At 39.0% G+C, this 72089-nt stretch overlaps 3 protein-coding genes across 4 annotated transcripts; 1 reads left to right on the top strand and 2 right to left on the bottom strand.

Annotated features, from left to right (window-relative positions):
* Window positions 1-38239: 38239 nt before the first annotated feature.
* Window positions 38240-40456, top strand: LOC149843220 (uncharacterized). Its single transcript, XM_090000858.1, has 5 exons — window positions 38240-38357; window positions 38693-38797; window positions 38881-38956; window positions 39069-39222; window positions 40298-40456. Exons 1-5 carry the CDS (start codon window positions 38240-38242, stop codon window positions 40454-40456), a joined length of 612 nt encoding a protein of 203 aa, XP_089856984.1.
* Window positions 40457-48074: 7618 nt separating this feature from the next.
* Window positions 48075-49606, bottom strand: LOC149843219 (uncharacterized). The gene is made up of 2 exons (XM_090001740.1): window positions 48862-49606; window positions 48075-48755 (listed from the first exon to the last, which is right to left on the bottom strand). Exons 1-2 carry the CDS (start codon window positions 49505-49507, stop codon window positions 48280-48282), a joined length of 1122 nt encoding a protein of 373 aa, XP_089857866.1. The 5' UTR covers window positions 49508-49606; the 3' UTR covers window positions 48075-48279.
* Window positions 49607-64072: 14466 nt separating this feature from the next.
* On the bottom strand, window positions 64073-69045 carry LOC149843218 (uncharacterized). Of its 2 annotated transcripts, XM_089999654.1 has the most exons (6): window positions 68705-69045; window positions 66612-66811; window positions 65914-66054; window positions 65468-65548; window positions 64354-64481; window positions 64073-64245 (listed from the first exon to the last, which is right to left on the bottom strand). In XM_089999654.1, the coding sequence occupies exons 1-6, from the start codon at window positions 68934-68936 to the stop codon at window positions 64200-64202; spliced, it is 828 nt and encodes a 275-aa protein (XP_089855780.1). In that variant the 5' UTR covers window positions 68937-69045; the 3' UTR covers window positions 64073-64199. The 2 variants fall into 2 exon arrangements, with proteins under 2 accessions (XP_089855780.1, XP_089855781.1); XM_089999655.1 differs by lacking the exon at window positions 64073-64245 and having other exon boundaries at window positions 64350-64481; window positions 68705-69038.
* Window positions 69046-72089: the final 3044 nt, after the last annotated feature.

Below are 72089 nucleotides of genomic sequence, written 5' to 3'. Positions count from 1 at the left end.
AGACATCTCGGACATAACATTCACATTTTACAGTTTTGGATTTGGAGCAATACTCAAAGAGAACTCATCGACCTAAGTCGATCCAAAGTCTCAGAGGCCCAAATCAGGCTCTGACACGTGTCCCGAACTCTCGGATTTTGTCAGATATTAAAAAAAATTAGAAAACATTTGATAAAATCAGGTTAAAAACTATACATCCTCGCAAGTTCAGAACATGTTTTGGATCAAAAATCGTATCTTTCATGAGGGAGATCTTGATTTTACAAGTCGGAAAAGATATTTTGAAATGCATCCCGAGTAGTAAAACCCGCCTTACCTTTTTAAACGTTTACCACAGTAAACGAATTCCAATGCTTCCGAATTTTTTGCACATTTTTAGGGACACCTAAGGGCGAAATCCATGATTTTTTTGGATTTTTTAACAAAAATTACATGCATTAAATGACGTGTGGACTGACTGACAAAAACAGTGAACTACTGAAAATGAGCAAAATTGAAATAAATGCTAAATTAATCCTAATTAATTCATGAAACATGTTAAATTGATGAAATAAAATGCAAATTAAATCTAGCTAAATGCATGAATGCTAAAATCATCAAGGAATCATAATCTTGTATTTTTATATATGTCGTTTTATGAGAATAGCTTAATCCATCTCTCGGATGAGCTCTTTCTTCAAACGACTCCCGAATCGAATTATGAAATCAGATCAAGAGGAAAAGAGGTGCACCTTGCTTCGTTAGGTAGCGTTGAAGCTCTTGAAAGGGACGGCTATCACGAGCTTCGTTCGTCCTCCAATCCGGGCTTCGGATGATTCACCAAGATCGACCCACTGAGCCAAAGGGGGCGTGAATTCCAAAGTTCAAAATCGGGTTCTCCAGAAGGCTAGGTCGAATTTCAAAGTCCAAGAAAAAGAAGCTCTCAAAAGATGGTCTCTGGGCTGGGCGTGAGCCCATGTTTTTATAGAATTTCTCTAAAAAATTTGAATTTCAAACAGGCTCAATCTGAGCCCTCCATGTGGCGCCATCTCAGGGGTGCTATTTTGATTTTTTTGAGAAAATAAAATAAGAAATTTGTGGGTGAGACACCTCAGCAGAATTTGAAATTTTTCAAAATTTGGTTTGCTTGATTTTCTCTGCAGAAAGCTCCCAGATTGCACCACCTCAGAGGGTGCTCTCTTGGAGTTTGAAATTCAAAATTTGGCTTTTGTAGGGAGCCCTCAGGTGGCGCCACCTCATGGTGGGCTACTTTTATTAAAATAAAATAAATAAAAGAGAGGAAGCCAAGTGGGGTTCTGGATTGGCGCCACCTCAAAAGGTGTTCTGAGGTGTAAAGCTGGAAACAATAGGAGCATGCCATGTGGCGCCATATCTGGAGGCTCTTGCCATGTGTCAGAAGGACAGGAGTGGAAGAAGCAAATTGTGCCACCTCAGAGGAATTCAAATTCTACTTTTTCTGCAGGAAAGGAGAGGCTGACATGTGGCGCCACCTTAGTAGGAGATTTGAATTTCAAATGGGGGTTGGCTCTGGAGGAATGGAGGATGGACATGTGGCAGTTCCTCAGAGTGGCTCCTACAATGCCATGTGGCAGGAGGGAAAAGCAAGGGACATGTGGCGCCCTCATAGACAAAGTAGAAAAGGTAGAACTTCAGGATTTTCGCCACCTAGCTCTTGTCTAAAAATTTTTGAATAGTTGCTTTTTCTAAAGAAAGCGAAGAGTGACATGTGTCCTCTACTTTTTCTGAAGGAGGCTGGAGATGACATGTGTCCTCTACTTTTTCTGAAAGAAGTAGAGAATGACACGTGGCGGAGGGAAGAGAAGGAGGTCCAAGCCATGTGGCGCCATCTCAGACAAAATAAAAAAGGTGAAGTTCAGGTTTTGCGCCACCTCTGGAGAGATTTGAATATTTGAATTCCAGTTTTTCTGAAGAGAGCAGGAAATGACACATGGCATCTACTTTTTCTGAGAAGAGCAGAGAATGACACATGGCACCTGCTTTTTCTGAAAAGAGTAGAGGATGACACATGGCATTTACTTTTTCTGAGAAAATGAGAGATTGACATGTGTCCTCTGCAGGAGACATGCTTTAAATGGTGCCACCTCAGAGGAGACAAGCCTTACTTTTCTGGCCAGAACAACACATGACACTTGGCATTTCAGGGTGATCTTTGGAATGACACATGGCACAGGATGGATATGTTGGATACTGACACATGGCATGGAATGAAGAGGGGGTCTAATGACATGTGGCGGCTTCTTAAGGTAGCCCCCACACTGACACTTGGCAGATAAATAGGAGGAGAGAGAAAAGACAAGTGGCGCCAATCCAGGGGACAAGGCTCCTATATTTTTGGGTTTTTCAAAATTCAAATTTTTCAAAAGAAAAGCCTATGTGACACCACCTCAATGTGGGTCTCACATTGCTTCTTTATTGACATAAGGACAAGACAGTAAAACCTCTTTTTGGAATTTTTATAAAATCTGGACTAATTGGTAAAACAGAAATTTTGAAAAGGGTTAGCGCCCCTATAGGACGATTTTGTAAAATGAAGATATTTGAAATTGTTGACAAAAAGGCAAAATCTGAGTTGAAGTGGCTGAAATCCATATTGAAAACTATGCAGATCATTTTCCTGAAGAAATATTTTGAAATTCAGAGTCCTGGGGGTAAAATGGGAAGAATTGATAATTTTAAAGACTCAGGGTTTTGAAATCAATTTTAAAAGTAGTTGAAATTCGAATCTGGATTGAAAATTTTGAAATCAAGAGTTCTGGACCTCGAAATGACATGTTGTGCAGTGCAGTGATATGAAATGCTCATGCAATGATATGCAATGCCATGTCTTATGCAATAGAATCTTGAACCAAGACTTGGAGATGCCTGTCTCCTGTCAGGAATAAAATTTTGAACATCTGAGCTAAAATAGAAATTTTGAGAGTTGCAGATGAAATTTAGACTTTTGCAAGGTTCGGACTCAGAAAATGACCATTTTGCCCTCCGGCGATTTCAGAGGCTGGATGATGGTGTTTGGTGGAAATGTTGGAGAGGTGAATAAAAATTTGGGGTGTTTACAGTACGTCACAAACTCCTTCATCTTGGAGATGCTCCGATCCTTCTTTTCCTCAGGAATTATATTGATGATATTGTTTCTTGGGTTGAAATCTTTAGATGATAGCAGAAATCAAATATGTTTTGGGGTTTGTCAGGAGGTTTGTCACAGTCGCCTTCATCTTGATGGTGATCTGAACGTTCCCTGAAATGATCCATCACAAACTCCTTCATCTCGGAGATGATCCAAATCTTCTTTGGCTCTGGGGTTGTAGCTCGCGTATTCGTCTTCTTCTTGATGACAATTGAGAGATCCCTTTTGCAGATATTTGATTGCAACTTAAATGACTGAGGATAAATGGATTGGGTAGGCTCTTTTATTGCACAGGATATTTCCACTGTCTTACTGCCAAAGAATGATCTTAAAAAATGTGCCATAGCTATGATCAATATTGATTCACTTACGGCTTTTCAACATCATTGAATTTTCCCTTGGCCGGTCATATCGAAGATTTTTTCTTCATCCTCTTGGTAGGTCAACAGAAAAAGCTTGAATTTTGTTCTTTTTCCGCAAAAGTCTTGTCCTTTTGAAAATAATATTGAAGGTAGTTGGAGGAAACTTTTTATGCGATGAAATCTTTGAGATCAACAATGACTTTTGATAGCAAATTGGCAAAATATTCTGGAAATCTTTGATAAAAGTAATGGCTTGACATTAGATTGACACGTCCGTGACAAAATTCTCCTCTCTTTTTCCCCAAAAGAGAGACTCAGGCTTAGCCCTTACCTGAATGGGAAGTTGGAAATACTCCTATCTTCCCTGAAGAGGAGGTGTTTGCAAAGCGGAACTTTTGAAGAGAAATTAAGTTTTCGTCAAAACTCCCTATTTCTAGGTTTCTCTTATGAAAAGGCGGCCAAAAAACAAAGTTGAGAAAGTATCACAGAGGAACGAGTCCATCACACTCTCCCTAGAAGAGGGTCCTATGTAAAGGGGTTGGCCAAAGATGAGAAAAAATGGGGGCCACAAAAGAAACGAGCTTCCGTTGAAGCTCTCCCTGGAAAAAGGGTTCTTTTGTGTAAAGTTGGTTGTTGTTTTGCAAACTGTTCGCGAAGAAAATGAGTCCCTTCAAACTCTCCCTAGAAAAGGGTTCTTGCGAACGAAAGATGGTTGCATGCGAAAGGAACAAGCTCCCTCGAACTCTCCCTAGAAGAGGGTGCTTTGCAAGAGAACAAGGTTGAATTTTGATAGGATGGTAACCGAAGGTTGAAAATGAGAATTGGGCTTGAATTGTTGATAATTGGTTAGTACAAAGACCGAATTTAGGGGGCTAACTGATCAGTCAGCCAAACACTAGCACGAGCACTAGATGTACCAGCCCGAGCGCTGGATTTGAAGATATACCAGTACAAGCACTGGGTTTTTAAAAAAACACACCAATACGAGCACTGGATTTCAGAATTGCACACAGTACGAGCACTGGGTTTTCGAAAGTGCACACCCGTACGAGTACTGGGTTTCGAAATTGCACATCAATATGAGCACTGAGTTTTCGAAAGTGCACACCAGCATGAGCACTGGGTTTTTGAAAATGCACACCAGCACGAGCACTGGGTTTTCGAAAATGCACCAGTACGAGCACTGGTTTCTCAATGGAGAGTTTGAGGAAGATACCGACATTCGAAGATACTTGAGAATTAGATGAGAATGATTGACGGTGTTTCAGGATTATCCCTTATCCGAAAGGGGAAGTTCAGGTTTGTCCCTTAACCTGAAAGAGAAAGGCAAGGAGAACTTTGGTCCAATACGAGCATTGGATCAATAAGGGGAAAATTTGAGTCGGAACTCGAAAATCGCTAAAATGGAAGATAAAAGGGGAAAACCCGAGTCGGAACCCGGTTTTTCGAAATAAAAGAAGGAATGAGAAAAATCAAGTTTTGAGAACTTGAATTTTCACAGGAACGATTGGTTCCAACATGAGCATTGAATCTGATAGGAAGTCCGAGTCGAAACTCGAAATTACGAAAAATAAGAAATATATAAAAAAGGGAAAACCCGAGTCAGAACCCGTTTTTTCAAAATAAAGATAAAAGAGAAAATCGAATTTTTGAAAACTCGAATTTTCAAAAGAATGATCGGCTCCAACACGAGCGTTGAATCTAATAGGAAGTCTGAGTCGGAACTCGTAACTCCGAAAATATATATATATATATATATATATATATATATATATATATATATATATATATATATATATATATATATATATATATATATATATAGAAAAGAAGAAAACCTGAGTCAGAACCCAGTTTTTCAAAATAAAAGAATGAATGAGAATCGAGTTTGAGAACTCAAATTCTCGACGTAAAAAATGGTCCAATGCGAACATCAGATCCAAAAGGAAGCCTGAGTCAGAACTCGAAACTCCAGAAATAAAAATATATATAAAAAGAGAAAACCCGAGTCGGAACCCGATTTTTCAAAATAAAAGAATGAATGAGAAAATCGAGTTTGAGAACTCAAATTCTCGACATAACAATTGGTCCAATGCGAACATCGAAACCAAAAGGAAGCCTGAGTCGGAACTCGCAACTCCAGAAACAAGAATATATATAGAAAAGGAGAAAACCCGAGTCAGAACCCGGTTTTTCAAAATAAAAGTATAAATGAGAAAATCGAGTTTGAGAACTCAAATTCTTGATGTAACAATTGGCCAAATGCGAACACCAGAACCAAAAGGAAGCCAGAGTCGGAACTTGAAATTTCGGAAATAAAAATATATATAAAAGAGAAAACCCGAGTCGAAACCCGGAAAAATAATAAAAATGGAATGAAAACAAAAACCTGAGTCATAACTCAGATGAGAAAATAATTCCTACCCGAGAGTCGGATTCTTGAAGGATTGACAAAAAAGCATGAATAGATTCCAACGACGGAGATGAGAAATTTATTCAAGATCCTCGGCCCAAGGTGGCCTAAGATTTGAATTTTATTTATGATGGTTTCCAGGATTATCCCTTATCCTAAAGAGAATTTGACAAAATCAAAAAAGATTGATAGAGATTGTTTTGAGAAAAGAGAAGAATCAATGAATTTGATAATATGAATTTAAAAAGGATTGATAGAAATAGGCATAATTTTAAGAAAAATTGATGACAAAAGATTTCAGGACTATCCCTTATCCTGAAAGAGGAAGGACCTCGCGGGACGAGGTTTAGATTTATCCCTTAACCTGAAAGGGAAAGAGAATAAAGGAATACCTCATTGAAAAGAGGCATCAGGTTTGTCCCTTAACCTGAAAGGGTTTGTAAAGATTGATAAAATCTTAGTAAAATTGATAAAAATTTGATAAGATTTGACAAAAAATTGTAAAATTGATAATAAACTGATGAAAATTAAAATGAATGTAATTAATAAGAAAATTAAGATTAACTAAAGGATTAATAAGGTTTTTAGAAAAAGTTTGTCTGATTATGCCTGCATATGATGAAGGAAAACAAGTATAGATAAAAAATAGAATGCCCCAATATCAGGGAGAAGAATGTGAGAATTTAATAGAAGATTATTGCTTTATTAAAAAAGACTTTTGAAGAGTATAAAAGGCTAGGATAAACAATTCAAGTGTAAAATCTCTTCAAATGCAGAGCATTGATAGGATCTGGCAGTTCCACCCCATTTGCGTTGATCAGACGATAGGAATTGCGGGGCAACGCTTCCTTAACCACATAAGGGCCTTCCCAATTGGGCGACCACTTGCCCCGTGGCCGATGCTTGAGATGAGCTATCGATCTGAGCACAAGATCATTAACTCGGGATCTTCTCTCTATAACTGACTTGGCATAATGCCTAGCTACCCTCTGACGATAAGCTTGGGCATGCTCTGCAGCCTTGAGTCTTTTCTCGTCCAACAAATCAAGTTGTACCAACCTCTGCTGTTGATACTGATCAAGCGGAAGTTTGATGAGCGACACAAACTTGAGTGCAGGCTTCTGAACGTGGAGAGGTAATACTACCTCGATCCTGTAGACGAGCTCTGAGGGAGTAGCGTTAGTTAGGGTCCGAATGGTGGTTCGGTACGCCCAGAGTGCATCGTGTATCTTCTTGTGCCAATCACGGCCTGTTTGCACAGTTCTTTCCAGAATGCGGATCAAAATCTTGTTAGTGGCCTCTGCCTGGACATTCCCTTGAGGATAATAAGAAGCTGAGAAGTGGTGATGAATCCTGAGCTTCGAGCAGGAAGGTCTTCATCCTCTCATTCTTGAAGTGGATGCCGTTATCTGAAACAATATCATGTGGGACACCAAAGCGACAAAGAAGGTTCTTATGAATAAAAGAAACCACATGTCGGCCTTCCACCGTTCTCAAAGTCATGACTTCGACCCATTTGGTGAAGTATTCTGTAGCTGCGAGGAAATATCGGTGGCCATTGAAAGCTGAAGAAGTGATTGGATCCACCACGTCGAAGGCCCACATCGAAAAAGGTCAGGGAGAAACCACAGACTGCAAGTATGTGGCTGGCGCATAAATGGAAGGTGCGTGCATTTGGCATTTTACGCACTTCCTCACAAAATGATGGCAATCCTGCTGGATGGTTTTCCAATAATACCTTGCCCGAATAATCTGCTTGACGAGTGTTTGGTAGCCGATGTGGCCACCACAAATTCCCTCGTGCGCCTCTCGGACAACTTCCATGGATTCATCCTTATCCAACCATCCGGCGTACTCAGAACTGAACCCACGATGGTAAAGAGTATTGGCGAGGATGAAATAACGGTCCGACATGCGTTGGATCGCACGTTGCTCCTTTCTTGGCATTTCCGATAAAAATTCACCAGTTTCGATAAAGTCTTTGATGTCTTGGTACCAAGGCTTCTCTTTCTGAGTGACATGGTTCACTTGCTCAACTGGAATGGAGGCAGGTTGATCAAGTCTGCCGATCTCGAAGAAACGACATGATTCACTATCTTTGAATGACAAAATGGAACCCAGACATGCTAGGCCATCAACTATATGATTGTATTCCCTTTTGACATGACTGAGCTGAAATTCTTCAAAGTTGCCTATGAAAGCTAAAGCAATCTTCTGATAAGGGATCAATTTTGGATCCTTGACTTGCCATTTGGCATTAACTTGGCTAACAATAAGCAAGGAATCGCCAAAGGCACGTACTCTCTTGACATTGAAGTCTTGCAAAGTTTTGAGGCCTTGTATTAGAGCTTCATACTCGGCCATATTGTGAGTACACTGAAAGCTGAGCTTGAGGGAATAAGGGATCATCTCCTTTTCGGGAGTGATCAGCAAGATCCCAATCCCTATACCAGACATATTTCTGGCACCATAAAAGAAAAGGGTCCAAACTGGGGATTCCTGAATACTGCAGATGCGATCGTCGAGAAAATCATCTTTCGCCTTAATCTCTTCTGTCAATGGGAAATCTGCCAACTGATCTGCGATAGATTGACCCTTTACTGACTTCTGAGAAACATACTCTAAGTCATATTGAATCAGGAGGACTTGTCATTTTGCAATCCGTCTAGTAAGGAAAGGTTGCTCATGGATGTACTTGAGGGGATTAAGCCTTGACAAAATTTTGATTTCTGACGCCAAGAGATAATGTCTCAGCTTCTGACACATCCATACTAAGGCTAGACATGTTTTTTCCATTTGAGAGTATCTTTTCTTATAGTCCATGAAAGTCTTGCTTATGTAGTAGATGACATGCTCTATCCGGCTGCCTTCCTCATATTGTGCAAGAAATCCGCCACAAGCATTCTGGTTGACAAAAATGTACAAGAGAAGTGACTTTCCCAGTTCTGGTAGCTTCAAAACAGGTGGATTGAGGAGATACTGCTTGATGCGCTCAAATGAGAGCTGACATTCTGGCCCCTACTCAAATTTTACTTCTTTTCTCAATAAGTGATTGAAGGGTTCACATCTCATGACCAAATTTGAGATGAAGCGCCGAATCGACTGAATGCGCCCTTGGATGCTTTGCAGTTCTTTTAGATTGGTGGGAGGCGGCATATCAATGATTGCCTTTGCCTTTGCAGGATCCACCTCTATGCCTTTCTTGCTGATCATATAGCCTAACAGTTTGCCTGACTCTACTCCGAAGACACATTTCTGCAGATTGAGTCTCAACTTGTAGAGAATAAGTCTTTCAAAGACTTGGCCAAGAGCATCAAGATGATCCTCTCCTTCTTTGGATTTGACCAGGATGTCATCCACATAGGCATCCATGTTCTTGTGCATCTGGTCATGAAAAATAACCGCCATTGCTCTCTGATAGGTCGCCCCAGCATTTTTGAGCCCAAACGACATGACTGTGTAGCAAAATGTCCCCCAAGGCGTGATAAAAGAGGTTTTGGATTGGTCACGAGTAATCAATTTGATCTGATTGTAGCCTGAGTATCCATCCATAAAGGAAAACAAGGCATGGCCTGCCATGCTATCGATCAAAAGATCGATGTTGGGAAGTGGATAATCATCCTTCGGGGTGGCCTTGTTCAGATCCCTGAAATTGATGCAAATTCGGACTTTGCCATTCTTTTTGGGAACTGCTACGATGTTCGCCAACCAGTCTGGGTAGTCAATAGTCCGGATGAATCCTGCTTTTAGCAACTCCTCAAGTCCTTCTTTAACTTGTGGTGCTACTCGAGGATCCATTTTCCTTAATTTCTGTTTGATTGGCTTGCAATCTGGTTTCAGCACAAGACGATGCTCGACCAGCTTGAGGTCTAAGCCTGGCATATCCTCATAAGTCCAAGCAAAGACTTCTTGGTGCTGCTTGAGAAAATAGATGAGCCTTTCCTTCTCATCTGAACTTAAGCTAGAACCAATTTTGAGGATCTTCGGATCATTTTCTGAACCAATATTAATATCCTCTGTCGGATCCTGAACCAACGGCAATGGTTCGTCCTGCTTCTGAATACTGGCAAATTCTGGCAATTCTTGAATCGCTGAATCGAACTCTGCTAATTCTTCGATCTGCCATGTCACTTTACTGACTTCTGCCTCTGCCTTTGCCTTGGAGATTCTGGCCGGTTTGGAATTACTTTGAGAAATGTTGGTATTGATAACGAGCCTTTTGAGCAATTTAGGAGCCATGATCCTGGCAGTCCTGGAAAGCGCAAAGAAGGTTTTTAAGAAAAAGGTAAGATGTTCGGAAATAGCCTTTTATACAAAAATAGAGAATGACGACATAGACAAAGATATAAGCAAAAAATCGTGTACGCCAAAATGAGAAGAGGAAACAAAATTTTCATTGATTGAATAACTTTGATATTTACAGATGAAGAAAGGAAAAACTGGGGCAGATTTTGCCCCTACAAGATGACATAAAGAAAGAAAGCAGAAAAACACTGGCATTGTCTTCATTCTACTCCTTTGATGAAAGTGGTCCTTTTGCCGGATGATTTACCAATAAAACCCAAGCCTGTACCCTCAACATGCCGAGCGGAGACGATTGGTTCTATCATATCGTCCTCATTTTTACCCAGGCCTCTGAAGGGCTGATAGTCGTGCTTCATCAGTAAATCAAATCCCTTCTTGGTTTTCGAGAATTGAGGAAAAAGAGAATGATCCTTGAAAGAAGCGCAATTGAGACGTCCTCCAATCTTGTAAAAATGAGGTCCCTGCCACTGGACTACCGCCGTGACATTCTTGGTTGGCTGGACTTCCTTCAGTTTTAGCATGTCCAAACTTTCACTAAGATTAATCTCATCGACCTCCCGAATGCTTGGGATGTCAGCAATGAAAGTAGGACAAGGAATCATCGGCTGCGGGAGTCTTTCCTCTGGATCTTCTCCTAAGACTGTGGTAATCATGCCTCCCTTTGACCACTTGATGCACTGATGCAAGGTTGAAGGAACGACATTGGCATTGTGAATCCAGGTGCGTCCCAGCAGAAGGTTGTACGTGGGTGGCACATTCACCACGTGAAACAGGACTGTATGCACCGAATAGTTGATGAAAATTTCAAGAAAGATTTTCCCCTTGGCGGTCTGCCCGTGGTTGTCAAAACCATAGATCGTGATCGGATCCGGGGTATACTCTTCTTCTTTGAGGCCCAAGGCCCTGGCTGTCATCTTGGGACAGATGTTGAGGCTGCTGCCTCCATCAACAAGCACACGAGGGACTGTCATGCCCCTGGTCCACACCACTATGTATAAGGCATTGTTGTGAAATAAATGAGGCTTTGGCAAATCTTCATCCGAAAATGTGATTGGTGGATTCATCATTGCTTGGTTGACGATCTGAGGCATGTCTTGCGGAGTTGTGCTTGGTTTGACTTTGATTTTTCTCAATAGATCCTCTAGAACCTGCTGATGTTCTGGGGAAGCATGGGTTAAGTCCAAAATGGAGATGTTTGATAATGCCGTAATTGGTTTCTGAACTGATCCCGAAGTCTCACCTTTCCTTGAAGTTGTTTTGATGAAGTGCTTCAGAATCCTGGGGATTGGTTTGACAATTTCTGCCATCACCTTAGCTGGCTCTTTAGTTGGTTTCTTGCTGCTAGAAAATGAAGTAATATCCACCCTCTTGGCGGAAGACTGTGCTTGACGTAGGACTAGGACCTGATGTTGATCTTGAATGTCCTGGCTGGAACACGGCTGAATATTGTTCTTGAGAAAGACTGCCTTCTCTGAAATAACTGATGCAGAATGTTTTGGGAAAGGCTTGGACAAAATCTCAGGTTGTTGTTTATCCTCATCATCGATTAACAAATTCTTGTCGATGCAGTCTTGGATGATGTTTTTGAGGACAAAACAATGTTTCATGTCATGTCCGACAGTCCGATGAAACTTGCAGAATTTATCGATCCATTTACCCATAGCAACTGGCGGATCTGCCACCTTAGGGAGTTTGATCATCCCTTTTGACATCATATATTCCAGGATGTCTTCACGAGATTGTTCTAGAGCTGTGAATTCCCGATCATAACTCCATCCCTCATGCTTCGGCTTTTCTTGTTGCCTTGCTTTAGGCTGTGGCACTGACTGGACGGGATGTGGCTTAACAAACTTTCCCTTCTGGGCTGCAGATTTCGTTCTTTTGGCCCTAGAGTGTTCGACATTCTTGTTGCGATTTTTCTTGCTCTTTTTGCTGCCAGAACTGCTGCTGTTGCCGAAAAATCCGTGGAGTAAGCAACATGTGCTTTTTTCTTCTGCTCAGAATTCCCTCGGACGAAAGGGTAACCCTCATATAAGCCATTGTCCAGTCCTGTTTCGATCCACTCGGCTCGCTCAATCAGCTTAATAAACGACTTGGCAGGAGATGTGGAAATGAGATTCCTCAGAGGCTATGCAAAGTTGTTCAGAATAATTTGCAGGGTGTGCTCCTCTGGGATGGGAACCTTCATTTTGTTACAGGTGTTCCTCCACCTGTGGATGAATTCGCCAGCTCTCTCATTTTCATTCTGCTTAAGATTGTACAAATGATTGAGAGTTGGTGACGCCTCAATGTTGAACATGAAGCGCTCAATGAAAAGATTCACAACTTTATCTAACTCTCGTAGTTCGATAGGGTTGATGTGATCTGCATACCACCCGGCCGCTATTCCCTCTAGGCTGCGAGGAAAGCAAATGCATAATGCCCTATTGTCTTTCCTGAAACGGCCACACTCAGCATAGAACGTGGCCAAATGAGCCTTGGGATTGCCCGTTCCATCAAACTTGAGAAACTTGCGAGGGAGATTCTCCAGATTGTCATCCCCGTCTAGGCCGTTGTAGAAATCTTCGCCAGAATAGGTCTGCTTGCCCTTGCTTTTGACTTGGATGTCCTTAATTGCCTGAGTCATTTCTCTCATTTGCTCGTGCATCGGATCCTCAACTGGAATGGTTTGTTTACAGATTCAGGCTCTGTGGTGATCTTCACAAACTGCCACGGAGGATTCTGATTATAGACAAACTGCTCTTCCTCTTTTGATTCTTCCTCGACTGATTCTGATTCCTCAGAAGTGGTGTCAGGCTAGACCTTCTTTCTGACAATCCTGACTAGCTTTTTCACAGCTTTCTTCTTTGGTTTGCTCTTTGGAATGACCTTCTTCAGACTGACCTCAATTTGCTCTGACATCATTCTGGCCATCATCTTCTGAAACAGACTGTACATAGCGGGATCAATGTCATCGCCTTTGCCCTGACCCTGCCCTCTGACTGACTTGGGGGAGTCCATTGCTTCAATCTCGTTGTCGCTGTGTTGAGGTGTCGTTTCTTTCCCAGCTCTTGTCTGAACCATTCTGACAATGCCAATGATTTCTACAGAATAAGGGAATGGTTAGAGTGCGGAAGAACTTTTGAGAACATGACCTTTTGAAAAGATGAGAACGAAGGAATTGATAGACAATTTAGCAAGTTATCCCATCACCAGGGATCGGGTCACCACAAAAATTTGTGATAATTGCGTTACCATTTTTGTGATAACAGAAAATGTGCCTTGTTACCGAGGCGAGGTCGTCCATCATGATAAGAGATATTCGAAGAAGAATAAGGGGAATGTCCCATCACTAGGGATGAGGTCATCACGAGGATCGTGACTATCCATGCTATAAAACAAAAATAAAATTTGGCTCGAAAAAAAACTTTTTAACAGAACAAAAGTTGCATTTTATTGATGATAAATTCAAATACAAAGAAAAGGTGGGCAGACAGTTTGACAGATTCTAGTCTCCTAAGGTTTGCATGAAAAAATGAAGCTGACATTTATAGAATAAAGACTTAGATAATATAAAAGCAAAGCAAAAGGCACAAATTTGACCGGACGGAGACGTGTCCCATCACGGTCGCCAAATTTGTGATCATGCAAAAAATTTTCCTCTCGTTCCTCTTTTTCCTTCTCTTCGCCTTTCTAACCTCTATTCCCTTTTTGAAGGGAAATAAAAAGATAGAAAAGAAGAGAGAATGAGAAAAAGAGAGAAGAGAGAGGAACTCTTTCGCAAGGTCTCATCTGACCAAAAATTTTGAAAAATGTTTTAAAATCACTCACCTCCGTTGTGAAAATCTGCGGGAAAAAATGGAGAGACGGGATTCACTCGTCGGTACGAGGTTCGACCGTTCCTGGCGCCTTTACCAGGGGTAATCGAACCAAGGATCGAATTTATGCCTTCTGCTTTGCCTTAATATTGTCTAAGAATTTATTCTAAGTCTAAATGCACAAAGAATCATGCTTGTGCAATGCAAGGATGTATGCTCTTTTCGAAAAAAATGATTTGGAAATCTCCAAGTATTTCTGAGATGAAATTGATAATAGAGTGAAGAAATGATTTCTAACTTAGAACTTGAGATTTAAAGTTCCAAGTCTTTGAAATAATCAGAGTTTTGGGAAGATAAATCTGGATTTTGAAAAGAATGATTTTAAAGCTGAGATAAAAAAGGAAGTTTCAAAGTCAGAAATGGATTTTGAATTGTGAATTTTGAACTTGGATTTAGGAGAGAAAATAGAATTGGATTTAAAATCTGGAAATTAAGATAGATTTGGATTTGAAATCTGGAATTTGGAAAAATTGGATTTTGAGTCTCGGATCCAAGATGGGATTTGAATACAAAGTCTGAATCCTAAAGGGAACTGAATCAAAAGTCTGGGATCCAAGAGGAGATTGGATTATGGAATCCTAAATGGAATTGGATCTGAAGTCTAAGATCCAAGATGGAGTTGGATCCGAAACCTGGAATCCTAAATGGATTTTGGATCTGAAGTCTGAGATCCAAGATGAAGTTGAATTCTGGATCCTAAATGGAGTTGGATCCAAGATCTGGAATCCAAGATGGAATTTTGGATCTGAAGTTTGAGATCCAAGACGGAATTGGATCTGAAATCTGGAATGGAATTTGGATCTGAAGTCTGAGATCCAAGATGGAATTGGATCCAAAATCCGGAATGGAATTTGGATCTGAAGTCTGAGACCCAAAAGTGGAGATTGCACTTGGAAATCTGGATCCAAGTTGGGATTGGGTTCTAACTTTGGATTTGAAAGTCCAAACGGGACTTTTGAAGATGGATGTGGGTTTTGAAAAAAACCAAGATTGAATTTAAGACTTGACAAAAATTGAATCTTTGAGATTCAGAATCAATCTCAAAACTTTGATTTTTGATACTTTGAGAATCAAGACTTTGAAAACTTGATTTTAAAGTTTGAATTTGAAATCAGAAGATGAATAAGAAATTTCAAAGTTAAATTGAACTTTGAAATTGATTTTAAGATATCAATTTGAATTTGATATTGGATCTTGAAAATGAATTTTGGAATTTCAAAGTTTGATTTGAATTTTGAATTTTGAAATTTTATTTAAATTGGAAATTGAAGTTTGAATACAAAATGAATTTGAAGATTTCAAAGTCAAATTGGACTTTGAAATCAAATTTTGAATCTTGAAAATGAGATAGAATTGAATTTGAATCTATAAATAAGAATTGATTTTGAGAAATGAAGAAGGTATTTGAAGAATTACCTCAAAAATCATTTAGATTTTGAAATAAAATTAAAAGATTTTTGAAAATATGATGTAATTCTATCCTTAATGATGAATGGAAAAGGAATTTAAAATTGAATTTTGAAAATCTTATTTTATTCTTTCAATGAATTAAAATAAGATTGAAAATATAATACATCCCTGACTATGGTCATTGAATGTATTATATAATAGTCGTATTTAAATTCAAATGGAGAATAAAATACAGTTTGGTGCTTTTATAGAGTTTAAAAATGAAATTAACTCTCAATATATCCTGACTATGGCCATTGATATATATTTTGAGTTAATTTTAAGTTAAACTCTGATAAAAGAAGAAAATATTTTGAAAAATATGATGATTTTTAAAAAGGATCCGGTGTGGATCCAGTGTTATTCCATAAAAGATGAAAATCCTAAGTTTTGTTCACATTCTGACTATGGCCATCGATGCAAATCATCAACTTAGGATTAATCACCTCCTATTAGAATAGTGCACGTGCCATTCGTGTTCCCATTCGTAAAATTTTGAAATAAAGGAGAAAATATCATGAAACAAACAATTCTAGAAGATATGTATGCTCATACATTCTATTCTAGAGCGGGAAAATAAAGTTTCGCATTGATATCTAGCAATTACAATATTGACATTGAATTGAAATTACAATTTCTAAGCTAAGAAAGAAAATAACATTTTCTACCTATTTCCTGCAAAACAATGTTAGTATAAGGTGAATGAAAGATATTATACCAAATAGAAATGTACATGTCTATGCTTAATCTACTTGGAGAATGCACCTACAAATCTTTACTTTTATGGCAAATGAGAAATATACATGAAGTGTCTGACTGCCAATCAAAAAGGCCTACATGAGAATGCATGAGCTTTTAGCTAAGAGGGTGATAGCTAAGCTAGATGAAGGATGTGTGTGTAGAACCTAAATACTCCATCTAAGCTAAATGAGAAATTTCAAGTGATGTGTATGATTAAGAATGCATGCTTGGGAGAAAAGTATATGTAATGGAAAGGTGTATTTGAAGAGATGATTCATTGATTCAAACTTCAACAGATAAGAAAATATGACCAAACTTCAGCCAAGCAACTATTCACGAATCTAACCCACCCAGCTTATGCCAATCTTACTCGACACACTACTAATATTACTTTTATTCACTTATTCTGCAAACATGCTAACATTCATGACCTTTATTACAAACATGTAAGGCTAACAGGGACTGCTAACACATTAATACAAACTGTTTAATATAGGTTGACACTTACTGATTTTAGGTTAACTACCAACCCCTATTAATATGATGGACTACCCACTATTAACACCTTTTGTAATTCAGGTTCACTGCTAACCTGCTAATACCTACGATACTAACTCACCAGCTATCTAAACAAGCAATGTAAACTATTTAATTTAATACCTAACAAATCTATTGACTGTAATTATTTGGGTATTAAAGGATAGCATCTGTTCCAAACTTAGTATCCTACCATTCAAACTGAATTCAATGATTAAGCGTCAAACTGATCTGATAACATAACTATCAGTAAGAACGACATTAGCCAAAATGATGACAATCAACTAGAACCTGAGTGACACTCGGACACTTTAACATTTGTATTCAGATATTCAAATATTCATTTATTTAGAAAGATCAACAATATTCCGACAGGTCAAAATCATCCCAAATTTCAGCAGATAACACCTTGATTAGCATAAAAACTCAATAGATTATTTCAAATCTCAATGGACAATACTTCAATCAGTATACTGCTAATTGGAATTCCAGACAGCAGCCACTGAAACAGACCAGTTCAACAACGGTCAGTGAACTATTGAGTAAGAACGCTATCAGAGTTGTGTGTATGACATTTATAACAGGAAATAGATAGGTACGAAATGGGAAGTGTAATGATCCATGAGCCACTGTGCAAGACGACAGCTGGTAAGGTGATGCGAGAAGGTGAAATCATAGGAAGACAAGAAATCTACTTAAAGTGCATGAGATAAACAGGAAAATGTACTAGCTACTGTGTCTATCAGTACGAGACCTCAAACATTTGATATTTCTAATACAGTACCTCACTTGTAAATCGTTAATATGTGAAAATATCATGCAAGGGAAAAGGCACACATGATTAAACAAAAAATGGGGCATGAACATGTGAAGCTAACTAGCATATGAGTGCAGCCATAGAATATCCAACTGATAAAAAAAAATACTTGGAACCTCCAGGGGCTGAATGCTAGGAACTGTTAACTCCTCCTGGTAAATATAATAAGATTTAGCATTTTCAGGAATGAAGTAAAAAAAAATCATTAATAAGCCAGTAGATAACTTCATTTAGGGGAAGTATTCTTTTCCCCTTTAAGCCTTTGAGAGATCGAGTAAGAGGTAGCTCATAATCAACACAGATGAAAGCCCGCAGTTAGGACAACAAACGAGGGTTATCCCAGATGAATATCATCGGAACACATCCGGTGGTTCCATTAAGGCAATCTGTAGGGCTACTGTTTCAGATTCCAAGCTTGGATAGTATCATCTGATCGCTATCCATAAAAAAATGCTTGAAAACTTTTACTAAAGCCATGATTTTCCCTCTTGAAACTGAACCCTGCATCAGGACTTAGAGGAGGGACCAATCCATTTGCTTCCATCGTCGATAGTATGTCAGATTATAGGCTTAGACATGCGACTCAGAGCTTCTTCTATCCAAGGGATTCATCAGTATTCGATGCTCCTTAAGAACACCTAAAAAAAAGAAAAGGATAAGTTGTTCTTTCCTTGAGGGAGTTCCTTTGGTAAAACAACCTGGGCAGATTGGCAATGTTCTGTTAAAGGCCTCTTCCTTTTGGATTATCAAATATCTACACAAAATGTTGTTCTAACGTCCATAATTTTCCTACAAAATATGGCATCTCTGATAATGTTTCAAAGGTCAGCATTGTGGCACTATTGTGAGAAGCGTGGTAGTGCTGGCCATGAATTAATTCCTGCAAGCTTTCTCCGAACAACGATAAACATCCTGCACATTTGCTTGATTTACAGTAGTCATTGATCAGAGCTCCATAAACCACCCTAGGCACAAACCGCCTCACCATTATTTCTTCTAGTAATTACCCAACCCCTTGTAGTTCCTTGAACTTATAGTAACCATTTATCAATAGATTGAAGCAAATGTTACCAGAGATATAACTATACAGAATCAACTTTTCATAGTAATTTACAAGGCATTTGTAGCATTACAACTATAGCACAGGCTGCAATACCACAAGATGCTAAGACCACCGTGGGACTTTTTTGTCTCTCAAATTTTTTATGGGGCTTTATAGGTAACAAACTGAAAGACCTAGAAATTTGATTGTTGCACCTTGGGTATTTGCCAAGTCACATGGATGTTACATGATGGATGCGTACTACAGAAAATGGGTTGGACGCTGATGCAATACGTGCAAATGCAATTGCTAAGGACACAGGGCATGTAAAATGCATGAGGTTGCAGTAAGATATAAGGAAGTGAAGCATAATGTGGAAGATGTCTTATGAGATAGATGCTCAGAACAACCGTGTGTGATAAAGCATACAAGCAAAATATCACGAAAAAAGGGGATTGAAATACCATTGCTTGCTGTCAAAGCAAGGCATCAAATATCAATGAAGATTTAAAGTAAAACAGAAAGTCTAAACGGAAAATCAAAGAGGGAAACAAGATCTAATTTGAGAAAAAGGAAGTTTATGGCTATCCAGATCAACCGCTGATCCAGATAAAAATAGAAATTCAAAATCTCAGCAGATGACCAAACGAACATGGATTCGAACACCGATGGGTGATCACTACAGGGATTAGTTATCAAAATGGAACTGAGAATCATAGAGATTTGCAATAGAAAAAGGGAATCAACACAAACGCAGGATATAACATGGAATCGTAATATGCAAAACCATCAAAATCTAATACTGAAGGAAGGGAAAATAGAAAAAGAAAAAAAAATGACAAAGAGAAATGTCAGAACCAACATATTCCGTTGCTGTTGCACAAAGATGGATCGAGATTGCACAAGCAACTCGATACCAACAATGGCGGCCCAAAAAAAAAAAACAAAGAGGAAAAATCGGGAAAAGGAGAAGAGTATTTACCTTAGCGGCCACTGATGGTTCGATCCCCTTTGTCTCAGATGGAAGGGCAGATGATCCCAAACTTCGATCCTCAAGATTGATGTGCTTAGTTGCAGGATATAAAGAGCGGATGTCTTTGTAATGGAATGATGGATGGTGATGGATGGAGAATGGGTGGAAAACCGATCAATGGTGAAGGGATGGGAAATGATTTAGCAGAAACGCTTATCTGTCGGAATCCTTCTTCAGCTTCCGCTACTGTGGCTGGAATTAAAACTTCTTCGATCGATCAGAAGGAGAAGAAAAAAATTAGATGTTAAATGGCCATGGGATTGATCGATGATCCTTGCTTCCCCCCCTTGCGCCCCTTTTATAGAGAGGGGAGGAAGGGTTTGGAAGCGGCTTCCGTTGCAGATGAATGGGAGAGGACGCGGCGAAGGAAGATGAAGACGGTTGGGGATCAAGGGTGGAGGCCTGCCTCGAGAGAAATGGAGAGAGAGGGTTCTGGAAGGGCCTGTGAGAGTGCGATGGGGAGAGAGGAGCGAGAGTCCGAAAAAGCCCTAAAGGGAATTTGTTAAAACCCTTTTCAAAAGGGCGGTCCTTTTCAAAACTATTTTCAAAAAAATGGTTTTAGTGTAAAAGATGTTTTAAAAAAGTAGGTCTTCAGAACTATTTTTTTCTTTTCTTTGTATTTTCCATTTTTTTGGGTATTTTTGAATAAAATTCTAAAGATCTAAGCAAAAACAAAAGTATTTTGGTATTTTTGGGAAATATTTACAAGGAGAGAGGCTTTCTAAAAATTTTGGGTTTGATTTCTTCAGAAAATGAGTTTGGATTCAAAATTTGAGAAAATTTTTGAGTTTTTAACCTCGAATTGAGGAATATTGAGCAATGAATCCAAACGGATGCCGGATGGACTGTCCGAGCCATTCAAAAGCTATTTTTGGTATTTTTGTAATTTCAATTTGAATATTGGACAACAAGGTTCAGATTCAGATCTTTTACCCGGGTCTGGATCCGAAACTGAGTCAGATGTATAAAAATAAACTTAATTTCGATAAAATCTGAGAAATAACTGGGATTTAGATTTAAAACTGACTTGATTGCTCAGAAAATGGGGTGAGGGGCAAAAAGGGAATATTTACAACATTTTGAAAATTTGGGGTGTTCATATCTGCCCAGTGGTCGAACCGACCAGCTGAGCCTAGTCGGATAACCCACACAAATGCAGTGGCTTGGCAGGGTGCGTTGCACCTGTGCTTGGCACCACTATTGTCTGCAATATAAAAAAATTAGTGGTAGACCAGCTAGGGCTGCCGATGCCCAACCGACTACCCCTGTTAGGGTGGTTTTGTGCCTGTCATACCCTGCTAGACAGAGCATACTAAGTCTGCAATGTTCAAAAGGGTGGCAACTGCTGCTGCTCCCTTCAGGTGGATCATGTTATGCCAGCCTTTCCCCGCCTTGTGTTGAAGACCGACAGAGTGCACATCCCTGTCAGCATGCCTATGGGCGGCAGCAACAACCTGTCATCATTAGCTAATCATCGCAACCTTACTGCAGTTCTAGTGGAATATATATATATATATATATATATATATATATATATATATATATATATATATATATATATATATATATATATATATATTAGATGCTTGATTAACTATGTGTTGAACACAAAAGAGTGATACATTCTTTTACATGATGATTATTTGAATTTCTCAAAACCTTAATTGAATACATGTTCAAAGTACTTGTTTTATTTGGCATTCCTAAGAGAAATAGAAATTGGATAGTTTTGGTTGTCATTTCATGTGAAATAGTGTTCACAGGCATATTGTCGCGAAATATATATGATTTTTATGAATTGCACTACAATAATCTTTACAGGGTCATGTTAATGCAAAGGCTAAAAAATGATCATAAGGTTCTACAAAACCTTTTATGGTGCCACACGAGCACTTATGATATTTTAGGTGTGCATTGCAAACTTTGTATTGTGGTTCAGTGGTGTACTTCATACATTAGTGTGTTTTCCCAGGACTGGGTATTTGGTTGAAAAAGAACAATGGGCTACATGTATATGCCCAAATTACTAAATTTAATAATTGCAAGCACACAAACCTAAATAAATGTCCGACTAATTTAAAGATACTTGGGCTTATTTTTGAGACACTCGTTGGTCTAAATACACCATGAGTTCACTGGTGGGGTGATCCGAACATACCAAATAAATACTACCCCTTTCTTGTAGTCTTGCCTTACATGTTGGTATACTGTGTACCCTTGGCTGATCTCATCTCTCTCAATGTATTCAAACTGCATGTACTCGTAGGGGGTTAAACAAGTGAAACATAATTTTGCTTGTACAACTTTACTTTATGCACTTAGATGTATCTAGCTGCTTGAATATGGCTTTTGTTATGCCTGTTGTTTGGAATTAAATATGTTACTTTGATTGCTAAAATTCCAACATGCACTTGTATGCTGGCACTTTACTTTTGTGCCTTAGGAAAAGATTCCCCATTGAGACTTGTGAAGTCTGACCCCCGATATTAACATTTTACAGGTCAGGATGATTGAGGGAGAGTTGTTACAATATGCTTCGGTTGGAGTTATGAAGATCATGTTTTCCTTACCGATCTGGGAGTTTCTTTTATTTAGTTAAACATTCTCATAAAATTTTAGATTTATTTAATGTAATAATTCTTTAAACTCGGATGGTTGATATTCATTTTTGATAAATTTATCAAAGGTGAAATCATCTGTAATTGCCCAAGATTTTTCAACTTCACTTTGTTTATTTCTGTTGTGCATTGATTTAAAAAAAATTGCTTGAAAAGTTAGATAAAGTTTGGGGCAATACAACTTTGGTATCAAAGTGTAGATCTAGGAAATTGTGAATCATGACCCATTCAAGCAACTCAGCAACACTCTCTAAATAGAAAGTTAAATTGGTTTTAATTTTTTTCTTAAATGTAGCAATTGTTTTGTGATTGTTAGATGACATTAGAAACCAAGATGAATGAGCTGGTTAAGGCCTTACACGATCTCACAGAGGCAGTTCAAAAGCAAGCTACTATCATACAAGATCTGTAGATGCTAGTCTGAGGAAGTGTCAACCACAGAGCTGTGACTGAGTCTTGGACCCAACTAGAACTTGGTTGTTGGTGGTGCCATCACCGCCTCGAGGGACAAACTTACCTTCATAACGTGAAGGGTTGTCTCCATTGTGGTGAGGCAGACCGCACTATTCAAGACTACCAATTAAGGAAGGCTACAAATAGGAAGCACATTGTTGCGACAACTCTCGTCAATGACGTCTCGAGTCACTCGATGGGATGTTTCCTTTTTGACACTTTGACAAAGGAGGCATACGAGAACCTACCAAAGCAAATGTGCATGAGTAACGCAAGAGAGCATTTGAGAATGTACTCACGACGCCCATAAAAGATAAAGAATTCTCAGTCATTGATACGAGTCGATGAATGAACTCCTAATAAATAAGTTCTTTTATAATAATATTTTTTATAAGACAATTATGGTTGGATGTCAAAAAATTTCATAGAACATTATCATTATAATTAATAAAGCTTCAAAATTTCCTAACGATTATAAAGAGATATGAATTTACACTTATATAAAATCTTGATTAATACGAGTGATGAGTCACCACACAAACACCAACATGAATGAGAAGGCAAGTACGAACCCTGCTAATGACTAGCAGAAATAGAGATACTTTATCATGGAGGCTCTTAACAATTTGGAGTAGACAATGAACACACATCCAAAATCTGGGTGGACAGGCCGTACCGACCCATGAAACCCCAATCACGCTCAAGTAACTTATGAGAAATTTTTGAAGTTGGACCTGCCTACTTACTCGAAAAAAGTGAATCTGAAAGTTGGCTCGAGGAAACTGAGTGAGCATTCTAGGTCCTTATCTTAGGACCGCCAGACAAACTTCGACACCTATCAATTGAACGGAGATGCATGGAAATGGTGGGATACAGTTCGTGCAGTCCACTTCGCAGAAGCATGACTGATTCCTTAGGTTGAGTTCAAGGAAGTCTTTTTAGAGACGTATTTTCCTCTGCATACTTAGGAGCATAAACAAAAAGATATTCTAAAACTCACCTGGGGCAATATGAGTCTGGTAGACTACACTACCAAGTTTAGAAGTATGGAGAGTTACTGTCCGACCATATTCACTAACGATAAGGTTAGGGCAACTAAGTTCATGAGAGGGCTCAAGGATGGCATGAGATACCAGGTAATGACCAACAGACTTTTCACATTCAGCGATGCCATAGAGGTGGCCACCACTCTAAGTAAAGAGTGGGAGAAATCTAAGAAGGACAACAACAAGTCTAGTGGTAAGGGTGGAGTTTGTAGGCCACCATTCACCAAAGGAAAGGGGAAACCTCCCTTCATGAAGTAGAAACGACAAAAAAAGAATTGCCCACCACCGAAGCAAAACTAGTCATTTTCGAAGTGTAATCATTTTCATCCAGGACAACCATGTCCCCGAAACATGGGCACTTGCTACTATTGTGGGAAGGTTGGTCATTACACCCATGATTGTCGGATGAAGATAGCCAACACACAGAAATAAACCACTAGAGGAAAGCAACAACAATTACAGCAACACCAATAACAACTGTAGCAATAGACTGCACAGATGATGGTTCAGGGGAGAGTTTATGCCACTACCGCTAAACAATTGAAGAAAGGTGACTTGTTGCAAGGTATAATTTCTATTGTTGGACAATCGACACTTGCTTTATTTGATTATAGTGCAGCATATTCTTTTGTCTCGTTTGACTTTGCAAAACAACTTTGGGTACACATAGAACCATTGAATCATGCTCTGGATGTATATAACCCTATAGGTTTTAATTTGATGTGTGTAACATATGTACCTGATATAAATATTGAGTTAGATGAGCATAGTCTACCTGCTGATCTTATATGCTCGACGTGATTGAGTATGATGTGATCTTGGGTATGGATTGGTTGTACGAATACTAGATGTGTTATATGTCATGAGAAAAAGGTCGTGTTGTCCCAACCTGGATGCCCAAGGGTAGAATTCAGACTCTCGAGGCCTATTATAAAGAGTCAGGTCATCTTCACATTAAATGCCAAAAAATATATAAGAAAATGATGTATTGCTTTCCTAGTCAGCATAACAATAGTGGATCTGAAACCACTACCGATTGAAGGGTTGGAGATTGTTTAAGATTTTTCAGATGTGTTTCCAGAAGAACTGAACTTCTTCCATCTCATGAGGTAGATTTTGGGATCAAATTGGTAATATAAACAATACCTATCTCCAAAACACCCTATCATATGGTGCCAGTGGAACTCAAGGAGTTGAAGAAACAATTACAAGAGTTAATGGATAAGGGTTTTGTACGATCCAGTGTATGACATTAGGGTGCACTTATATTATTCATGAAGAAGGATGGGTCGATAAGACTATACATCAACTACAGGATATTGAATCAGGCCACCATCAAGAACAAGTACCCATTGCTCTATACTGAAGACTTGTTTGATCACTTACGAAAGGCAAAATTGTTTTCAAAGATCAACCTTAGGTCGAGTTATCATTAACTCCAAGTTAGAGATGAAGATGTCCAAAAGACTGCTTTCAGAATAAGATATGAACATTTTAAGTTCATGGTAATGTTGTTTGAACTCACGAATGCTCGAGCAACATTCATGGATTTGATAAATTTGGTGTTTTGCCCCCTACCTAGATTCATTTGTAATAGCGTTTATCGATGGCATCTTGATATACTCTGAAGGCAAGGAACAATATCAAGATTATCTGCAGATCATTTAGAAACATTTCAAGAATATTAACTATATACTAAGTTCTCCAAGTGTAGATTTTGGCTCGAACAAGTGATATTCTTGGGTCACATGATCTCAAAGGATGGTGTGACGGCAAAGACTGCTAAGGTAAATACTCGATAAAGAACTTTTAAAAGCTTAAAGTTATGAAACAAATTAAAATTTGAAAACCCTAATAAAATATCTTAAATGATACAATAGGTAGAGGCAGTATTAAACTGGAAGCAACCTAAAAATATTAGTGGTATAAGGAGCTTTCTGGGATTGACAGGCTACTACTGACATTTCATCCAGGACTTTATAGAAATAACCTTGCCCATGACTAAGTTACTACGAAAGGGCACCAAGTTCGAGTAAAACAACAAGTATGAGGAGAGCTTTCAGGCTCTAAAGCAGAAGCTCACTTCAACTCCAGTACTAACTTTACCATCAGGACATGAAGGCTTTATGGTTTATACAAATCAAGGTTGTTAAATGCAATTAGGCGAAGCGAGGCGTTGAGCCTGTTATGAAGCGAGGCGTAAGCCTCGAGGTGTTGAAGCGTAAGCTTCATGATCAAAATAATAAAATATATAATATTAATAAAATATATAATATTAATAAAATAATGAAAATTTTAAATAAAAACTACTAATAAACGACAATATAAAATAAATTGTGTCCTCACAAGATCAATTAGGGTATGTTTGATGGCTTGTCTAGGGTTGAACGAAATGAACAAAAAGAACAAAACAGAGCATTGGTTCTGTTCGTTCTGTAACAATTGTTTTAAGTCTCTCCAACCAGATGAGGGAAGCCCTTGTGGGCACCTCAAAGTTGTGCTCGCTTGTGGGTATAACTTGAAGAAAGCCAAAAATATGATCTTTTTATTCTGTAAAACATTTTGTACCTAGCTAAAGATTAGGAAAGAGACTCGATGCTGGAGCACAACTCGATCAATTATCAACACAGTTAGGAGCTCAGCTCGGTCCATACACATCCCAGACCATCCCATTTCTTGTTGAGCCAAAGTTGGTGGAGCAATGCCATGGTCCAACCAATGCTTGTGAACGGGTCGCGCACCAACCTCTCTCTCTCATGCTTGTCATATGCTGAACGGGTCTGGTTCCCGCAGACCTTTCACCACCACCTCTTCTTCTGGTCAGGCCTCGCTGCCATCGCCCTCTGGACCGCAGATCAGGTCACATGAGCGTTTTTGCTCATGCCAACATCGTGGCGTTTAAAAAAGCTCCAAAGTCAACAAAACCACGTGGCATTCATCCAAAATGCAAACAGACGGCCACGATATCGGCATGAGAAAAAACCCTCATGTTCAACATGACCTGATCTGCTTCCCACGCTATGCCGTGCGCTGCCACATGACCACAACCGTCCATCGGGACTCCTTCAACGGCCACAATCAGCAGGCTCCGCCCACGCCAGTGGCTGTGCTCCGAGTCTGGTACGGGAACCAGCAAGAGAGAACCGAGATGCAGGAGCAACAAGAGGAAGCACAGGAAAGTAGAAACTGATTCGCCTGCAAGAACCGACGAACCTTCCTCCTCGCAACCACGCCGACAAGAAGAAAGTTCTGGTGCAGAAGCAACTCGAATTGGCTGTGGAATGATGATCCGATCCGGCCGAGAGGCTGGAGGGTCCCCTTGGCCTCTATCGGGGGTGGTCCCCCGCCGTTGTCCGCCACCTCCTCTACACCCCCATCCGGATCGTCACCTATGAGCGCCTCTGGGATTCCCCTCTCCACAAAGCCCTCGTCGGAGGCATCTCCGGCGTCGTAGGCGAGGTTTTTTATTCCCTCCTCCTCTTTTTCATTCTTGCTTTCCCTTTGAGGAGGATGCCACCATCATACGAGCCCACGCCCGCTACGGCAATAAGTGGACCACCATCGCCCGCATCCTCTCCGGCCGCACAGACAACACCATCAAGAACCACTGGAACTCCACCCTCAAACGCGAGTGCTCCACTGTCGGCAAACCTCCGGCCAAGCAATTCAACAGCTCCGGCGGTGCCAGCCCCTCTTCCGCCTCCGCCGACGTCCTCTGTCTCAGTCCGAGCAGCCCATCAAGCTCCGATTTGAGTGACTCCAAACATGATGCGTACGCCTTAGAAGCCAAGAGCGTTTCAACTTGAGGCGTGCGCGCGTTTCATACGCCTCTCACAACACTGATACAAATGCTTCTGGGACCGGTTTGAGATGCCTCCTGATGCAACACGAAATCATGAGAGTAACTACCCCACCCATGATTTAGAATTGGTTGCCATTGTATTCACGCTAAAAAATATGACAACATTTTTTATATGGAGAGCAATTTTATTCACAAACCACAAAAGTCTGAAGTACCTATTCTCTCAAAAGGAGTTAAACATGAAACAACAACATTGGTTGGAGTTCATAAAGGATTACGAGTTTACCATCTCATATCATACTAGGAACGCCAATGGCGTAGCTGTTGCACTTAGCCAAAAAGTGCGTGGTACCTTGTCTAGTCTCGTGAAATAAGTATAGAGAATGTTGGAAGAGTTCATGGATTGAAAGTCTTTTTCGGATGACTCGGGTGTGATTTGGTTATCCAGCCTGAGTTCACAACTAGAATTATCAAGGTACAAAAGATAAACCCTCATTACGAGAAGCCAAAGGACCTCGTGCAACTAGAAAATACCTCTTTTAAGTTTATGGATGATGGTAGCTTATGGATAAAGGACCAAATATGGGTACCAAATTACCCTAAATTAAAAGAAGAGCTATTAGATGCGACTCATAGATCCAAGTATACCATACATTCAGGTGATACGAAGATGTACAAGGACCTGCAACATAAATATTGATAGAAGAGAATGAAACAAGACATTTTCAGGTAAGCTAAGCCTAAATATGCTTGGGCATCTTTTGATAGAATTCAGAAATTGGTCTAACATTGCCATATATTTTGGAGTTAAGTATGTCTTGAAATGTTTAACCTGTCAACAAATCAAAATTGAGCATCAAAGACCTGGAGGTATGATGCAATAAATAGAGATTCTATAGTGGAAATGGAAAGACATCATAATGGATTTTGTGATAGGTTTACCCAAGACTTGACGACAACATGATGCGATTTGGGTGATCATTGATAGACTCACCAAATTGGCTCATTTCCTACCCATTCAATTCAATCAACTGCTGAAAAGTCTTGCAGAGTTGTACATTAGGGAGATAGTACGACTGCATGGGGTACCAATCTTAATCATATCGGATTGGGATCCTTGTTTCACTTCATGATTTTAGGGACAATTGCAAAAATCTTTGAAAACAAAGCTGGAGTTCATTATGACTTTTTATTCCTAGACGGATGGACAGTAGGAAAGAACAATCTAAACACTTGAGGATATATTGCAAGCTTGCATCCTCGACTGGAAGGGTAATTGGGATACACATGTAGCATTGGCAGAGTTCACCTACAACAATAGCTATCTTGCGGGTATTGGGATGACACCCTATAAAGCCCTATATAGATGACCATGCCGATCCTCAATTTACTGGGATGAGGTTTGTGAAAGAACATTGGTCATTGATGGTTACATAGCAGGTACAAATGATTAGGGATAGACTGTGTGTCGCCTAGAGTCAACAAAACAGCTATGTAGACAAGTGACATAGGGAACTCACTTTTAAAATGGGAAATTTTGTCTTTGTTCAGGTATCTCCTACCAAAAAAGTATTTTCAATTCGGGAAGAAAGGGAAGCTGAGTCCCAAATATGTCAGACCATTCTTGGTACTAGAACGTATTGGCGAGATGGCGTACAGAGTTGCATTACCTCCTCAATATTTATAGATATATAACATCTTCTACATGTCTATATTATGAAAGTATGTACTTGATCCATCCCACATAATCCAATATGAAGATGTGGATTGTGCGTAAAGACCTGACAATGGAGGAAAGACCAATAGAATCGTGGACAGAAAAGAGCAAGTCATGAGGACTAATATTATTCCTCTGGTCAAGGTGCTATGGTAACACGATGGTATCGAAGAGTGCACGTGGGAACCTAAAGCGAGAATGCAAGAGAAGTACCTCTATTTATTCGAATAGACTTGTACCAAATTTTGGGGACAAAATTTCTTTAAGGGAGAAAAGATGTAAGACCTATAAAATTTTGTCAATTATTTAAATAAATATTTAAGAAATTATCTTAATTTTTTAGTATTGTCTTTATTTAATCTATTAAAAAGCTAATAAAATCATCAGCTCAAGTAAAATTAAAGGTTTCGAGGAATTTAATAATTGAAATTTGAATCCCATAATTAAAAATCTATTTGGAGTTGGAATTTGGATCTAGATCTCAATTAGATCTAGAATCCATTAGCAAAAGTAGTTGGATCTAGTATTTAGACCTGGATCTCAGGTAGATCCAGAATCCATTAGTGAAGATGGTTGGATTTGGGTAATTGGATATGGATCCTTAGAGGATCTGAAATCCACTTTGGAATTGGGTATGATTTGAGTTTGATCCAAATAGAATTGGATCCAGAATCAAATAGGAAACTTAGATTAAGGTCTTAATTAATATTTTTTAAAATTTAATATTAATAGTCTATCTACTTAATATATTAACTAACACTAAAAACTATCTTAATGTTTTTCCTAAAGTTTAATTTAAGCCATTAAGAAAGAATTAAACCAAATGATAATATATATACATACACACACACACACACACATATATATATATATGATAATATATAAAAGGACAAGAGAGGGTCGCCCCTCACTAGTGGGCCTTTGCTACATTAAATAAGAGACCACACCTTTGGTGGTCTCGTTTCTTGACTTTTTATAATAAAGAGAAAAAGAGGAACGGTGAACCATCCCATCTTCTCTAAAGAGTTAATAGAAGAAAAAAAGGAAAAAAATATTTAACGCAGAAAAATAAAGAGACACCATGATGAAACATGACATCTTCCTCTCCCTTTTCATATTAAATGAGGCCAATTTAAGGAACCTCATACGTACTCCCTTCTCTATTTTTTCTATGACCCCATATTCTTTAAGAAATTAATTATTATTTTTTATTATTAAAGCCATGCACTTGAATGCCTTGGAAAGGGAAGAGACACCACAAAGGAAACTTGGTGTATCTCTCCCTTTCCTTTCTCATATTAATGGGCTCCCTATAAATAAGAAGCCTCACATGCATGACAATCTCCCTCTGCCTATCTCTCTCTTTCTATTTCTCTCTCTCTCTTTTTCTTTTCCTCTCTCCCAAACCCTATACATTTAAGGAAAACACGCCATTGCTAGAGTTTCGAGGACTTGTTGGAATAATGCACACGAGTGATAAAACAATATATAAAATCATTTGGCTCCAATCTAATATGCCAATCAACTCTCATCCTTTGGTGAGTTGATAGCAAATTAGAGGCAAAATTGAATCATGGATGTGTGATTTGAGTGGTTATGAATAAAGAAAATTTAATATTTGAGTCTCATGATTTTGTTTATGTTACTTCTTTATGATCTTATGCTTAGAGTAAAGGGTGTTAGTTCGGAGAATAGACACTGCATGTGTGTGTGTATATATATCCTTATTTTGTTCTATTCGTTGATCGAGTCATATGTATACATTGTTATCCTCATATATATATATATATATTTGTTGTGCATGGAAGTGTTAAAATACATGTTATTCATATATATATATATATGTAATACCCGATAGGGGTATTTTTGTCATTTCACAAGTACCCGATAGGGGTACTTGTTTTTCTTATTTTATTTTCCTCTTTATTTTTTGTAAATCATATTTTTTGTTTTTTGTTTTTTTGCTCACACAAAAGGGGCCCCACCATGTAGTCGATGGGGCCCCCAACGGTCACATTTGTGACCGTTGGGGGCTCCCAACGACTACATGGGGAGCCCCCTAGGTGGCTCTCCTTTTAAGGCCTCTTGGCCCTCCCCCTCTCCTTCTCTTGTGTATAAATAGGGGTGAACCCCTCTTGTATTTCTTACTCTTGAGAGCTCTCTCTCTTTCAATAAGAGACATTTATATTTTTATGTTGTGTTGTCTCTTGTGGGTTTGGGTATTAGCCCTTGTTGTTTGTTCATTAGTGGAAGAAGTAAGTGCTTAGTGCACTCTTTGCTTTTCCGCATATTTCATTACATGGTATCAGAGCCTTGTGTATGCTCTTCTTCTTAATATAGCTAGTTGTGTAGCTATATTTTTTTGTTATATCTCTCTTCTTTTTATCCTCTTGTAAGTGATTATTATGGAAGGAGAACAAAAGATTGATCTCTCCTTCAAGCTCAATGGCTCCAACTACATGATGTGGGCCGCCGCCATGGAAAACAACCTCAAGGGGAAAAAACTTTGGGGATACGTTATGGGCACTATTCCGGAACCACAACTTCAACTAACTAAGATGGAAGGTGATCAAGAAAAAGCTCTTGAAGGAGATGCTCGCATAAAGGCCATTGAAGATCACCGATCTAAAATAGAAGATTGGGAAAGTAAGAATGCCAAGATTCTTGCTTGGTTCATGAACAATGTGGAGCTCGAGATTTGCGCCAACATTGCCAAATTTCTGATGCCAAATGAAGCATGGTTCTTCATGAAAGGTATGTTTACCCAAAAAGACCTTGCTCGTCAATTCTTTCTTCAAGAAAAAATCCGGACTATCAAGCAAGGAGAAATGAGTGTTAGGGACTACTTTAGCACTCTTGGCCCTCTATGGGATGAGCTATCTTTACTAGAACCAAAATGGGTTTCTAGTATAGATGTGGAATTAAGGAGAGAACAAATGGAAAAAGAACACTTTTTCCAATTTTTACATGGGCTTAGGCCCGAATATGAGCAAGTTAGATCCTTCCTCCTATATAGATCAAAGCCTCTTCCCTTGGAAGATGCCATAGCCGAAATATGCCAAGAAGAAACCCGTCTTGGCATGATTAAAGGAGGAGATGATGTCTTGGCCGTATCAAAACCCGGCAACCATATGAAAACTTACAAACCTCCACATTTTGGAAGGCAAAATAACTATAATGGCAATTATAGAAAAGTCATTTGCCATCATTGTCAAGAACCGGGTCATATAAGACCTAATTGCCCTAAGTTGAATGAAGCACCGAAAAATAAGGTTGCTTCCGTTGAAGAAGCTACTCAAAAGAAAGAGGAAGCAATCAAAGGAAAGGACTCTTTTTCTCTTGCTCAACTATCAGAAGCACTACAAACTCTACTCAAGATTTCATCAACTTCGGGTGCCGCCGTAGCTTCCTCCTCACCTCCAGGTATGTCGTCTTGGATTCTTGACTCTGGAGCTTCCTTTCATATGACCCCCCTTGAAAATGAGCTTTCTGACTTATGTAATAATTATAAAAACTCCTATGTTTCAACTGCCGATGGTACATCTTTACAAGTAAAAAGTTTTGGAACCTTAAACTTTTCAAAAGATTTCTTTGTGCCAAACGTGAGAGTTGTACCTCAACTTAATTTAAATCTCCTCTCTGTTGCTCAAATATGTGATCATGGATGTAAAATCTCCTTCTCAACTAAGGATTGCTCTATACAGGATCTCCGGTCCGGGAAGCTGATTGGGCAAGGCCATAGAAGGGGAGATCTCTATTACATGAGCAACTTGAAACTCCCACTAACTCTTTTTGTAACCATGTCCAAGATAAAAATATTGATATTTGGCATCAAAGACTTGGACATCCAAGTTTCTCAAAAATGTACTCCTTTCCATTTGGAAAGAAATTTTGTAATGAGAAACATTTTGTTTGCAAGAATTGTATTTTTGGCAAAATGAAATCTACTCATTTTCCAAACCGAACTTTTGTGTCCAAAAGACCTTTTGAGTTAGTCCATTCGGATGTTTGGGGTCCTTCTCCCGTCATATCTAAAGGAAGGTACTCCTATTACGTCACTTTCATCGATGACTACACTAGGTATGTATGGATCTACTTTCTCAATTTAAAATCCGAAGTCTTTGACTTTTTTAAAAAATTTCATATGATAGTTAAAAATCAGTTTTCAAGTAATATCTCTACTCTTAGATCCGATTCGGGTGGAGAATATTTATCAAATGAATTTCAAAACTATTTAGAAGTAAATGGAATTTATCATCAAGGATCGTGTCCTAGGACTCCCCAACAAAACGACTTGGCCGAAAGAAAGCATAGACACATCATGGAAACCACTAGGACACTCCTTATCTCCAAAGAAATTCCAAAGAATTTTTGGGCCGAAGCGGCCTTAACCTCAACTTACTTAATAAATAGAATGATATCTTCATCCTTAAAAAATACATCTCCATACGAAAAACTATTTGAAAGAACACCCGACTTCAATAGATTAAGAGTCTTTGGATGTAAATATTTTGTCCTTACTCATAAACGGGACAAATTATCTCCTAAAGCTATTGAATGCGTTTTCTTGGGTTATGGAGAAAATCAAAAGGGTTTTAGATGTTTTGACTTGAAAAATAACAAACTCTATGTATCCAAAGATGTAACATTTTTGGAAAATGAAAATGGTTTTGTGAAAACTAAAGATATTGACGAAAGTGAATATACTTTTTTATTTGATCTTCTATCTCAAGAAGATGAGACTCCTCAAGAAGAGGATATCTTTAATGTGTCTTTGAATGACCTAAAGGAAATTCCTCTTGATAATGTTATAGATGAGAATAATAGACCAATCCAAACATATGTTAGGCGTGGTCAACAATCTCAGATGAGCGCCTTAGAAAAATACTCTCAAGGATCCAACATAGAAGAAACCTCTTTAAGGAGATCCAGTCGGATCTCCAATCCTCCTAATAGGTTTGTTTCCTATGAGTCCCTAACTCCAAGATATAGAGCATGTCTGATTGCGTTGCATTCATTTCATGAACCCTCACACTATAATGAGGCCAAAGATATTCCCCAATGGGTTGAAGCCATGAACTTAGAGCTTAGTGCCCTTGAAAAAGCAAAAACTTGGGAAATAACTTCGTTACCCACTGGAAAGAAATCAATAGGATGTAGATGGGTCTTCAAAATTAAAACCAAGAGTGATGGTTCATTAGAACGTTATAAAGCACGGTTAGTAGCTAAAGGATATGCTCAGGAATATGGAATAGATTATGAAGAGACCTTCGCACCTGTTGCTAGAATAACTAGTGTTAGGACTCTTATTGCTATTGCGTCAGTGAAAAAATGGCCTATCTATCAACTCGATGTTAAGAATGCATTTCTAAATGGCGAATTAAATGAAGAAGTTTACATGGATCCCCCACCTGGAGTATGTATTGGTAAAAATAAGATTCTCAAACTTAAAAAGGCGTTATATGGTTTAAAACAAGCCCCAAAGGCTTGGCATGATAGATTTAGTAATGTAATGACAAGTTTGGATTTTCGTTCATGTTATACTGACACTGCTTTGTTTGTGAAAAGTGCAGGGTCTTCAGTAGTTATTTTACTACTTTATGTTGATGATATGATCATCACAGGAAGTGATGAGCAAGGCATTAATGATATTAAAAAGGTTTTGAAAGAAAATTTTGATATGTCTGACCTTGGTTTCTTAAGATATTTTTTAGGAATTGAAGTGACGTACTCTCCTCGAGGGTACATTCTCTCTCAGATGAAACTTGCTGCTGACATCTGTTCCAAATCTGGTATCTCCGATGATAAGAAAACAGAAACCCCAGAAGTCATCAATGCAAAATTAAGGTTGAAAGATGGAACACCTCTCGAGGATCTTACTCCCTACCGGCAACTTGTTGGGTCTCTAACCTACTTATCCATCACACGGCCAGACATTGCTCATGACGTCCACTCTGTCAGTCAGTTTCAACATGCACCTACAACCGTGCACATGAGTGCAGTCTTAAGGATTGTCAGATATATCAAAAATACCATAACTAAGGGAGTTTTTCTTTCTTCTGCCTCGTCACTTGATTTAATTGCTTATACTGATGCAGATTGGGGAGGAAATCCCAATGACCGAGTCTCAACTACCGGATTTTGTGTTTTCTTAGGTGACTCTATGATTTCGTGGAGATGCAAGAAGCAACACAAAGTATCCTTGTTCTCGACGGAAGCAGAATATCGTGCTATGGCCACTACAACCATGGAACTTGTGTGGCTAAGAAGCCTCCTCAGTGATATGGGCATTGTCATCTCTACTCCTTCGAAGATGTGTTGCGACAACAAAAGCGCAATCTATATTGCGAGCAATCACACCTTCCATGAGCGTACTAAGCATATTGAGATGGACTGCCATTATGTTCGGGATGAATACCTAAGAGGAACTATAGCACTACCTTACGTCACATCAGAGTACCAGTTGGCAGACTTCTTCACCAAGGCTCTTGCGGCTCCTCGGTTTTTGTTTCTTCTTAACAAGCTTTCGGTTATATCCCTGTAAAGCTTGAGGGAGGGTGTTAAAATACATGTTATTCATATATATATATATATATATATATATATATATATATATATATATATATATATATATATATATATATATATATATATATATATATATATATATATATATAATACCCGATAGGGGTATTTTTGTCATTTCACAAGTACCCGATAGGGGTACTTGTTTTTCTTATTTTATTTTCCTCTTTATTTTTTGTAAATCATATTTTTTATTTTTTGTTTTTCTGCTCACACAAAAGGGGCCCCACCATGTAGTCGATGGGCCCCCCAACGACTACATGGGGAGCCCCCTAGGTGGCTCTCCTTTTAAGGCCTCTTGGCCCTCCCCCTCTCCTTCTCTTGTGTATAAATAGGGGTGAACCCCTCTTGTATTTCTTACTCTTGAGAGCTCTCTCTCTTTCAATAAGAGACATTTATATTTTTATGTTGTGTTGTCTCTTGTGGGTTTGGGTATTAGCCCTTGTTGTTTGTTCATTAGTGGAAGTTGTAAGTGCTTAGTGCACTCTTTGCTTTTCCGCATATTTCATTACAGGAAGTACTCGGGACTGAACTAGGGCCTACACGACCCTAGTTTATCCCCCTTTTTGTCGCACAACCTGTAGGTTAGACAAGCCTAGTGGTCGATCTAACCGACTGGGCCTGGTCGGATAACTCATCCAGGTGCAGTGGCACGATAAGGTGCGCCTGGTGCCACTATTGTCTGCAGTATAAAAAACATTTGTGGCAGACTAGTTGGGGATGCCTGCGCCCAGCCGGCTACCCATGTTAGGGTGGTTTGGTGCCTGATGCACCCTGCTAAACACAACAGATTGAGCAGGGTGACAGCCGTTGTTACTCCCTTCAGGTGCAACAACAGGCTGGGATCAGATGATCTCAGCCCCTCCCCGCTTAGTGCCGAAGATCGATAGGGTGCACATCTCTGCCGGTGTGCCTATGGGTGGTTGCAGCAGCTTGTCGACATTAGAGAATCATCCCAACCCTGCTGCAGTCTCAATAAAATATATATATTAGATGCTTTATTAACTACGTGTTAAACACAAAAGAGTGATACATTCTTTGACATAATGATTACTTGAATTTCGCAAAGCTTCATCTGAATATATGTTCAAAATACTTGTTTTATTTGGCATTCCAAAGAGAAATAGAAATTGGAAAGTTCAGGGTGTCGTTTCATATGAAACAGTATTTGCGGGCACACTTCCGCGAAATATATATGATTTTTATGAATTGCACTACAATAATCTCTTGTAGGGTCATGTTAACACAAAGGCTAAAAAATGAGAATGAGGTTCCGCATAACCTTTTGTGGTGTCATAAGAGCACTTATGATATTTTAGGTGTGAATTGCAAACTTTGTATTGTGGTTTAGTGGTGTACTTTGTACACCAGTGTGTTTGTCCGGGATTGGGCATGTGGTTGAAAAAAGCCAATGGAGTATAATATGTATGCCCAAGTTACATACAATTGGATAGGTAGGCATTGGGTTTAATTTTTATTTAGCATGCATCATATTTACTGAATATCGGCATATTATCAATTTATTGCATTTAAAGCCTTTTTATCATATAAAACTCCAAGATAAAATTCCAAAATGAAAACAGTGTATTATTTTGATAGTCACAATACTTTTTCAGTATTTTTATATTTTTTATAAATTTTCTTATCACTTGTTTTTCAATTGGTGACTGATTTATGCGAAGAAGATATGTTAGCAGACTTTCAGTCCATTAACTGCATCTAGTTTAATTACAATTGTTGCTTACTTGTCTCTTTCTTTGTTAATTTGTAGTGATGGAGAACCTGATTCAGGAGGTGTGAGGGTTCTTGGTTTTTATCTATCTACACACACCACCCTTACCACTGGGCCCTCTTACAAGAGCATTAGGCAGTTTCAAATAAGATTCTTGTTATATTAGTGTCTTACTCTTACTCGAACTTTTATGAATAATGCTGTCATACTAATGTTCAATGCGAATCATGAAGCTAATATGCAATTTTATATTCTCTTGTGTCTCCAGTGCTTGTTCTTTCTTCTTGAATTGTATCATGTGCTTGGCCTAATCTCTCTCACTGTACTGAAAAAGATGGGCTAGAAAGGTAAAAGTATGGCTTACCTTCTGCCATTTCTTCTTGTTTTGCACTTTGATGTTGTTAATGATCCAACCTTTTAGTCTTACATGGTAGATGCATGAAATTTGCTTTAAGCATCTCACTCTGGGTACCATGCAGTCATAGTCTAATTTACTTACTTTTTTTCACTAATGCATTTGTAGTCTTTTCTGTCTGACTTTGTCATATAAGATTTACAATTACTGCCATTTTTTCTGTGGCCAGGATGATTGGAACAAACTATTTTGGGGCCTTTTCACTTACCAATCTCCTTCTACCACTGCTCAGAAACAGTTATCAGCCTTCTCGAATAGTTAACGTGACATCATTTACCCATCGATTCAGTGAGCAAGCTTTCAACCCTGCCATTATGCATTCCATAAAAATAACAGCAAAATGGAAATGTGTTGTATCCTTGACATCTGCTCATGCTTTTAAATAAAATCAGAGTTTAGATTCATAGAAGGTTCTGTTAATCATTTCTTAACTACAGTTTTCCACAAATTGTCCCATTGGATCTAATGACGACATTAAGTGACAGTTTGTTAGCTGCGGATTCTTCGGTTTGAAGCCTATTTGAGCACTGTCGCTAGCATAAAAATGAAAGAAATAAAGAATTGCATAAATTGCTAACATCATGCACCATTATGATAAGTTTTTTCACTGCTCTGTTCTGTAGTATCTGATGTACATGTCAGTGAGGAAACATTGTTTACTGGAGATTTGCAAGCTTTCTCATGTTCAAAAGGCTATCCATTTGCTCGCATATATGAATATTCTAAGTGTAAGTTGGCATTACTTGCAAATTTTATTGTATAAAATATATCCATGCATAATGACTAATGTTAGCTATTGCTGTAAACTCAGTATGCTTGCTTATGTTCTCTTATGAGCTTCATCGACAACTTTGCCTCTCGGATCCATCACATCATGTCTCAGTAACGTATGTTTTCACAAACTTAGGTCTAGTCCTTTCATATAATTTCTGTTTGGTAATTATTAAAGTCCGCATCATGAGCCACTAATTGAATGCTTTTAATGGGTTCAATCGTTAGGGCTGCAGATCCTGGAGTAGTGAAAACTGGCATCATGCGTGAAGTTCCGTTACACATTTCTCAAATGGCTTACACAGTCCTAGAATTTGCTGGCCTTCTGCAGTCCCCTGAAATGGGGATCAGCTCCATTATTGATGCAGCTCTGGCACCTCCTGTAAGTTTGGCATTGTTTTTTTTGAGATGTGCATTATAAATCATGACCGTGTTAAGCACTACGATATAAACAAGCTGAAATATTTGCTAATCATCATTTGCTGATTCTGATCACAAGCTATAATCATTGTTTGCTGGACTGAAAAGTTTGATGCAAGATTTTTTTTATCCTGCTGATATTTCTTGGATATAATATTATTAATGGGTATCTAGCGTAAAACCCCTGACCCTTGATTAAGGTAGTGTCTCTAGTCTCTAACTCTCTATTAGTATAGCTATCACATCTGGCCCAGTTTCTCTTCATTTTAAGATAATCCTGGAACAATTTGTGGATAGTTCATTTTCACGAGGGTAAGGATAGCTCCCTTTGGACAGATTAAACCAGAGTTACCAGTCGAGGAAGCGGGAGTGGGAAGCGAGGCACTTTCAAAATTTTAGGACGCGGGGAAGCGTGGGACCACTTAGAAGAAAATTCCCAACCGTCTCGGAAGTGACCTAGGAAGCGATCCGGAAGCGAGGGGGAAGCGAAAAAATGAAAAAAATGGGGAAGCGTGGGGGAAGCGTGCTTCCCAAAAAAGGGGACGCTTCCCCTCACGCTTCGGAAGCGCGACGTTTCGCGCTTCCCCTTTTACCTAGGCGCTTCCGATAACTCTGGATTAAACTAGTGTTGCACCCCACTGACATCATCAACACACTACTAAGGCTCTGTATGGGAGCCGATGTTGGGAGGAAGATGAGGGGTGAGGGGAAGTCAGGAAGGGTAAGTTGGCCTCCCATCTCCCAAATCTGGTACTATAGAGGATTTAGTGGATCCCCAGTTCCCTCTCAAATCCGGGTCCCAAACAGAGCCTAAATGTCTTTCTGGAAGACATCTTAGATATTCCTGCATGGACCAGGTAACATGCATCATAGCATACTGTAGAAATTACTTCATTTCATGTTTTGGAAGGTCCTAATGTTACTGATTCTCTATGCATCTTGTAGATGCTATCTATTTTTAAATTAACCAATTGTGATCCTATTGCATGTTGGTCATTAATATACGCTGATAGATCTGCAACATTTTCGTCAAGTAGGATGCTTCGGGGCAGTATTTCTTTGGAGGAAATGGAAGGACAATTGAGTCATCTGCACTCTCATATAATAAAGAACTTGCTCAAAGACTATCGAGATGTTCCAATAAGCTTTTCCATGATAAGTTGTCTGCCCTAGATGGACGCTCCAGTGCCCTGTAAAGGATCCTACCTTCTGCTTCCTTTTGTAATGTGGAATCAAGATATGAAGTTAAGTGCTTAACTAGAATGCGCCTGAGATCAGATTACATAAGGATTGGCTGAAGGCATGTCGGTGGCCCCTACGAGCGTGCAAAAGGAGAGGCCACTTCCTGTGAGAGGTTTTGTTTGCTTCCTTCCACTAAATTATTAGCGGGACTCAGAAACCTGGTGATAGAGGCTCCTATCCAGATACAAAGTGATGGATATTTTATAGATGTGGGATCCACTATATGGTAGATATGACATTGGTTGGCTCTTCTGCCACTATGTTGGGTTCAAAGACTGCATTGACACCCTAAAAAGACTCAGAATTTAAGGCAAAATTTCTGTTATTGCGATGAATTTTCTTTTTTCTCTTGTATCGTTTTCTATAGTTTCCCTTGGGATGCTGTTTTCTTGTTGCTGCAGTTCCTATTTTAGCCTATGCCTGCATATGTTAATGCTGTCCTGCATGATCCAAAATACCAAGGAAAAACAAACTACATGAAGCAAAAAGTAAAGGAGGAAGGTGGGTAGTCTCTGTCACAGTGTCTCATAGAGGTCGCGCCAAGTAGTGTTAATTTTGATTATTGGGCTTTCTTCCTAGCTAGAACTTTCTTGTTTCCTTTGTTTGGAAATCACACTAGGTATTCTGTCCTTTCTATATATGAAGAATGCTTTCAAGCTTGTAATGGACTCCTAGAACAATGCTCCACAGAGGAGTCTGGACAGAATACCCACCTCTAGGATCTTTGTAGAATGTAAAAGTTTTACTAGCACCTTGTACAGAACAAGCATTCTTAGGCATTTAATATTTTGTATTAAATCAATGTCACAATCTCGTTCTCCATAAAATATTGGCAAGGAAAAATCTGAGTACTTGACAAAAAATCTTGGTTTTCCTGCGAACATATCATTGCATATCCAATTCCTACTGACCACCAAGGAATTTTCCCCGATGGGAAGCCCTTGAGGACCAAGCCTTAAAATAAATGCCTGGCCTCACAAAATCATTGTTTGCTGCCTCGCAGTATAACGAAAAGATAAATAGTGTTTAATCACATTGATATCTCGATAAATTGTGGTTCTTTCAAAATAGCAAGGATTTTGGAAATATCAAATTTTCCTAGGTACTAGATCGACTTTAGAAAATATTGAACAAAATGAAGTACTTTTCAAAATATTGACATAGCGGTTAATTGGCAAATTTAATGCCTGTTTCAGAATAGGTTGCAGGAATAGGATCACTTCTAACTATTGCCTGTATCAAGGAGGGGTATTAGATAGCTTTGGGGTTGAAAGGGAGGTGCCTCGTTTGCTGGAGTTGGTGCTGGCCCACTTACTGCCATGGCTGACATAGTGTAGATGGCATCCTGTCCTTTTGTCTGGTACTAAAATTAAATGGTTATTAACCAAACCCTAACATTAAGTACAGCAAAAAATGACCAACTTGACTAAATGTTTATGGAGTCCTTTGCAGTGAACCATTTATGAAGAGAGATGGACAGGCATTGTGTGACTGGACAAGCACTCTTGCACCATGCGGTACATAACTCCGTATCAATCATAAGGTTCACTGCAGGCCGCAGCTCTGCTGCTGCATAAAGTACCTCTAGAGATGATAATGAAAATGGTTGTCTGACTATCATGTTGCTTTTGAAGAAGCAGCCCACAAATGACTTTCTGCCAGGTGCAAAGAGGTGTCAAAATCCCCCCCCCCCATGTCTTCTATACTCTGTTAATTGCTACAGTTTTGTAAACGGGAAATAACAGCATTATACTGAAAAAACGATGAGTTTTCCTAAAAACACTACAATTTGTCATACTCCGCCCTATGACCAAAACCATAAATTGCCAACTTCGTTAGGACTTTTTTACCTTTAGCATGTGCAAAACTTACAAATTCGTGCGATATATCGCTCGGCTCGTCAGGTCTCGCAAACTCCCACTTAAAAAGAGGTTCGTACATTTTTTTTTTGCAAACATCACAAAGTTCACATAATAATATTTGTGAGCATCCTTTTAAACCCAAACATCAAAACTTCGCAAATATCAAATTAAGTTTGCATATATAATATCAAATTCACATAAAAAATATGTGAACTTCTTGTTGATCTGACCCTCGTAACCTTGCAAATATCCATCTTAATCCCGCTTTCCTGAGAAATTTATGATTTTTTTTAATTTATTATAAATAATAGTGATTAATACAATGTGAATTTTCTTCATGAAAATAACTTTTTCATACAACTACATTTAATTTATTCACTCTAAATGTGGTCAAACATATATTCATTCTATTCATTCAAAAATAAACTTGCTCACACACACACACACACACACACACACACATATATATATATATATATATATATATATATATATATATATATATATATATATATATATATATATATATATATATGTGTGTGTGTGTGTGTGTGTGTGTGTGTGTATTGATTCAAGTCATTCAAAAATGAACACGCTCATACATATATTTATTTTATTCATTAAAAAATAAACATATTACAAATATTCACATTGCATAGCTCAACATTAAAAGGTTTAGTGGACTACGTCACATAGAGTCATTAATTGATAAAATAGAAAAATGTTCAACATCTAGGGGTTCGTTCTTTGGCTTCTTAATGTCAGTCGAGTTACTATTTTTGTCCATAAACGCTCTCTTCTCTCAAACAAATAATTGAGGCGAAACTACTTCATTTCTCTCGAGCAAATGATTGAGGCAAAACTGCTTCCTTTGCAATCCGACTCTTGAGCCTGTGAATCTTGCAATTTGACCCAGTGCATGCACTTGTTCATTTTTAGTCAGACATGGCTCCACATAGCATTTTAGTTTTGATCTTACTTCTTAATGCCAGTCAGATTACTATTTTTATCTACAGACCCTCTCTTCTCTCCAACAAATGATTAAGGTGAAACCGCTTCCTCTGCGCACTCTCTACAACTAGGGCCTGCTCCTTTTGTTGAGGACCATCAATATCATTCACCACTTCAGCATCTTCACCTCATTTTTTTTCCAAAATCTTCTCCACCCTACCCATGACATCCTCCCCTTGTTGTTCCAAAATCTTCTCCAATATCTTTTATTAAAGACGAAAACAAACCCTAAAATGTGAACCATCATTTTTTTACTATCGAATCATCGTTTTAAAAATTGAAGCAACAATTAATGCTTGTAGTGACTTTCATAAAAATATAAGAAGGTTCACATTTAAGTCTTTAGTAAATTTACAAATCTCTTGTGTAATATTTGTGAAGTTTCGATGTGTTTAAGTTACATGAATTTCACAGATACATTTGTGCAAACTTTGTTTTATATATGTGAATTTTGTGAAAATATATGCAAAGTTAAACCAAACCATGCAAATATTTGTCACTATTCACCTATATTTTAGGCAGACTTCCTTATCCTCACAATTGTTCACTTATATTTTATGCAAACATCTTTATCCTTGCAAATATTTATCATTGATCACCTATATTGTATGCAGACTTTTTCATCCTCATAAATATTTGTCATTATTTTTCTATCTTTTATTCGGACTTTCCCATCCTCATAAGTTTACAGTTTTACCTACTCAATTTACAACATTTACACAATTCACCGGTTTACAATTACACAATTCACTTGTTTACAGTTGCAAAACCTCGTTAACTATATAAGAAACATCATTCACTTATAAAACATAATTTACAAATCATAGAATATTTAACGAATATAAAAAATGTAAACTTAGTTTATATTCTTAAAGTTTGATAATTCATACAAATTTATATTGACTATTCAAATTAAACTCCCCATAACTGAATCTACATATACATTGCATTCATTCAAAAAAATGAATCCACTCATACATTGCATTAATTTCATTCATTCAAAAATGAATTTGCTCATACATTGCATTCATTCAATTCATTAAAAAAAATGAACATGATCATACATTTCATTCATTTATTTAAAACTGCATCTGCTCATTTATTTCATTCATTCAAAAAATTAGTATGCTCATACATTACATTCATTTATTCAAAATTGAATCCGCTCATACATTGCATTTATTTCATTAATTAAAAATAATGAGTATGCTCATACATTGCATTCATTCATTCAAAACTGAACCTACTCATACATTGCATTCATTTTATTCATTCAAAAAAATATATATTTTCATATATTGCATTCATTCTGTTCATTAAAAAAATAAACTTGCCCATACATTGTATTGCATTCATTCAAAACTAAACATGCTCATACATTGCATTTATTCCATTCTTTCATAAAATGGAGTTGCTTATACATTGCATTCATTCAATTCTTTTACAAAATGAATGAATGGTAATACATTGCATTCATTCCATTCTTTCATAAAATGAAGTCGCTCATACATTACATTCATTATATTCTTTCACAAGAATGTTGTTTTTCACTGCCTCTTTGATGGAGAAAAAATAAAGTATGTGCAGAGGTACCTTCATCTCTTGGGTCTCAAAAATGTTGCATAGCACAACATCTTTGATGAGGAAAAAATATAATATACCATCGTTTATTTTATACTCTGTGTTGTTCTCTTGCTTTTTCATATTCCGCACATACCATGTGATCGAACGATGATTGTGAAATACATTGACTCTGTGTTGATAGAAAGAAAATATAATATATCATCGATTCTACATCATCATTGTCCAACACATCTATCCGGCTATTACAGTTGTTAAAACCACAAAACCCCTCCATCGATTCTACATCATCATCGTTCACGTTCTCTATAATAAAAACAAATTTTCAAATGACCAACTACAGTACTCACGAACCACTTGTGAACTTTTGTTTCCTATCTCACCCATATCATAAGATGCACTTACTGAAAAAACTCACTGTCGATGAAGTATCATCGATCTTCTCACCGCCAATGCTTGACCCTGAGAAAGTAATCATAATTTCTCATTGGTGGAGATAAAAAAAACTCTAGTTTCTTTGAAACCTTAGCTTTTCTTTTATACTATATTTGTACAAAAATATGCAAATATTAAGGAAATTCTCGTTGTATTCATCATTATTATTTATAATATATAGGAAAACTCATAATTTCTTCAAGAAAGCCAAATTAAGATAGATATTTGTGAGGTTACAAAATTCAAATTAACAAGAAATTCATGTATTTTGTATGTGAATTTTGTATTATATAAGTGAAGTTAGTTTGATATTTGCTAAGTTTTGAGGTTTAGGATTAAAAGGATGTTTGCAAATATTATTATGCAAACTTTGTGATGTCCGAATAAAAACATGTGAACTTCCTTTTAAGTGAGAGTTTGAGATACCCAACGAGTGAAGCGATATATCCCACGAACTTCACGGGTTTCACAATGGAAATGGTAAAAAGATCTTACCGAAATTGGCTATTTGAGATTTTGGTCATCTGAGCCCATTTTGGCAAATTGTGATTTTTTTTAGAAAAGCACAACATTTTTTTAATACGGCTATTTTCCATTTTGCAAACTTGGGCATGCTTCACCAAAGACATCTTTGAAAAAATGCTACCAACAAAAAATGCCACCAATGTATATCATGATTGCTCTAACTCAAACTGATCAAGCACCACCACAATTCTTATAAACATTTCTTATAGACATTATTTAGGATTCCAGACATGAAATACAAGCAAGTTAAGCTTGCTTGTTATCATATATGACATTATTGTTCATGCCAACTTTTTTCTATTCTTACCGACAGGGGCTCCGCTGGTCTGGTAGGAGCAGAGAGTGCAGTGTTGGGAGGGTGACGTTGCAGGTTCAAAACCCAATGGTATAGTTGTATAACTGGTAACGGTCTGCCTATCTCCGGCTTGCCTTTCAAAACAAAAACTTTTTTTTATTCTTGTATCAATGTGTGATATACGGTAGCACGTCAACTTTGCGGATCTAGTACACCAACGAACCTCCTGTCGTTTCATAATATTAGGTTATTTACGAAAACATACCCATTTATCTGTAGTAATTCAAATTCATCGCCAAAAAAATCTCATAAATCAAATGCTTAATTTTCTTTTCAGTCGCCCAAATGCCTAGCCACCGTATCTGTGTTAGTTTAATCATAGTTAATTTTAACTAATGTAAACATTCACCCTTCTCTCTCTCTCTCTCTGCCTGCATTTTATCCTCGTCCGGTCAAGTTCATCGCACTTTATGACACACTCGTTCAATCAAGTGCAACATGATTGTGAATAGACTCTCCCTAGGCTAGGGGGTCATCTTACACATTACTGAGTTAGTAGGTGGTCATTGTCCATAGTTAACAAGGTTCTCTCTCTCATTGATGATGGGAGTTAGTAGGTGGTCATTGTCCATAGTTAACAAGGTTCTCTCTCTCATTGATGATGGTATTTTTGTGTAAACGTAGGAAGAACATGAACAAAAAGATGTGCAAAGTTAACAAGGTGTTCCTCTCTCTCATACAGATTGATAAAATGCGATAGCATTAGGTATTAAAAGATGTGCAACGTTAACAAAGAGCCCTCTCTCTATCTGTGTTACGTATTTGATGTGATACGTGAGAAGATTGTGGATTAAAAGATGTGCAAAATACGTGAGAAGACTGGATTAAAAAGATGTGCAAGTTTAACAAGACCTCTCTCTCACACAGACACAAACACATCATAAATTGGATACCGGATAACTGAAGCCCTGTGATCACAACCCACGTAAGAGCTCCTAGTGGGGTTTTCTTGTGAACAGAAACTAAGGAGGCGTTTGCATGTCATGGCAGAAATGGAATCGGACTCCCATGAAAACAGTTTCTGCAAAAAACCCACCTCTAGTGTGTAAAATGACACTCCCATCAAATGTTTCCGTGAAAATGCACGATTCCAGCGTTTGTGTTGTCACTGTGGGTCATGCAGAAATGCACGCCCATCTGTGAGTTTCTGCCAAAAAAACAACCCACTTTCCATGACACACAAAAGCACCTAAAAGAAGATAGGGCTAAAAAGTAGCCTACTCTTCTCCATTGTGAAAAAGCATAATAAGTTCACCAAGAAATCTAAAACGAATCTTCATCACTGACACGGGTACTAACTAACATCAGTCAGCGAAGACTCCGTATAATTTCCCGTCCAACTTTCCTGCTTATCACCGTCAGTCCTTTCATGGCCTTGCTGCATTAGGAAGGCCACAAGAGAAACAAAGAGGAAACCAGTGAAAACTAAAACTTGGCCTTTTCATGAGACGGTGAGCCAACTTTTAGTCGCCCGAAGACAACCCACCATGAAAGAAAAACTCCTCACGATGCTCTTGTGTCTACAGAACAGAACACCTGTTTAATGAAATTGCAAAACCAAAACCAAGACCAGACACTCTTAATAATGGCAGCACAACTAAAACAAATCCTTGCCACCTATTGGGATGATAGTCACAAAGAAGCCCAACTAAAACCATCAAATTGCATCCTTAGCAACCAATCTAAAACTGGGTGTTGTTGAATGTTGATGATAGAGAAACTTAATGTCACTCAATCCTTGCCCAAGAAAAGAGCACCACAATCACGAAAAACTAAAAAAGAAGAAACTATAACACAAAAAACTAAACAATAAACTCCTGAAATTTCCATTCATTTACAGTTGTTTATATCCCGCCTAAAAACACCAAGACCGGACGATCCCGACCAAATCCACACACCGAGAGAGAGAGAGAGAGAGAGAGAGAGAGCTCCCAACCATAAGATAACTATTGCTGAGCAAAAGAAGCAGAAACAAGAAACCAAGAAAGAAGAGAAAAACAGAGTAGAGTCACCCGGCAGAGGAGGGAACCACAATTATGTGGCGCAGGGGGTGGTCGGTATCGGTGCCGCCGGCGTGCTTGATGAACTTGGCCGGCGAGAACGACGCTCCATGGCAGGCGCACATGATGCTAACCTCGCTCTTGGTGTACCTATACAGGAACCCAGTGATCGTCTTCCCGTTCGGCCCGTCCCCCGTGGTCGATACGCAGGGCATCTGCGGCAGGCTCGGCGTCTTCGACCCCTTCTCCGCCTGCGCCGGCATTGCTGCCACACTCACCTTCTCGCCACCACCCGAAGCAACCCTTTCATCGTTCGCCGCCGCTGCGGCCAGTGGTCGCTTCGATTGAGCCGTGGTGGTGGCCTTTCCCTCGGCCTTGTCTATGGGTTCGGATTGGGCCTGAGATGAAACGCTCCCCTGCCTGCATTGCTCCGACGGAGGATGGCTCGATTGGCTCCGGCTTCTCGAATCGCTGCTGCTTCCTCCTGCCACAGGAGAAAATAAAAAAAAAAGAAAATCAAAATCGAGTTTTTTTTACCTCAAAATTATGGAAGAAATCGCCGCGAAATCGAAGGAATCCCCAAAATTCACCTCCGGAGATGGCGGATGAGCTGCTCCCACCCGAACCAGATGACGACTGTGGCCTCGGCTGCTTATTAGCAGCCTCTTCCGACGGAAACGATCTGCAGGGGACCGGCTGAAACAGCGCGGCGTTCGCGCTCCGGCCAGCCGCGGAATCGCAGGCAAGAATAGGAGGAGAAGCTGAAGCAGGCCAGTAAGGCACCACAGAAGGAAAAGCTCCACCAGGGATCACCGGAATATACTGAACCTTGTCCCCGTTCTGAACCACATACTGCATGAACGGAATCGCAGGGAGGCAGCCGTTCCCCGCACCGTTCTTCTTGTCGTCTCCTGCCGCCACCGCCGAAGCGGGTCGATCTTCCTCCGCCGCCGCTGCGCCTTCGCCTCTGGACCGCTTGGCGTCCCTTGGCTTGAGGAGGCCGCGCTTCTCGTCTCGCTTCCGCCGGGCAAACTGCCGCCGGAGCGCGTGCAGCTCCTTCCTCCGCCGCTTCTCCAGCAACTCCGCCTCCTCCCTGTTCCTTCCGTACATGCCGCTGCCGAGATCCGGCGCCGCGTCCTTGCCCTCCTCCTCCGCCGTCGATCTCGTGAAGCCGCCGCCGATCGACAGCCCCAGCCTCAGCTCCACCCCTTCTTCTTCCCCAACGCTCTCCCCCATCTCCAACCTCAAAACCCTAAAAGTAAAAAAGAGCAAAAAAAAACGGAGACAGAAAATATGGGGGAAAAAGAAATCAACGATTTTGTTTTTCTTCCACCACCACCACCACCACCCTGGTCTGTCTGTCCAGAGGAACAAAAGAAAAAAGAAATTGGAAAAAAAGAAAAGAACAGGAAAGGTGACAAGGGATACGAAACGAGTTTCTGTGTAACCGTATCGTAAAGGCCGAGACGTGCCACGTGGTTGGATGGGTGTAATAGGAAGAGCGCCACGTTGAAGACGGAGCGTATTTTTTTGCGTTATTAATTATGATTAGTCCTTTCATAATGCGGTTAAGTTGGGAAGCGAACTCTCATTGGTCACGGATTGAAATACCAGCGATGTTTCAAAATATCTTGATTTTATCGAGATAAAATCGAATGTCCGATATTGCGAGATTGAACTGTTCCGACGTGGCATATCGGGACTCGGCGATCGGATGGGTTAGCAGGACACGTGTCATGAAGTTTTGAGATGGCACGTCTCATATCATTGATACGGTCTTCGAATAGATAAGCCGTACGGTAGAGGGCACGTAGGAACCAACAAGTGGGGCTCCGGTGGACACGTTTTGGGATTTAAGTCGAAATAGCGACCCTGTGTGCCACGTGTCCTGAACTTGAGGGATTTGACAGCTGGCTGACGGCAGACTTCTGACTTTTATTTTTCTTTCTTTCTTAAGTTTTTGTTTTTTCGTTTTTCTAAAATGTTTGCCCTATGTGAAACGTGGCGCATTTTTATTGCCTGAAAAGTTGGAGAGTAGTTTGGGACAATTGCTTTTTTTGCTTTGCACGTCATCTCGAGGGAGACCGAGATTGTTCCACGTGGTACGATATGATGATGCCACGAGGAAGGAAGTCTTTGCTGGCTCTTTCTTGGGGCCCACTCGTGGAAAAAGCTAAATGCAAGCTGGCACGTGTGTGTGATCGGTGAGAAGGTGGTGGGACCCATAGTTACCGGAAACGCTTTCTTAGCAGAGAAAGCTTGCACGTTTGTAAATGCTAAAAGTGATACAAAATGACTTTTAAGAGAGTTTTTTCTAAAAAAATTACATTTTTTTAATAAAATATATTCCTCAATCAAAAAGTGAGAATGTTTACATTCTCCACCATTCATCTCACCACCACCACCACCATCCATCTTACCATCACAACCTATGAACCATCTGCCTCCGCCGACAACAACATCAACAGCACGGTGACCACCTGCCATCACCACCTCTGGCACCAATGACATCACGGTCACCGCCTCTAATCTAGAGGCATGGTCAACCCAAACCATCTCTGGCACCTCGCTTTCTAATCTAGTGGCACCCTCAGCTCGCCCTCCTCTTCATCTCATGCTAACGACACCCACCCGAGGCAAACCTCTTACCTCTTGGTCGATGCGGACCATCTCTGTCCCAGTTGAGCTTCTCGTGAAAGAGATCGCTGCAGGTGTCAGTCATACAGGAGAGAGGGAGCAAGGGAGAGAAGAAAAACTTTTTCTTATGCTATACAAACAAAAGAAAACTTTTCTTTTAAAAAAGTTATCATACCAAAACTTCTTATAGGCAAAACTTTCTTATATGAAAGTTTTTTTGGCTTTCAAATGTGCCATCGGACTTACTTTTTCCAATAAGTTGGTATGGAGCGACGATTTTTCCTTACCGCCACAAGCCTTTCTATGACTCTATCACGAGCATAGAATGCTTCGCAAACCCACGATGCACCAAGCTACCTAAGTCGACCAACTTAATGGTCAAATGCCGCGTACCAACATATTTTCATATACTGAATCATTTTCATTGGCCCTGCACACCACCCTGTGTGCAGCTGCCTAGCAAAAGCTGATCAAACGCATTCCATGCAGTCCATGTCACTTAGTGCATAGTCATCTCATATCAGCTATCACTTCCAAAAGAGACACAAACTTTGCCTAAGACTTGCATGTCATAAAGCGTATTGCAGCTTCATGAGCACAACATAGCAAAACCTTGTCACTGAAGGAACAAGACCTTGCAACCCTTAGTTCGAAAATCAGTTGATGATTGAACACCATAGCGAAGAGCACTACCCAAACTCATTCGTCAGCGCCTAGGCATTCACTCGCTTAGCCCCAAGTCACCATACTGGATTGGAATCACCTAATGTGATCCTTGAAGGAATTAGCTCTAACCCACACACACTCCCGTGCGTTCAACTACTACGCATGAGACGCTCTTGCAAGCTAAGAGGTCCTTAACCAAATCTCTAAAGGCAACATCCTCTGATCCACTAGCACTGCTTAACCGAACAATGTTTCACGTCTGTGCCGCCATGCAATGATGTACTAATGACGATATCGATGCATATCACATGTCATGCTACCACCGCACATCACCGATCAAACGAATGCATACCGCATGTTCCTACACTTTTCACTCAGTAGAGCTTTGCACTGCACATGCCCCATTCCGAAAGATCGGCTCGGGATATTCTCTCCACAAAAAACCATTATCGTCTTCAATAATGCTGGTGCAGGTAAGAATACAGTCTTCACTGGTATGTCAGTTTTCCTCTATACTTATCTTTGGTTTACTCTTTTTCTTCAGCCTACTCAACTTGTTATGGATTATATCCACCATCGTTGCAACCTTTAACACGCCAAATCTCATTCCTTAACGCATCTCCGATCATTTAGACAACAGTCTTCTACTTTATCAACATTGAGTATTCTCTGCTTATGAGACCTCAGTGTAGTCTCAAACACAAACAGGTCATCTTCGCCCTCACGACAAACTTGTCATCTTCAAGCTCATGGCTAGGGTGCCTTCCAACCCCAGCAAGGGCAAATCCAAGCCCTTCGTGGTCCTCACAAAGAAAAACAACCACCAATGCGTGTCGTAGGAATATCAACTCCCTTAGGCACCAACTTGCGATTTTTTAATGGTCCAAACTAGTCCTCAAGTAGGGGACACCTTGCGTATCACCCCAAAATGGTCTTTCAAATCGTCTTCCTAGACACTCGTCCTCACATGAGCACATTTAGCCCAACGCTGAAACTCCCCTCCCAAAGCCTGCATGTTGTAACTCTCTCTCAAAGTCAGCAAAATGTTCTCCTAGGAACCAACAAGCCACGAACAAAAACTTTTTCTATACACACAATCGATTGAAGAACTGCCAACTCAAAGGACCAAAACAATGAGCCTTTTTGCTTAACGTGGAAACTTCGTTAACCCACAATATTAGAATGAATCTAAAAGTTTAATTGAGTCTCTCACACCCAAAGGTGCAAATCCATACAGCCATATTCAACGTGCATTCTCTACATGCACAAGGCAAACATCACACTCCATCTGTGAACCTAACATACAACTGATAGCAATCTTTGGCTTATCTACATTCCCTTAGCCAACTGAACAACAACCTTACACTTCTGCTTGTTATCGACAAGATGTCCCATACCATCTTGCCAACATCTTGCTTCTATGCTCAGTCAACCACACTTCAGCCGCAAAAATTTGCATAACTAATATAAACCATCATTGTCCTCTATAGTGTTACATACAATAAAAAACAAGGTCTCCATGAATCTTTATGCTCTGATGCCAATTTATCACGAACTTACTTTTTTTAATAAGCCAGTATGGCGCAGCAGTCCTTCTTTACTGTCACAATCCTTTCTATCACTCTATCACGAGCATAGAATGCTTCACAAACCCGCAACGTGCCAAGCTGCCCAAGTTAGTCAACCTAACGGCCAAAGGCTGTGTACCAACACATTTTTATGTGTTGAATCATTTTCATTGGCCCTGCGCACCACCTTGTGCGCAGCTGGCTAGCGGAAGCTGATCAAGTGCATTCCATGTAGTCCATGTCGCTTAGTGCATAATTGTCTCATACCAGCTATCACTTCCGAAATAGGCACAATCTTTGCATTAGTCTTGCGTGCCATGAAGCGTATTGCAGCTCCATGCGCACAACATAGCAAAATATCATCACTAAAGGAACAATACTTTGCAGCCCTCAGTCCGAAAACCAGTTGATGATTGAACACCATAGCGAAGAGTACCTCCTAAACTCATTCATCGGTGCCTAGGCATTCACTCGCCTAGCCCCGAGTCACCATACTCGGTTGAAATCACCTAATGTGATCCTTGAGGGAATTAACCTTAACCCATATGCACCCCCGTGCATCCAACCGCTATGCATGGGACGTTCTTACAAGTTGAGAGGTCCTTAACCAAATCTCCAAAGGCAACATCCTCTGATCCACTAGCACTGCTTAATCGAACAATGTTTTATGTCTGTGCTGCCACACAACGATGCACTAACGACGATACCGATGCCTATTGCATGTCATGCTACCACCGCATATCACCGATTAAGCGAATGCATACCACATGTTCCTACACTCTATGCATTTTTCACTCAGTAGAGCTTCACACTGCACATGCCCCATTCCAAAAGTTTGGCTAGCAAATCAGAAAAATTTGGTAAAGCTCCTTGACATGGCACAATTCTAAAATTCTGTAGATTATAACATAATTGTGTCTATTTGAAATATCCACGGGATAGCAGCCGCTAACCCTGCACACTCTTACTGCGCAAGAAAATGGAAGGTCATCCTTTGCTTATTAGTTTGTTCAAAACTGACACGAGCAGAATGAGTTGGCGAAGGTATTCTTACATAAGGCGGTAAAGAGAATGAAGAAGTGGGTGGACGAGCATTGTCGGCCCGCTGGGTTCCAAGTTGAGGACCAAGTGTTGGTGAAGCTTTATCCTAATCGCACATGCATCTTCTACGAGTGGCACCACAGACTTATCAAAAATTATGAAGGACCATTCACCATCACAAAAAGGTGGGCAAACTGGCGTACTAAATTTCAAGGTGCACCCATTGTTCCATATGTGCAACCTCAAACAATTTCATACAGATAACGGAGATCCAGAACGTATTGTACCACAACGTGTTTCCATCATACAAAGGGCCCCGACAACACAACGAGCCGAGAAGCACCTCAGTCAGATCCTTTGCCATAAGGTCAACTACTTGGGCGAAACGAAGAAATACCTAGTGTAGTAAGAAGAAACAATGAAACCTACATGGGAGCCAACTTTTCAAATGAAAAACCGCTACCCGGTTGAAGTCAGGGCTTACCATGAAGCAGATGGCGCCGAGGATGGCACATGATTTGAAGAGAGGAGTATGTTCCCTTGTGACTTACATTATAAAGTTGCGTCTAGAGTCTGTTTTGCTTTCGTTGAGTCTAATGTAAGCTGCCCAGTTCAGGTTAATCAATACCCCGAACTGGCAACCCGTATACTTGAACTTTAAGAGGCCTACGGGCTAAATTGTGAATGAATTAAAGTCGTTGAGCTTTCTTTTGTTCACCCTCATTGTGATTGCAATTCTTTTCCCTCCATTATCTCTTGCTCTCTGATTACAAGCTTCTGTGACTGATAAGCAAGCGATAAGTAGGCTTGTTGCGGTAAGAAAGGAACGTCGCGCCACATTGGCCTATTGAAGGAAATAGGCGGACACACACTTTAATGTAAAAAAACCTATGTTTTCTATTTGCGTGAAACGTGCTTTCGGTATTATGAAAAAACATGCTTTTTACTTGCTTATCTTCGCCTTCCCTTCACTTTTATTTTTTTATGTTTTTCGTATTGATGTATACTGTTTTTTACTTTCTTCCTTGCTTCTCCAATGCGTCTATAGGATGTAATCGGATAGGATGTTGGCTAAACAGATTCAAATTCAAATTCAGCAACAATCTCATACCAGATCCATTTTTTTTTCTTATAAACAGATTCAAATATTAGTTGAATTCAGTAGCAAAAGAACAAAACTATATCTGTATCCTATTATAATGGGATATTGTTTTGGCTTACCAAAAGCAACTAAACAGAATCGAATATTGTTTTGGCTTACCAAAAGCAATTAAACGGAATCGGATAAAATCTGGTTCATTAACATTCCTACCCTCGCTTCCTACACGTTTCTCACAAAATGTATTCCCGCTTCACACCTAACGTTTGCTTTCCTACTTCTATTTCCCACATTGCTTTCCATATCCATTTAACTTCCTGATGACTATGGGTAGGATGCCTTAAAAAAGGGAAAAACTATGGGTGGGACAGTGTTAGACGGGTTAATAACGAAAATCTCCTTACGTGATCCATGATGCACAAATGGATCTTTGGTGGCAATCCGATTCAAATCTGGCTATTTTACTTCGGATAATGAGAAGGTTGAAAAACATTGTTGACTTTGTTAATGATGAAAATGCCTTAGTGGGCAATGTTGTCAGTATGGAAATCGGACCTGTGTCGTTTGGCCAGCTATTCCGGTGTATGGATACCGATACTCAAGTGTATCATTTTGAATCGGCCAAAAAATAATTAAAAAATATTGCGTGTCAATCAGAACGTAACTCTGTGTTAAAACCATTAAAATAATATGTAAAAAATGCTTTAAGCTATTTTTTATATTTACTAAAAAAAATAGCTGATTCAGGTCAATATTCGTATCGATCTTCTGGTGATACGTTGCGGATACAGGCCGATTCACACTGATACTAACAACACTGTTCGTGGGAGCGATAGTGGTCGGTCCGAGCCAAAATCTGACTGAATGATGGAGGTACAGGTGCCGCATTTTGAGTGGTTGAATAGCTTTGTGAAGAATGAAATTCGTGAAGAGTGAAATTGACGCACTCTGATTAGGGGTGGTGGCAATCGTGGTTGGCGGGTCAACATACCTCAACCCGAACCCAACCTGTTTATTAAACGGGTCGGCTGCGGCAAACACGAACCCAACCCGTTTATTAAACGGGTAACCCGACACGACCCGCCAACCCGCTTAATAAACTGGTTGGGTCGGGTAAACGGGTTGGCGGGTTGGCATACCCCTAACACGAACCCGACCCGTTTAATAAACGGGTTAGGCGGGTCGACCCGTTTATTGAACGGTTTCGTTTTTGCCCAACTCGAACCCGCCTAAGAGGCGGGTTGGTGGGTCGTGTCAGATTTTGCCACCCCTAACTCTGATGCGGTGCGCAAAAAACTTTTTCTTGTCATTGCTTTTTCACTTGGCGTTTGAATACACGAGTTTTGTATACACGGTAACAAAAACTATACAATTGTATTAACTATCAGAACGTGCTTTTCCTGATTTGTAGGCTGGACTTGTGATTTGAATTCAAGTTTGAATTTGAATTTGATTCCTACTGGCTCGATTTGTCTCCGTGATTTGTAGGCTGGACTTGTGAACTGATATCAAATTTGAATACTCCCCCTCAAGTTGGGCGTGTGGGTCATACACACCCAACTTGGTCTTAAGTGCAGAAAACGCTGGTTGGTTTAGTGCCTTGGTGAATATATCTGCTAGCTGTGTTGAAGTAGGAATGTAATATGTCTGGATGGAGCCATTTTGAATCTTGTCCCGAATGAGGTGGCAATCAAGCTCGATGTGTTTTGTTCGTTTATGAAAGACGAGATTTGCAGCGATGTGGAGAGCCGCTTGATTGTCACAATATAACTGCATTGCTTGAATATGATTGACATCCAGATCTGAGAGGAGATATTTCTGCCAAGTAAGCTCGCAACTGGTTGTGGCCATGGACTGATATTCAGCTTCAACTGAAGATCGTGAAACTGTGGTTTGTTTCTTGGTGCACCAAGACAAAAGGCTTGTACCGAGCATCGTGCAGAATCCAATTGTGGACCGTTGAGTAACTGGGCATGCGGCCCAATCGAAATCACAATAACCAATAAGTTGTAAAAAAACTTGTGCTGGATAAGAGAATTCCTTGTCCTGGAGTGTTCTTAAGATATCTAACGAGGCGAAGAGTAGCATCCATGTGCGGTTGTCGTGGTGTGCCCATAAATTGACTGAGATTATGCACCACATACATTATATCAGGACAGGTTATTGTGAGGTAAATAAGCTTTCCAACGAGTCGTCTATAAGCACTCCCATCTTGAAGTTGATGTCCAACATCATTAGTGAGTTTGTGGAGTGAGTCCATGGGAACAGAGGCTGGTCGAGCACCCAAACATCCAACTTGGTCAATAATGTCGAGTGTATATTTGCATTGAGATAAAAATATCCCTTTTTGCGATCGTGCCACTTAAATGCCAAGGAAGTATTTTAGTACTCCAAGGTCTTTGAGTTGAAAACGACGATTGATATTGGCCTTGAGAAGCTGAATGTAATTGAGATCATTGCCAGCTAAGATAATGTTGTCGACATATATTAAGACCAAGGTAAGTGAAGCACCTCTTTGGAGTGAGAATAATGAATAATCAGCTTTAGATTGAGCAAATCCTAATTTGATCAAATAGCATGATCACTTTGAAAACCAATTGTGGGATGATTGTTTAAGGCCGTATATAGACTTGTGCAGTCTACAAACAAGGTTCCCTTTCGTGAAAAACCCGGTGCTACTTGCATATATACTTCTTCATGTAAGTCTCCATGTAAAAATGTGTTATTCACATCGATTTGATAGAGGTGCCAGTTTCGAACAGCTGCGATGACAAGGAGGCATCTAACGTTGGTAATTTTGGCAACTGGTGCATATGTGTCATGATAGTCCAATCCGCAAATTTGCGTGAATCCTCTTGCTACTAGTCGAGCCTTGTGACACTCAATGGACCCGTCAGATTTATATTTTGTTTTGTAGACCCATTTGCAGTTGATGACTTGTTTGTCTGGAGGCAGTGGGACCAACGACCAAGTGTGATTGTCTTCTAGAGCACAAATTTCCTTTGCCATTGCATCTCGCCAATGTTGATGTTTTATGGCTTGGGTGAAACTCTTTGGATCTGAAGTCTAAGTGATGGCTGCAAGAAACACTTGATGGGATGGTGAGAATTTATTACATCCGAGATAATTGGAAATGGGATAGTGAGTACCTTTCGGAGTCCCACTTGAATTCGTTGTTTGTGAATGGGTAGTAGCGTAACTGCATATATAATCAGAGAGATATGATGGAGGGTTGCGATGACGTGGTCGGTTGGATTGAGTTGTGGGTGAGTCACGTTGAGGAACTTGGTTGGATTGGTCAGGAGGGTAGCCAGAACTTGGTGAAGTGGATATGGTGATTGGATTAGGTCCCATTTCAGTTGATTCTAGTGACGGTTTGGGGATGACATACCTATCATCAGAATCATAATTATTTTGAAAAGGAAAATTGTTTTCATAAAATTTTACATCATGGCTTATAAAAATATTTTGGTTATCGAGATCATATAATTTATAACCCTTTTGACCATGAGGATATCCAATAAATATACATTTTCAGGGCACGAACATCGAATTTGTGAGAAACGTGTATATTATGTGCATAGCATAGACATCCGAATATCCTGAGGTGATGGTAACTAGGCATTTTTTTGTATAAGATTTTATATGGTGACTTTCCATTGAGTGGTTGGGACGGAAGACAATTTATGAGGTAGGCTGCGGTCAATATACATTCTCCCCAAAACTGGATGGGTAGATTTCCTTGAAATCTTAACACACGGGCAATGTTGAGCAAATCTCTGTGTTTTCGTTCAACGACCTCATTTTGTTGAGGCGTTGCAACGCAACTATGCTGGTGATTGATTCCCTTTTTGGCCAAAAATATGATCATTTCATTTGAAAAAAATTCTTTGCCATTGTCAGATCGAATGTTCAAAAACTTGAGTTTGAAATTGCGTTAAAATGAGGGAGATGAAATGTTGAATAAAACCAAACGTTTCATATTTGTAGCGCATCAAATATATCCAAGTGCTTCGACTAAAATCATCGTCAATGGTGAGAAAATATTGTGCTCCATCTGTGAATGATGTGTGGTACGGTCCCCAAACATCACAATGAATCAATTGAAAGGGCTTGTGGGTGGATATTAAACTTTGAGGGAAAGACAATCTAGATTGCTTAGCCTTGTGACAAATAGAGCAAGAATCATGAATGAAACCAGCTGACATTTTATTTGAATTAATCAAGGGACTAATTCTAGAGTTTGACAGGTGTCCAAGTCTGAAATGCCAAAGAGAAGATGAATTAACATTCAAAGCAACTTTACCATCCATCTCGAAAATATATAGTCCATTATGCATCCTAGCCGCTCCAATCTTCGTCTTCATGTGAGGGTCCTGCAAAATACAGTGATCTTTCTTGAATATGATTTCATAATCGTTATCTCAAATAAGTTTGCTGACAAATATTAGATTGAACTAAAAGTTTGGAATGCATAGGGCATTGGACAGAGTGATATTGGGTGACAACTCGACATTACTAGAATGTGAGACTTGACTGGTCAAGCTATTAGGCATACCTATAGGTGGATATCTAGACGGTACAGGAGAAATTAAGTTATGAATGTTATTGGTCATATGATCGGTTTCACCAGTGTCTATGACCCATATTTGACTTGTGGACAAAAACACATACTTGGGTTGAGAAGAGATTATACCTGCAAGATTTGCTACGGGGTTTGGGTTACCTTGGCTTATGAGAGTCATGATTTTCTCATACTGGTCTGGAGTGAATTGTGATTGGGTTTTTGCAACATTGGCATTGGCAATATTGGCGTAGGCTCGTGTTGAAGAAGATTCACCTTGACGTGGTGGGAAGCCATGAATATAAAAGCATTTAGCTTTAATGTGACCGAGTTTCCCGCAATGCTCGCACTTCGGCCTAGGGCGATTTGGTCACCCTTTATTATTGACTTCTTAGTTGGGAAACATTTTAACAAGAGCTGGAATTTCAGTTGGTGCACCAATTGATTCGGACATCGATATGCTTCATATGTCACATTGTCGTTCTTCTTGAATGACTAGTGCATATGCCTTGGCGACGGAAGGCATGGGCTCCATGAGAAGGAGTTGGCTATGAATAGCGCCGAAGCTATCATTGAGTCTCATAAGGAACTGCATGAGACGTCGTTGTTGTATGTCATTTAAACATTTCATGGCTCCACACAAACATGTGGATATCGAAATATACGTGGATAACTCGTCCCACATTCCTTTGAGTTTATTGAAGTATGTGGATACATAACCTTGCATTTGCTTATGACTGATGATCTCGTGTTATTTGGTATATTCGGGGATGGTTGGACTGTGAGAACCGGTCTTCGAGTTCATTCCAAACTTTCGCTGCAGTTTCAACATATATCATGCTTGCCGCAAGGTCCTTGTGAATGACATTGAGAATCCATGAAAGTACAATGTCGTTACATCTTTTTCAAGCAGCTGCATCGGGCAAGGATGAATCAGGCTTTGGAATTGATCCATCAACAAAACTGAGTTTTTTCTTTGCGCCGAGCGGCATACACATGGCCCGATGCCATATAGAGAAGTTGTCTCAAACTAATGGTTGTGAAACCAGACTGGTCCCAGGGCTGTCAGATGGATGAAGATAAAACAACGAGTTTGCACTCATCGAAGACGTTGTCAAAGTTGAGTTGTTGTAGGAGAAGGTTGAGCTTGACACCATCGATAACGCTCAACTATTGGTATGCTCTGATACCATGTGAAGAATGAAATTCATAAAAAATGAAATTGACGCACTCTGATGTGGTGCGTAGAAAACTTTTTCTTGTTATTGCTTTTTCACTTGGCGTCAGTTTTTAAATACACGAGTTTTGTATACACGGTAACAAAAACTATACAATTGTATTAACTAACAGAACGTGCTTTTCCTGATTTGTAGGCTGGACTTGTGAACCACCTCAAGCTTGAATTTGAATTCAAGTTTGAATTTGAATTCAAGTTTGAATTTGAATTCAAGTTTGAATTTGATTTATCTTCCTGCTGGCTCGATTTGTCTCCCTGATTTGCAGGCTGGACTTATGAACTGATATTCAAATTTGAATAAGCTTGAAAAAGAACTTGAGTCCAAATCCAATAAATAGATCTCATCTCCCGTTCAAATCTCCAGGTGCTCTTGATTATAGGAAATCATTTTCATTTTTGGAACCTTTTGTATCTGACAAGCATTTCAGATATTTTCCCTGAGAAGAAGGTACTGACCCCTTCGCCCCAAGTTCTACTCCTACTGGTTGTGCGCTGGTGCCTTTAACTGGTGGGCTTTGTGAGAGTTTGAGTGTTGGTGACCCCATCCGGAGATCACCCGCTTCAGCAGAAAACTTCATCATCAAGAAATTCTTTGTAGTTATGGCTGCAAGATAGCTTTAGGCTTGATGCCTAGATAGTTTCTTCGGAAAATGACTTGCATAATTAATTTGACACATTTTTACAAAAATGTCCAAATTTCAAACTCTGTCCAATGTTCAATTTCACAAATTTTTTACTTTTTTGGACTTTTTTACACTTCACATGTAGACCTCACAAATTTTGCATAACAAATAAGCAAATTTTCTCATAATTATGCAAAACATCTGTTCTCATATCTATATCTGACATCAAAAACTCACTATTTTATAGCCATTGGAAAGTTGAGACACAAAATCAAACTTTCCTGTTATGAGTCAGAATTGAAAACTCTTTTAGGGTTCTGGTTTATAAGATCTAAAATAGAAATAGAAAATTATTCTCCAGACTGTTACAACCAAATAATTTGTGCTCCATATTCAAAAGTTAAACTCTTGAACTTTCTTTGTTTCCCTGAATTTTTTATGCATGTGACCAAAAAATAGCATAGAATCACTAGGATATGGACAGTTACACATGTTTATCTCCTATTTTAAAATGTTTTCGGGGTAGTATCTCAATGTTCGCTCATCATTTTTTAGTAAATAAAATATCATCGAAAATATGTTTTCATCTATAATTCCTATATATTTTTGTGTTTTTTCAGATTCTTTCATTTTTTGCATCAAAAAATAATGACAAGATGAGGTGTCATTGATGAAGTATTGTTGATGTATGTTTCATAAAAAATAACCATCAAGATTTTATCGAAAGAAAGAAAAGGTTTGAGGACCACAAGAAAACCTAGGTTATGCAAAAATAACCCTGAGTTGCGCAAAAAAAGTTTTAAGAAACAAAATATAATATTTAGTATTACGATTTTCATACTATAATACCATGATTTTCGCATCACAATTTTCAAGAATTTGCGACCAACAACCTGAACCTCTTGATGAAATTCGCAAGTAGCGTCACAATTTCCATACAATAGTACCATGATTTTTGCATCTGAAAATAACGCATCACCGCATGCAAAACTTCATGAATTTCGCAATCAACAGCGAGAAACTCTTGATGAAATTCGCAAGTAGTGTCATGATTTTCTTACTAGTACCACAATTTTTGCATCTGAAAAGGAATTTCGTATCATTGCATGCGAAACTTGTGAATTCTACAAACCCTTCAAAAATTTTGCAATCAACAACATCAAACTCTGAGACGAAATTCGTTAGTATCATAATTTTTGTACTATAAAACCATAATTTTGTTATCAAAAAAAGAATTTTGTATCACCACATGTGAAACTTGTAAATTCTGCAAACCTTTCAGGAATTTTGCAAACTTTTTAGGAATTTTGCAACCAACGCTAAACTCTTGACAAAATCCGCAAGTAGTATCATGATTTTCATACTATAGATGTGAAATTTCTTTTTAGATGCAAAAAGTTTCTAAAACATGAGATGAACAAGCACAATGCGCGCCTATCTCGATGATTGTATGTTATTTTTCGACCACCTGCACCGAAAATATGAAAAAACAGAAAAAATAACATTAAAAGATAAAGACATTAACTTTTCAATGCCACCGAGATCATGTCAATCTGATGAACAGTTTGAGAGAAACACTTTCTAGAACACAGACTGTTCGGTTGTAACAGAACAATTTTTTGTTTCAATTTTGGATATAAAAAATGAGAACCCTAAAGGGGTTTCGTTCCCGACTCAAAACAAAAAAGTTCAAATTCAGTGTCTCATCTTTTCAACAGCTATAAAAATGTGAGTTTTAGATGTGGGATGGCTAAGATATAGTTCTAAGACCAGAGGTTGTTCCATAGATTTATGAGAAAATTCATGTATTTGGGATGCAAAATTCATGAGGTTCACACATGCAAAGGGTAAAAAGATCTTAAAAAAGTTAAAGAACCTAAGAAATTGGTTATCGGGCAAATTTTGAAAATGTGGGGTTTTTTGATAAATGCATCAAATTTGTTGTACAGTAAAATCATTTTTCGTAGTATTTTTGTCTCCTATGACTAAAAAGTGATGGAATGATAGACGACACGATGGTCATCTGAAGATCAAGACAATGCTGACTAATTTGATATTTGGCAGTCGATAAAAGGGCAGCTTGTGGAGAAAAACAAAAAATCAATGTGGCAGAACATAACCAGCGGGACTTGTTTTCAGAAATAACCATGTTGTCATGCTACCATCTTCCTGAAAGATAAAATCATGTGCCCCCAGTGGAGCACAGGATAACCCTGGACACATGGGATTTGTTTTTAAGGGCACATGGACAGGGTGGGACAGCACATCCTGTCCTGTCTGCAGAGAGAATAGGACAGCATGCGTGTCCGCGATTCAAACAGGCCCTTAAGTTTGTGTTTCCTAAGGATCAGCAACTTAGACCAAAAGAAGCAGAAAGAAGGAACAGAACAACCATCTTTTGATCAAAAGTATGGTCTATGCAGAATCTTTCAGATAAAGATTTGATTTAAATAACTTGAAGCCAACATCATCATCACTCAATCAATCTGACAACTAAACCATTGAAGGAAGCCTCATCAACAATTGCCCATCTATGACACTGCAAAGCAGTAAAACAAGTATAAGCAGCGATGCAGTCCTAATGGAGTATATGGAAGAGTAAATGAATATATAATCAAGGTTTTCTCAAAGTGATGGGAAAGTTCACCTTTTGACATAATAGTAGCAAAAATCAGCAAGAATAAAAGTCTGGACAACCTCTGCGAGGAGAACCATTGGTAGCCACAAGTACCCACTTCCTGCGAGAAAGAGATACGATCCACCACGTTCGATAACCTGAACATCAAAAGCAAAAAATCAATATTTGTGCTTAACTTTCTGAAAGCAAAGCATTGACCCTTTAAGCAGTTCACTTTCATTAATAACTGGAACTGAAAATTGACATTTCTAGCCTACAAGACCAGTTGAATTTAATGGAAATGAAAGTTCAAACATGCATTACAAGGTTAAGGAAATAGTTGAATAAAAGAACATAAGTTGAGGTTAGCTATAGCATATCAACCCGCAGGTTAGTACTATATTTGGCATGCTTATTGGCTCAGCTATTAAAACTGACACCGATCTGCATAAGTTGTTAGGATGCAATAATACCATCAAGGTATGTAAAACAATCTAAACAGTCTAAAAAACAAAGGGGCCAAGAAAATGCTTGATGTTTCCAGACAGAGCAGTCCATTTTAGAAGATCCACTTTTTATAGTCTTTAACAAAGACCAGTGTCCCACTTAAACAGTAATGGCAAGAATCCTAAACAATGATAATTGTAATAATGTGGAAACTTCAATTATGTCCTTAGGCATGACCATGGTTTGCATCTAAAAGCTTCCAGCTTAATTGAGATCACAATTTCACTTAAATTATCTCAAACTGCTGTGACAGAAAAACATGTAATTTTTATCACTTTTGTTTATGTCCAACGGTAGCCATAATACAAAAAACACTTCTGTTTAGAGCTGATCGCTATACTGCTCATGGCATTGAACTGGACGGCATTTAAATATGTAACCTTGATATTAAGATTTCAGTTTAAAGTAGTCTTCGAGATGTTAGTGTTACATCTCCAATGGTTTCATGTCCTAAATGAGAAAATGTATCAGCTTCCATTTCAAATCACAGACAGTCATTAACTATCACTCAGATTCTCCTTGAGACATGTAGTGCCGAAAACAAAAATGTGCATTAATGGGTTATCAATGGTTCGTCTAAACAATGCAGTTTTCATTTAGGATAGGGAAAAACATATACAAATGAGCAAGGACTCACCCTAATGATCCAGTGAGCACAGCCCAGAAATCTAGCCACACCCAGTGCAAAAACATAATGAGCTGTAAATGGTTCGATCATCTGGAAAAGCATTTCAAAAGCTATATGTCAGTAATTTGATAAAATGATTCACCACATATAGGCATTAAATGATAATTATTTAGTTTGGGTAGCCAAACAAACCAAGTCTGCTTAGTTGGATTTTGTAAGGAGCCTTTCACATTGGAACCCATTGAAAAAGGTCAGAAAGCAATAAAGGCTTACATCTTGTTACACTGTTTCACATGTAAATTCAGAGCCAAAAAGGATAGGGATCAAAATTTTATGGCTCTCTATGGTTTCCAAACCTAATTCCAAGTTCATATCTGATGCACCAGATCCAATTTATCAGATTTGTTCACAATAGATCTCAATTGAACATGATCCATTTACATCATGGTGTATACCTTCGCATTTTGCATTAGGCGTAACTGAGGCAAGACAGAAACTGATTCCAGGTAGACGCAAAAGGCCCAAAGAACTCTGTAGAAAATAGAGTGCATTGTATATGGATGCACAAATGCGGAAAGCAGTGCAGCAGGAACCACCTAGAGGAGGAAGAACACATTCATAAGAAAAGTAATCCATTGAGAATTTACAAACATAACGGAGCATGGGTTTCTAACAATTCAGCACAACCCAAATTGTCAAAAACAAGGTAAACTTGAGAATTTGGTCTGGATCAAGTAAATAAGATGAAAACATTATTTGCATTCCAGTACCATGCCGGGCCATAGGCAAGTACATTTAATAATCGATTAATCAATCATGCATGAGAATCAAGCTGTCTTCATTCACACTCAACCAAGCCATAATGGTTATGTTCAAGGTTGCACAAGCAAAGATGGGTTCCAAATGAATATGGGATCAAATGAATCATTTTGAGCAACTGGGCTTTAACCTGATGCCTAACTGGGTTATCACAGTTCAAAATTGGTACAATCCATGGGTTCAGAGAACAAGATATGGCAAGCCTAGCTGAAACAGTAAGAAAGGAAGGGATGCTAATGATAATGGCCAAAGAAGGCATAAACTGATAGCACTTTCATGAATCAATCCATGCCACAAGCCAATTCCACTGGATAAACATACATAGAAAACTTACCGTATAGTACAGAGGGAAGTTGTCTAATTCTTTGACATAGGTGGGCTTTAATTTGAATCGTATCATATATATAACCCACAGTGTTGAAACAAGAGTTGCACAATCAAGCACTGTATGAATGTCATATTCCATGGAAAAACTACAAATTAATCTTGCAGCCAGAAATATAGCAGTGAGCTCTTGTGACTTCAGTGAAAGACCTGAAAATGGAAAGAAGAGTAAAAAACTACAACATAAACATATGGAAGACTAAATACAATCTCATATTTTGGCATTTTTATATGACAAGTTTATAAGGTTTATTTGAATTAATTCAAAAAACAAATTGCTGATAAGTGGACTAGTGCGGAGAAGCAACTTTTTTACCCTACAAGCACGAGGAAGAAGTACTCAGCTTAAGAAGCAGCTTCACAAACAAACTTACATAAACATGGTTAATCACTGATATAATTCATCATATGTGTTTTTGCGAGATTGTGTGCGTGTGTGCGTGTGCTCAACAATCAAGACTGATTGGGAGTTTAGGCCTCAGCCATATTTGCAAACACTATTGAAACTAGAATCCATATAGATTTTGCTATAATTCAGCTTAAACTTGTGAGGAGAGTATTTTGGGTCATCTTCAACCAAACCTGAACCCTTGAAGTAATATTGGTCATGACAAAATCCATCCTTATCTGTGCAACTGGGGCTTACAATTAAATTACAATAGTGAGTTGTTCTTGACAAGGGTATTATTAAATTACAATCCATTATTTGAATTGTGTTATTTAACATATATTACAAATAATATTAATGAAAAATAAGCTAACACATAGATTGCTAGTAAACTTTACATAACCCAGAAAAAAAAACGGTCCAAACTGTCAGAGATGAACAAGACATAGATATGCTACATCTTATCTTAGAAAAGCTCAAAACCTAGAAGTCTGGTATTAATAATATATATATCTATATATATAGTAACCCGTATCATCAGACAAATCGTCCAACATAATTGGACGATTATCCGCCCTGATCACACGACGCTTCTGTTTTAACGTATATGATAAAATTGTCAAATAATGCCCATATATAATGGTAAACACCTATGGATAGCAAAACAATAGGTACAAGCATAAAACCCTCTAATTCAAGGCTTCATTGTTACAAACTTCAAATTTTCTTCAGATTTGTCTTTGAAGTTGAAATCAAGCAGCATAAGTGAATAATTGTATGAATTACCTAGGAAGAGTTCTACTTGATAAGAAATGCTTAGCATTCAGCAAACTCACACAACTCCAAGTACTAACTAATCCAAACACAACCAGAGGCAATGCAGATGGTTGGAGAATACCATAACTGGCAGTATTCCAGAAGCAAGTCAAGAGGACCATTGCAGTCTCTAAGTCAATTAGCAACAAAAAATGAACAGATGAAGATGAGATGGTGATGGAAAATGGAAATCTAATTCTCAAACTGTCACGAGTCTCATGAGAGCATTTGCCCCTGTTTAGCAATAAAAAACAAATGGAAGCTATTTTTCTTTTAAGACAGGACTGATGATGGATGAGTGATCATGTACTGATCCATTCAGTAAATCTTCCAAGAGATTTGTGTGAGTTTATGTTGGCCAATGGAAATCTGTACAGATGCGAAGGCAAAATAATTGTCGGCAATATCATGTCAAACAAGCAGAAAAAAGGAAATACGAGAGAGAGAGAGAGAGCAAATTGCACCATGCTTAAAATGATGACAACCAAAAGGACAGGATGAAGTAAGGCATCTACTATCATAATGAAAAACACATAAAAACATATGATACAATGATCAATTTGCATGATATATACACATCAAAGTTATCAAGTACCCCTTGATAATTAGAACATGAAATCTTAAACAAATTGGGGTAAAAAAGAAAGCCACAAGAACCCCCATAATCAATAGCCTAAGAGACCAACTGCTGCCAACAAAATTTTATCTTACATCTAACATAAAGCAACCAATGATCACCACAACAAAAACTCCAACCAAAAACCAAAAATCAAGTTGTCCTCAAACGAAAGAATGAAACAAAGGCATTGAAAATAAGGGAATTGATGAAACCAACAAACCAGAACAGGTCTTTTGGGTGATGAGCTTGTAGGCAAGAACCATGATGCCAGCCACATGGATGACTTCAGACGCCACAAAGAAATGGTTGTGGTCTCTCACCAGGAACCTCAGCAGAATCACAGCAGTGATCAAGGTGGTCACACCAAGGAAGATGTTTACCTTGATTGACTGCCTCCGAACCCAACTGAAAAAGACGTTCACTGGGTTCCTGGAGCCCCTCCTCCTCCCCATTAGACCCTCTCACACAAGGAGAAACACCACCAACAAGGAGAGAGAGAGAGAGAGAGAGAGAGAGAGAGAGAGAGAGAACACGAATACCTCGTGCACACCCTCTACCAAAAACAGAAATCAATCACATAGGTTAGTCCGATACCAATTTCCATTTAATGAAACCAATCACAGGATGACACGCCATCTCACAAAATTTACAGAGACAGCAAGGTTGACCATTATACGATACACTTGGATTCCGAATCCGTTCTGTGAAATGGAACCGGTTTGAGTTGTTATGGTGATTCGGTAGTAACAAGAGTGTGCCAGGGCCCAGGACACGGAGGCTGGCATGCTGAGACCCAATTGGACCCTGGACTCACCTGACCCAGCAGGAAGTTGGGCCTGTTGAGAACGAGGGTCAGCTCCATATCTTCATTTCATCCTGCCTATCAAATTGACTAGGCCGTTTGGTTTCGGCCGAATACATCTCTGATTTTGCTCAGCAAAGGCTGAATTATGGGAGCACTGGCCCACAATGAGAAGAGTCAAACAAGGACATGATCCAGTCTGTTGGACCTAACCGAGCTATCTCAGGAGATGACCATGCTCTACACTGGTCGGGCATTATGGGTCACCTACCAACCACAACCACAACCACCACCACCACCAACAACCATCAATGAGGGGTGCCCCAGCACAAAATGTCTATTATATTTATGGTAGCTATAACAATCATAGTAGCCCAACTTGCCCTCAACAATTCCTTGGCAACTGTTCACCATGATTAATTGGTTAAAAAGACTGAATCTGTGACGTGTTAATTTACGTGTGTCTATCAGGTCAGGTCAGAGAAACTGATGCCATTCATTGAAATACCGTCGGATCACACTTTGACCTGATCCCACCTCTTAATTAATTGGGAAAATTGCAAATCAACTATTGAGCTGAGAATCATAGGTTCAAGCTTTATCGACTCAATCTTTCCACATAAATATGTTCAACATTTTGTTGGCAAAGGATCCAACCTTAGATCGTGTTATTTAAAAATTTTAAAATATTATTTTTTTAGTCATTAAATTTTAGTGCATTGTGTGCCCGTAATTTTTGAAGCCCTTAAAAAACTTACGTCACAACGGCCATTCAAAAGTAGTTTTCTACTAAAGAAACCAGGTAGGTCACATCTATAAAGTCCAATCTACAAAAAAAAAAAAAAAGTGATTTACACACAATAGTTTCATGCCTTCGATAGCCCCAAATATTAACCCCCCTTATAAGTCATTTTAAAAGGAAGAAATTTCTCCTGAGGAATTTAAGAAAAATACATGTGCAATTGTCGAAAAGCCCCCCATATATTTAGCTTATTACGATCCACGGTTCAGCTGCCCACCTTATCCGAATGCGTTTCAAATACCCACTTGACGTCTGAAATGGCATTTTTTTTCCTTTGTCAATGAAACAAGTAATCTCGTGTCTAATTATTATATGGTCTTTTGTCAAAACAAACCAACAAAGAAAACAGTTTAGCTGCTTTGTTTGATAAACACAGGTAAATCGAATTATTTGAAGACTTGGCATGTCATTAATTACAACATATCCATATTTCATTATCCACGATCTTTTATGTAAAAAAATACATAAACATTTTATTTATAAGTATAATAATCGTTTCATTGCTACCCACACATATGCTCCCTCTCTCTCTCTCTCTCTCTCCTCCTTGGATAACAGTAGCTCCCCAGAGTTCCATGAAAATCTTGCCTCAAGTTTAAACAACGATAACAGTTGTTTCTTTCAGAATACACGTTCCCTGGCGCCCACAGCCAAGAAAATATAACTATATAACTTACTAAGTCCATACTAACAAACAAAAAGATGCTGACTGAGCAGCAACCATCCATGAATTTTCACCATATCTCATTAGTCATCTTCCCCAATTGCAAATTTAGTAGCTTCTTCCTTGCTATTAATCCCTTTCAACTGGTGTCAACTTCTCAAGTTCACTAACACCTTCTCCATGATCTGATTGAGGGCTCGGTGATGGATATCTTGTCATCTCCATGGAAAGGCTGCACCTTATGAGTGTGATTTTCAGGCTTCACGATCATCGAGTCTCTCGACGACATATCCACAGACTTTTCAACAGAAATCCTGGTGTCTTTTATGAGGCTCTGATGATCCAGTTTTAACTTCTTCGATTGATCGCTGTCTTCTTGTTGATCTTGTTAGGAAAGTTTTAAAATATTAATGATTACTACCAAAAGAGTTTTGAAAAAGTTTAGTCCCATCTCTAAGAGAGAAAAGTTTTTCAAGAGGTTTAAATAGAGAATTTGTTATCTATTCTTTACTTTGGTAAGCCTTGATTCTTTAGGTGGATTGCGGACGTTGCTATGCATCATGCAGCAACGGACGCGCCGTTCGCGCACATGCGCGCACGCGCGCAAGGGTGCTTGAGGTGCAATGTGGCGCTTGAGTCGCAGCGGTGCGAGGTGCTTATGAGGTGAAAATATCCGTTTTACTTTTCGGTTTGAGTTATCTGGCCATTTGAAAAGCTTTAAGTTGCATGCATATCGAGTTAATGTTGCATTGTGACTATTGGGCGGTTTTGGAGGCCTTTGATTGACAGTCAAAGGTGGGTGACCGTTCAAGTACTTTTCATCCTATTTTCAAACCGTCAGATTTATAGCCATTAATCTCATTTATCGCAAAACATTTTGGTCTCTCTAAAAGTCTATAAATATCTTTTATTTTCGTCTTTTGAGAGGACAAGAATTTTCCGACTCTCCAAAATCTTCTTCTTCCTTCTTTTTGATTTGGCTTGCAGAGTACAAGGGTGGTAGAGATCATCTGTCCTTGCGAAGCAGTGACTCTCTGGAGGTTCAAGCCTAGTTGTATCTTGGGAACTCAGTCGCAAGGGCGCTTGAGGCGCAATGTGGCGCTTGAGGCGCAATGTGGCACAATGTGGCGCATGGGCGCTTGAGTCGCAGCGGTGCGAGGTGCTTATGAGGTGAAAATATCCGTTTTGCTTTTCAGTTTGAGTTATCTGGCCGTTTGAAAAGCTTTAAGTTGCATGCATATCGAGTTAATGTTGCATTGTGACTGTTGGGCGGTTTTGGAGGCCTTTGATTGACAGTCAAAGGTGGGTGACCGTTCAGGTACTTTTCATCCTATTTT

The sequence above is a fragment of the Nuphar pumila genome, chromosome 3, assembly GCF_984573655.1.
Source record: "Nuphar pumila chromosome 3, dmNupPumi1.hap1.1, whole genome shotgun sequence".
Classification (NCBI taxonomy): domain Eukaryota; kingdom Viridiplantae; phylum Streptophyta; class Magnoliopsida; order Nymphaeales; family Nymphaeaceae; genus Nuphar; species Nuphar pumila.
This window is presented reverse-complemented; position numbering and strand designations above follow the sequence as displayed.

Excerpts from the sequence above, each read along its gene's own strand:
- LOC149843220 (XM_090000858.1), top strand. The coding sequence starts at position 38,240 with ATGATTGGAACAAACTATTTTGGGGCCTTTTCACTTACCAATCTCCTT. Across the intron at positions 38,798-38,880 it reads CATATATGAATATTCTAAGT|TATGCTTGCTTATGTTCTCT; the intron begins GTAAGTTGGCAT and ends CTGTAAACTCAG. Across the intron at positions 39,223-40,297 it reads ATGCAGCTCTGGCACCTCCT|GATGCTTCGGGGCAGTATTT; the intron begins GTAAGTTTGGCA and ends TTCGTCAAGTAG.
- LOC149843219 (XM_090001740.1), bottom strand. The coding sequence starts at position 49,507 with ATGGGGGAGAGCGTTGGGGAAGAAGAAGGGGTGGAGCTGAGGCTGGGG. Across the intron at positions 48,756-48,861 it reads CTCATCCGCCATCTCCGGAG|GAGGAAGCAGCAGCGATTCG; the intron begins GTGAATTTTGGG and ends CTCCTGTGGCAG.
- LOC149843218 (XM_089999654.1), bottom strand. The coding sequence starts at position 68,936 with ATGGGGAGGAGGAGGGGCTCCAGGAACCCAGTGAACGTCTTTTTCAGT. Across the intron at positions 66,812-68,704 it reads CACCCAAAAGACCTGTTCTG|GTCTTTCACTGAAGTCACAA; the intron begins GTTTGTTGGTTT and ends TTCCATTTTCAG. Across the intron at positions 65,549-65,913 it reads GCCTAATGCAAAATGCGAAG|ATGATCGAACCATTTACAGC; the intron begins GTATACACCATG and ends ATGCTTTTCCAG.